This window comes from Periplaneta americana, unplaced genomic scaffold (genome assembly GCF_040183065.1).
Source record: "Periplaneta americana isolate PAMFEO1 unplaced genomic scaffold, P.americana_PAMFEO1_priV1 scaffold_84, whole genome shotgun sequence".
Taxonomy (NCBI): domain Eukaryota; kingdom Metazoa; phylum Arthropoda; class Insecta; order Blattodea; family Blattidae; genus Periplaneta; species Periplaneta americana.
This window is the reverse complement of record NW_027185565.1, coordinates 246,664-318,752: the sequence shown is the minus strand read 5'-3', so window position 1 is coordinate 318,752 and position 72,089 is coordinate 246,664.

Sequence of the window (72,089 nt, the reverse complement as noted above, 5' to 3'; positions counted from 1 at the left end):
GATTTTGTGATTAACATCTTGACGGCTCTACTGAGCCTTATATTTTAGAAAATTTTCGTAAGTTCGGCAAGTTTATTTACTAGTAAAATTGGAATATAGGCCTACTGTGTCTTTATATAATACTTTAATTCGCAGATTAATAAAAAATATAATTATGTAATCCCATAAAAAGGAATATGTCACAAACTGGCACCTACTTATACAAAGTGTAATGGGAAAGAATATGATTTTTCCCTCTTTAGTATAAAATGAATGTTTGAAAAAATAACGAAACATGTTAACCCATTACGTTTGAGAGTTTTAAAATTCCCTCGGTAATTATATGAAGGTAACACTGAAACTGGATGTCTTGTTAATTATAATTAAATCCTCACAATAAACCTTATAACTAAATATAAAATAATAATAATAATAATAATAATAATAATAATAATAATAATAATTATAATAATAGGCTAGGTAGTGTTAAAATGAAAGCTCATAAATGAAGTCATGACACAATAATTATTTATATAAAAACTAGAGGAAAATAATATTTCTACGTTATGTCACATAAATTGGATATTTATACTGGAATGAAAACAATTTAAATAACAGTGTAGGCATAACATTTTTTTTATTTTTATACAATGTATACTGGTTTTGTTTCAAACCTGGATAAAACTGCTCTTGAATCAATTCATGTCCTTATAAATTATTTATGTTTTTTACTCATAGTGGAAGTGGAAGCTTCAGTCACAAGCTTCGTGCACCTCTTAACTAGCTGAGTGTGACAAGGAAATAAAGAAAACTCCAACGCCGAAATTTTTAGATCATTGAGCAGTACTTCGATGCCATTTTCTTGACATAGTTTTGAAAATTGGTGGTGCTATAATTCAATTTTCGGCTAAACTAGCACTTAGGTAGTTCCCTTTGTATTCAGTTTATACACCTTGCATATTCGAATCTGAGAAAGGTTAGGTTTGGTTAGTTTAAGCGTTTGTTATGCCTTGCATATACGATCAACTTCATATCCACAAAAAAAAATCCTTCTAAGTGAAACGATTTTCATTTCCAAAATCACTGGAACTACCTCAACGCTAGTTTGACCTAGATAACTTTCAGTTCATCCATAGACGTATAGCCAAGGTGGGGGGGGGAGACGAGCGGGTGCAATTATATGCCATTACCATTTCTACAATTTAATAGGACACTGTAGTTACTTTGTTGAAATAACCTGAGACGTATTGAAGATTGAATTGCAAAACTGAAACAGGAACACGAAACGAATAGGGTAATTTGGTAACTTGAAGTAAGCCTAGGCCTATTTGTTTTTCTGTATTTGAATTAGTAAGCGTAATGATGCCCATTCGATAAACACACACAAATCTGCTCCTTTTTAAAGATAAATTGCTGGCAGTGAGGAAATCGCACACGTACTGAAGTTTTCGGAAATAAACATAATTAAATAACGTTATTAATATGCATCAAGTGTAACCACCAACGATATATTATTGTTATTTCTATTTTTTTGTGCCAAAATCCAAAACATTCATATTCCACTAGACATACATTGGCCTTTCTATATCCCATATCGCTTCTGCCCTAGATCAGCTGATCGAAATCTGGTCCACTATCCAGCAAGCCTTGCCCCTTATACTGTACTCCAACCACGAGAAAGTCTCCAGGGAATGAAAAGAAACGGGGTGATGCTGTTAATGAATGCTGATGTCATAAGGTCACACACGTGGGTACTCGTATCTCTATTGGCTATCTGTCAAAGCACAAACGATAACACTGATATAAACATTTTTATACTACCCTTGTTACAAAATTAGATCAGTGTTAATCTACTGGCCTTTTAATCCCTCCATAAAGGAAATAACATAAGCAGGAGAGCGCATGATTTTTAAACTGACGTCATAACTCTAATATTATCTATCTACTTCGCTCCAATAGATGACGCAATAGTAAGCACATTCCTTTCACGGTTTATCTCTTGGTTGGAGAACAGTATCTATTTTATGTTCGAAGATTAAAATCTCTAGGCAGCTAAGTGTTAAACAATTTTTATGTTGAAAGTATAATGTACGTTGATTCAAACGTTCTTGAATGTAGTTATTCTGTCATCAAATGTCTTTATTAAATACAAGCCATTGAATAGCCTATCTAGAGAAACTATGTTCTTCCCTGCATTCATTGCAGTTACTGCGATTTTCATTTTGTACGACATTTCAATTAATGAAAATAATAAAATACAGAGTAGTTATTGCCAGTATAATTCATAGATATCCACAGGGTAACTGAAGGTTAAGACTCCCAACTTTGTAGACAATTAAGGTCAGTAAGACAGGACTAGGCCCAGCGTATTTCTTCTACTACGTGCTTGCCTTTTCTACTTGCCTGGGAAAGCTCCTTAGTACTGATTTCCGTTTTTGGATGTGTCGACCGCAGGTCCATAATGCAGTTTTAGGCTGGTATTCATAGTCGACACTTTATATCACCACTTTGCAAAGTGACACTTTTGACGAAAGTGATTCTTTCATATTAGTGGTATTCATAGACGATTGAAGAAGTGCACTTTACAAAGTGTCACTTTATGTCAGCAAAGTGTAGAGTTACAATTTGGTTGGTAACAGAAGTCCCACAATGCCTTTCAAAAAAAAGTGAACAAACAATAACAAATTAATGTGTATCCTACAAATTACAATGCTTGTGATTTGAATTGGGAGTCTAATTGATCGCGCGAGAAAGAAAATATATATTTAAAATTTTATTTCAGTTTCTAGTTTTTGTTACCGATAGTTTAGATTATTTCAGTCAGTTCAGATATATAATATTTCATTAAATAAGTAGTGATACTGTTGGTGAAATTAGGTTAGGTTTTGTACAATACACAGCTGATTCATTAATTTATATAGTTAGATTAGGTTCTATACATATCTTTTTCATTGATTTATGTCGCTAAGTTAGGTTTTGTATGTATCCTTTCCACTGATTTATATAGTTCGGGTTGATTTTATACATACCTTCTATTAGTTTATAAAGTTAGGTTAAGTTGGACTGAGTAGGTTAAGTTTTGTGTATATATATATATATACAAAACTTAACCTACTCAGTCCAACTTAACCTAACTTTATAAACTAATAGAAGGTATGTATAAAATCAACCCGAACTATATAAATCAGTGGAAAGGATACATACAAAACCTAACTTAGCGACATAAATCATATATATATATATATCGTTAGGTTAGGTTTCATACATATCTGCTTCATTGATATATCGTTTTATTTCCTTTATTTTCATTTTTGTCTTTTTCATGAATAGTGAATAGAAGTAAAAAAAGAACGAAATAAACAAATTACTACTATTGTTATTATTTTCTCTCTCTCATTTCCATTATTGCCTGCTCTTCAGGAATATTTTGAATGCAAAACAAAATATGCCTAATAGTATGAGATCTCTTTTCATGGTTGGTTATGACTGCACATGAACTAGAGACGGTATCTCAGCAGAAGCAACCATATCTGATGTATTGCTTACCGACGTGAAAATATATATTATCAAAACAGTAATGATTATATCAACATCAAGATAAATCTTATCTCAAAATACAGGTAGTCAACAAAAATCAAAATCATTTTAAACCCAATATAATTATGGAACCTGCTTAGAAGGCAGGCACGTGAGGTCTCTCAATGCTAATTTAAGATAGTTACGCCTACATTAGATTGACGTTAGTTTAATATTATTTAAGTTAAACAATTAGTTTCAGTAATAAAAAATATGTTATATAGGCATATCTACTTACATATCACTTCATCGAATTGAGGTTATAAATATACGAATCTTACTGCAGAAATACCTGAACAATAATATTATAGATATTAATGTATGGTACATAGCATAGAATTTTAATGCAGTCAATAACTGTATTATTGGAGGCACTGGCAAACCTCTATTATTCGTTTTTGTCAACCGGCCATCGAAAAGATGAGCAGTTTCAATAACAGTTTCTTTATCAAATTGGAACAGTTTTTTTTAATTCTATAGTATTATAAAATTCCACGGGATTGTCTTTAGGCCTATCCCTAATGTAGCGCTTTCGTACATTGTCCATTAATTGTGCCACCTCTTCCGCACGTTCTAATAAATAGTTCGACAACTTCAAGATGTTCGCCATTTTTCTACGAAGTGACACTTTCGGCTCAAAGTGCGGTCGGAAGTACACTTTCATCCAAAGTGTTCCTTTGCACCAAAGTGTCGGCTGTGCAACGGAAAAGTGATACTTTGTGTCTTCCAAAGGACACTTTAATCGTAAGTGTCGACTATGAATACCAGCCTTAGCCTATGCAATTCGGGAAATCCATGACACTTTCGGCTTTGTAGCGCATTGCTTTAACCATTACGCTACCGTTTGTCGCCAATACAGAGAATAACTCTATATTTTCACAATAATTAAGGATTTTACACGTTTCCTCTTGTGGGACAGGGGAACTGCTGATTGAGAGATTATAACTCGTTTGTTTAACTTACCTAAACCTAGAACAAACTAGAACTAATGAGCTCGTATATTCTAATTATGTGCGGAAAACATTCTGAACATTACAATTGTGACAGTGACAATTTTTGTTAAAAGCAACCAAAGAGTTTCAAATGCTGTTACTCGTGATGGATATGTCAGTAGTCATTGTTATCATATGCTACAGTTGTGTTAGTTTTGTTTGTTAATTCGCATGCATAATCTGCAAATTATTTTCTTATGTTTACGTCATAATCCTGTACCAAATATGAAATTCCATACTATAATATGTCTCATAAAATTTATATTTTAAATTTTAATATGTTATCTTGTAACAAATAATGTAATAATTTATTTCACTCCATGATCGCGGCACTGGTAAAAGTTAATGAGAGTGTTATATTAATAAGCTATTAAACACTTTGTACTTTTATGTTGTGAATTGTTTTCAATATTTTCTCTGTGGAATACGTTGTGATATTATATTATGGAAGTGACATATTTTAGGACGAGGAATATTACGTGAATGAAATCCTGATGTCTATAAATTATCTCTAACAAGTGATAGTGTTTGGAAAGCTTTATAAAATTTCCAGAGGCATCATTCAAAAATAAAAATTTTTATTTTACGGAAGGTAGAAATTCGAAATCGTTTCCAATTGTAAACGTTGAAAATTGGGTCTACATTGAAAGTACTGACCTGAAAATGGCTTCTAAATTTACTCTTACAAATTCTTAGGTGTTGTATTTTGTATGCGTTTTGATAGACTAAACTAACAACCACTGGTTTACTTAAATAGGCCTAATACGTTATTGCCAGAACAAAGATACATATTTATTTATTTTATATAAAAACACTCTAGCAACCCCAGAAAGAGTACAGTAAGTTACACACTCGTGCTCAGAGGGTATTCCTCATAATGTTAAAATATTTTATCAAATAACAGAATAAAAAGTAAAAAAGAAGAAGCATAATAAAACATCACAATAATTGAACTTTAAATTTTCTCTGTAAACAGCAATTTTTAATTGATTTTTTGAAATAAGGAGAATTAGCAAATTGTATGTTTGGGAATTTAGCGCTAATCATGTTATAAAGCCTAAGGTGGAAGTTGCTACTGTGATTATATGCTACAGCTGTAGTACTGTACCTAAAATTTTTCTTTTTCTCTCTGCACTTACAACTAACTCATACTGGTTCCAGAAGCAGATTGAATGCTTTTAACTATTGGACATGGATTATTGTTCATAAGTCTACTGGTTGATGGACTACAAACTGTGTTTTCATTAATAGATATATTTTCTATGCCATCTATTTCTAAAACCTGCATCTGTTCTTTGGATCACATATGAAGTATACCCATTTACTTCACTTTTGCTCTAAAGTGGGGCTGAAGAATCGAATTGCCTAGATAGAGGCTCAAACTGGTGTTTTAATATGCCAACAATTATTTCCCCAATGTTGTCCATGCTGGCTGAAAATCTTCCTCCTCCAGTTTTATACATTTCTACCCGAAACGCAATATGCAAACTATGTCAATATCATCACAATAGAAAGACATAATGTGTGTTAAGTAATTTGAAAATATGATAATTTTATTTTGATAAATAAATAATTAACCTATTGCTGAAGTGTAAGAAAATGAAAATAAGTTGTTTTCATTTTCAGTTTACAATTTATAACTTCGTTTTCTAGTAAGCCTTGAAAATGATCAAGAACAGACAGACATCAAGGGATCTATTACTTTTGTGTTTTATTAATTTTTTGATATAATAATATATAAATATGGTTACAAGAACTAGAATTATGTCAGAAAAAGACATGTATAAGCTTATTTCATTTCTTTTATGCCTAGCTACAGACATTACATAGGAAAGTAAATGATAAATATATAGATTACAATTCAAACTTTCCCTATCACTGGCCATATCTTTCCTAGCTTTATTACGTGAAAAGTTTTGTTTACTTAGGGGTAACAATGACGATGAACGGAAAATGGAATAAACATATAGACACTACAAAACACAGGGCACTGATAAAAGCGATGGAAACGCTGAAGATACGTAACAAAATCCCTGAAGTCTCCCTAAATTAATTAGATGAAGTATATAACGCGATAGTTAGATCTACAATTACATATAGGGCAGAAATTTGGGGTTGGGGACGAACGGAAAACTTAACCAGGTACAAAGCGACTTTTTAAAACTGGTAGTAGGGGGGGGGAGGGGAACGGTTAACAGCGGAATCGTAAGAGAATTCGGGCGCCATAGAGACTCAATAGAATGCAAGGTAAAAGTTTTAAAGTATTAACTGAGATTGTGCATGGACATCTTATTAGAGCAATCTGTTATAGGGAGCAATTCGAAAGGAGAGACCAGGTAACCTGGGCAGGTAAATTACGCAGAGGGTTTGAGGAAATAGGCATGGGATTTATAATCGGGGAAGATTGCAGGAACAAGCGAAATGTCTGGCGGAAAGTCAAGAAACGGTTGAAGGATATAATCAGGCAAATATTAGAAGGGGAATGTAGGGACAAGGTTATTCTTCTGGAGATCCAATCGATGATTAAAAGAAATTGGGGAACCGAGTTACACATCTATGGAGGAAGCAGAGAAGGCAGACTGGGCTTAACCTTGTTTAGTCTAGGAGCTTGGAGGGCACTTAAAAATCGTCAACGAAGAGGGAGCGAGAATATGCACTCTTTGCGGTAGAGGCGAGACATCACACCATATTTTATCGGAGTGTGAAGCCACAGAAGCTCTGAGGAAACGATTCCTGCCAGAGTCCTTCATTACATCTAGCAGGGGGCACTTGGCAACATATATATATATATATATATATATATATATATATGTGTGTGTGTCTCAATGTGTGTTTTTCTTTCATATCTTACATTTATTTTATATTATTTTTGTGAAATTTGGTATGAAGTTAGATTAGTTGTAATTGTGATAATTAATGATAATAGTAGTAATAATAACATTTTTTTAAGTATTCAAACTGTGCCCAGTTACAGCACGAATGGCCGTACGGGCTTGTGCAAAGGATCTTGTGTACATGAGTTTGTATAATTGTGTATCAATAAATGCACTTCATTGATTGGTCGATTCATTCATTCATTCATTCATTCATTCATTCTTAGCTTTATTCTTCAGTGTGATGTAGAGTGCATGTAACTGGACAGCTGTCCTTTGGCGGGTTTGAGCTGTTGATTGTAAGAGAAATTTCTTACCATGTCTTTTTTTTTTTGGCATTGGTGTTAACTTCATCAGTCTTCTTGTTTTCTATTATTGTAATCTTCTCTTTTACTAATTAAACAATTTATGCGTTTTCAGAGTCATTGACATGGCAAATATGGTATGATTAAGTTATTATTATTATTATTATTATTATTATTATTATTATTATTATTATTAATACTTTTTGAAATGTTGTCTTATTATTGAGTTTAATAATTTTTTGTGTATATGTGATTCAATTTGCATAGGCTATTAGGCTAATTTGCTAGCCAAATTATTACTTATTAATGTGTACCTAACCGGAATAAAATATGTAAACAATAAGTATAACGCTAATAACAGCCTTTTGAATTAAATAAAACTGTTCAATATCAAGAACAGCCTCCCTGACTATACTGTTAGTTATCTACTGGTAAATTATAAACTAACTTAAGCAAGGATAAATTTATCGTGTTCGTTTGCAGAAACACAAAATGTTAAGTAAATTTTAACCATGAGATAATCCATGACTATTTCATGAGTTTGTAGAAACCGGCCATAAGTCATGTAGCTAAATGGAACACCAAGAGCATATGTGTATATTGTCTACCTCTTTATACGATTTCAAAAAGTCGCCAAAGAATTTTTCCCCTTTCCCACCTCTCAATGGGATTCCAGAAACTTGCTATGAGTATTTTTAATTTCATATCATCTCGAATACAGATCTTAAATTTTATCTCTGACGGTCAGTAGCCGTTAAATTTCAAGTGGCTTATCTTACAACATAGGCGTCAGCGTATTGAAAAGCATCACAAACTTTCTCCCATATTCTTGCGTCCCCACCACAAATGTGACGTTGCTCAGAGGCAAAGATAAAATGTAAGATCTGTATATCAGAATACGAGCAGTTCCATACTATGTATCGACATAATAAACAGCATTAAGAGATCCATCGTGTGTTGCTCTATGTTTCGCACATAAAATAAACAAGAGAAGTGGTTCATCTTTCAGAGAAACTAAACATTAAAAGAAGCGTCCCACGTCATCTAGCAATACATTACTGTCCAAATATTGAAGTAGCATTCTCAAGAACTGCACATATTTGCCTCTTTTTGTGTAATATACATTTATTTATGAATGGTTGATCCATTTTTGTTGATTGTAAGATTAAATTACTCTCTCTATTATGTTTATATCTCTGTTATGCAGATCAAAATAAATAACAATTCCGTTGTAACTCTTCTCTCGAGTTAAAAACAATATTAAGGAAGCCGTCCAGTGTTATGTTTCTCTTATGTAGATAATATTCGAGATAATTTTCACCCATGTTGCCTCTGGTAATAAAAGAATGTCGAAGCCTACCTTACACAGATGCAGAAAGGATAGCTGTTTGAATTTTAAGAAGGGTACCAAGGAATTTTCAGACCTACTATTACTGGAAGCGAAGTCCTGTGGAGTTTTCTGGTACAGCTGTCTTTCGTGTTTAAGAATCCGTACCGTGTACTCTTCCTCAGTAATCGAAAGCCAGACCTTCCGGGTTGCTGGAATACGGCTTGACTGCGACACGTAACAATTAGAGCAACTCCGTCTTATGTTGTTTTCGAGACAATAACCTACATCGACTATATTTTATTTATATAGCCTATAATCGTGAATAATATGTAAAGTGTACTGTAAGTCAGTAATATCAGGTCCCATCAAACAACAACAAGAGCTGATAAGTCCAATGTTGTTTTAAGAAAAGAAAAAAGAGTTCCATTGCGTGTTATCTCACTCTTATCAAGTTAAATCTCAAATTATTTGTGACTGCTGATTAACAAAAGTTCATTTTCTTAAAGTCATCCTTCTATACAAAATAATTTATAATTGTATGATATTTTTAACAAATGCTAGAAATTTAAAAATTCAGTATAAGGGATAGGCCTAAAATATGGGCCTATATGTAAAAGAAAATAAATCAAGCCATTATTTATTAATGAAAAACATGTTTGAATTAATATTCTCTTATAAATTTGGCAACAAGCACACGAAGTTTAATATTATTAGGGAATTTTGATACGTTTTAGAAGAAATTACACACAGTGTAGGCCTGTTTTATAGCACAAATAGTTTACCACAATTGGATGACAGTGAAAGGCGATTTGCAAGTATGACAATTTTGTGCAATGCTTTTACGTATGTTATATTCTTCAGTTCACTTCATTATCCTATTCTGTTAGGAGCATAGAGACATTAAGGGGGCCACACCTGTGGAGTAACGGTTAGCGCATCTGACCGCGAAACCAGATAGCCCGTGTTCGAATCCCGGTCGGGGAAGTTAACGGGTTGAGGATTTTTTCCGGGTTTTCTCTAACCCATTATGAGCAAATGCTGGGTGAGTATCGGTGCTGGACTCCGGACTCATTTCACCGGTATTATCACTTCCATTCCATTCAGACGCTAAATAAACTGAGATGTTGATACAGCGTCGTAAAATAACCCAATAGAAAAGAGACATCAAGGATTCCGTTGTGAGTTCTCATTCTCTTAGTCTATTGAAATTTTTAGAGGCAAAAACCAACATTGATCCCCGTCCTGTGCTCTCTCTCTCTTTCTCTCACTCACGCAGATCAGGGAGAGTCTTAAAACCTGGAAATCTGCTTCTGATCGCATCTCAGTGAGAGCTTAATATTATCTGATATAAACCTATTTCGTCCTACTTATGTATCTCTTAATCAGATAAATCTGTAAGTGGAGTTCTGTCCTATTCTCTCTCAAAATAGAAACAAGTACTTCGATTATCCGTTTGTCTCCCACATAAAAAAACGACGATTAAGAATTACATTATTTTATCTGTGTTGAGATATTCGATTAGATCAATTCCGTCTTATGTTGTCTCTGGATAAGAGAAATTCCGTCTTATTGTGTCTCTGGAGATAAACACTAACAGTAAGAAAGATAGTATGTGTTCTGATTTTTGCTTACATTAAAAGTTGCTAAGAGACATGACCAGAAATTTCTGATTGAAGCGTGTTAATTTTACATATGAGATTATGGTTTTGAAATCAGTTTCCAATTATTTAGCATTTGCAGTTAATATCAACATACTTATGGTCTTATATATACAGGATGTATCGAAAGGTCAGGTCAATCCTTAAGAAAGTGATTCAGGACCTTATTTGCAACAAAAAATCCTAATACACTTGTTTCAGTATTCATCCCCGTTTCCGAGTTCTACGAATATCACGTAGCGTATCTATTCCCATTTGATTCCACACCTGATGGAGTTGTCTACTTGAGAGAAGGTAGACTAATTGTCAGTTGTCTAGAGCAGACGCTCAAAATGTCCTCCTCTCGCACGAACACACGCTTCAGCACGCCGTCTGACCTTTCGCTGCAAATTATCCAATCCGTACTGGTGTATCTCCATTGCAGCCATGTTAATCCCTGCTTGCTATCTCCGTTTGATACACTTTTTCCTTCATCAATCCCCAGAGAAATAATTCCGGTGGTGTTAGGTCTGAGGACCAAGCTGGCCAGGCAACTATGGTATCAAATAAATGGTGTTCCAGCACATTTCACACTTCCAGTACGCCAATTGTTAGATCACCATTTTCCAGGTAGATGGATTGGAAAGAGTGGTGCCATTGCCTGGCCAGCCCGGTCCCCAGACCTAACACCATTGGACTTCTTTCCCTGGAGCTGCGTGAAGCAGAAAGTGTACCAAACGGAGATAGTAAGCGGGAAGAGCTCGTTGCAAAGATTAACACGACTGCAATGGAGATAAACCAGCATGGATTGGATAATGTGCAGCGACAGGTCAGACGGCGTGCTGAAGCGCGTATTCGTGCGAGAGGGGGACATTTTGAGCATCTGCTGTAGACATCTGACAATTAGCCTACCTTCTCTCAAGCAGACAGGTCCATTAGGTGTGGAATCATAGCTATGGTCCGTGATGTTCGTGTAACTCGGAAACGGGGATGAATATTAAAAAAGTGTATTAGGACTTTTTGTTGCAAATAAGGTCGTGAATCATCTCAAGGATTGACCTGACCTTTCGATACACTCTGTATAATGCCAAATAGGACTACTAATCATACTATATGAACAAAATGACCTACCACTGTCCAATAATAATTAATTTCCTCATTACACTAGCTTCTTCAAATTTAGATCCAGAATATGAGGAATTTCCATCTAGTCTTATCCCTCTTACACATTTAAAAAATCCTAAGAGTTGTTCACATCTTCTTTATTGAGATAAAACCTGCATTAATAATTGATCCGTCGCGAACTGTAAGACAAATGTCAGATAATGATTGGTGATTACTCGGTTTCATCCAACCATATAACTTACCATGTCGTTATTACCAATTCAGTCGAAGCTAACTAATTAGTTGAGAGCGCAACGTTAATAAGAGAGCAAGACAAATACTAAAACAGTCTAGATATCGCCGTGTGTTTTCTCTAAATCCGCATTAAACGATCAGTATTGAGTAGTTCCTTCTGCACTGTTCTCATTTTTCGTCTATAAAGGAACTATCACAAAAATCGATCTAACATAAGACCCGCACTTACCACAAACAAATAGGCCTATGTATTATTCCGCGCACGTGTTTGATCAACACTTTTGGCTCACCCTACGCCAGCCTGCTACGTTGGAAGTTATTTAAATCAATTTCAAATTATGTGAGGTGTTTTCTGGTATTATTTTCAGAAAGAATAAGGATACGCAAAGTGTTTGCTATAAATTGAATAGTTGAGAATTATAAGGGTACTAACTGCAATTTCATCGACATTGAGATATGCGTCTTTTCTTATGTAAATTTTGTGTGTAGAATATGATCCTTCTGTTTTTCAGTTAGAGCACTTTCTAAAATTTATTTAGAGAGAACATGATGCATAGCCTATGTATAAAAAATTGAACAAGATACAAAATTTTAGTACCCTTATCATTCTGAACCCTTCAATTGTGAAATAAAAATTCGTATACCGGTACCTAAGAAAACATGGAAAATATAGAATTCTTCCTTCCATTCCGCCCTGATCATTTCGGTTATTGTTCACATGAAGATTGGCTTTTATTTTGGATAACTTATACATATTCTTCCATCCTGTTTTTTTTTTTGGGGGGGGGTCTGAATTCGAACAACCACTGAGTGAGAAAGTTGTTACCGTTTAGATTTTCGCCTGCGTTATTTGAGTTTAATGTTTCGACTAAGCATTGTTGTATTCAGCATTGTTCTTATCTCAACAGATATTGAATCTTAACTAAGAATGCTTTCGCCTGCTCTCATCACAAATGTTTGTGGGAATGCAAAAACAATAAAATGTGTTCTTTTTTGTGTTGTTTCTCTCGTTTACTGAATCCTACTATCACCTTTCCCGTTCTAATTTGCCCCCCACTTTCTAAATTTCTGTGGACTCTGCAGGAAAGGATCGGCCTAGACAGAAGCGGGCGGGGTTGGGACCTGCTTTCCTTACAATCCTTAGTACTGTCTATTAACAGTGTTACATTTCTAAATTATTCTATCAAAATTTCTAGTAAAGGAATGTTTCAAAGAATATTGACGGTAATTTAAATTCTCGTATAAAATTCTATTATCATCTCTATTTAGATAAGTATTTTAATTGTCACACTTACACTACACAATCTTCAAATTACGAATTTTTCATTTTTGGTCTGCAGAGCCAATTATATTTATCGACAAAATGCCATTCATTAAAAGATTTCTCAATAAGTAATTTCCGTTATTTGCGTGGTTAGAAACATTACAAATACTTGTAGGGTAATTCCATGCAAAACAGTTTAATTCAACTCTATTATGTCATATAATCATGTATAAAATTATGTTTTTGACAACTACCGTTTAAATGTAATGGGCAGTTAAAATACTTTTATTTGAGCACAGAAGTTTATTTTCAATTTCTTTTTTGACCATAAGAATAATTATTTCAGAATTTTTTTGAAGAAATCGTTAGATAGCTTATGAAAGAGGTTATTAAGATACTATAATTCAGTACATCTCTGAAAATTGTTTAAAGAAATTTAAAAATATAATTAAACCAAACGCCATTACATAAAATCGAATACTTCAATTAACATACAAATAAATGACAATTTGCAGAGCATTTTCATTAGGGTGTCTAATTTTCATAATGGGACCTTGAAAAATAAGAAAACTATAAATTGAAACAATTCACCGTGTAAAGGGTGATCTATGTCGCTGCGCCATGCGCCATCACTGCTGCTGGTCACTGCGAGAAGCGTCTCCGCCTTGATGATCGTTGCACGTTACACGTCTGATTTCAACTAGTTTCGGTACTTCCGGTGAAGCAGAATAGGGTTTATTGCTAACTTTCCATTAATTGGAACCCCACAGTAAACACTTCTTGTTCCGGGAAAAGTCTTGAGGCCGACAAATCTTTAAGAATTTAGATTTGTAACTACTTCATGTTCTTGAATGGATATGAATGACAATGATTCCCTGTTTATAGCATTTTGACCATTCATACAGTTCTTTAGTAATTGAAATTAGAGTTTCTTGCAGGCTGGCTTTTGCAACGAGTCACATTATTGTACCCCTCTACACCGTCACTGGACCCTTTATCGTGACTAGTTAGTTGCAAGAAGTACCACTCCGCGGGTATTTGAAAATAATGTTCATGATTGAGTAGATTAACGAAGGTTTTTTGTTCTTGTATTGGCCAGCTGCTCCGTCACTAAAATATATTTTGGATATTTCGGTATGTGTTTGTTTCAAATGTAATATGACTTTCCTTTGAAAAACATGAACTATTGCACTATCGTGAACTAAGTATTCCGAAATTACTGAAAAACTAAGGTTCTCTAAATCACCACCAACTTAATTTATGTAATATATTGTGAATGGGTGTATTGTTGCTGTAGAGGTACTCCAGTGATAACCTTTTATAGCATCCTGAATAATGAAACTAGTTCTCTGATAATCACCAATGATGATGAACTCGCAGGGCTTTATTTCATTTATCAGCTGCTTTAAATGATTTGCTTGGAACTTTGCAATGAAGTTGTGTATCTTGAATTTTTTAAGCCAACCAATGAAGTTATTAATGAAATTTACATCGTAATTTTTCACTAAAATCATATTGGCCCTGTCTGTTGTCGTCCATTTCTTGTACTTAAGTTCTTCAACTAAATTTCTCTGTAATAGTTACGTCAATATTTGACAGATTTTCACTACCGGGACATTTGTTGCAGTTATCGAGATAACAATTTGGAGATGAGTTATTGCAGGCCATCTTCAGCATTAAATCATTGATATTTTCTGTTCTATTTTCAGATTCAAGAAATGCATACGGTCTTAAACTCTTGAGTATTAATTTAGTATTTTCACATATAGTGCAAACACAAACATTGTGTGTTCCTGATTGCCCAGCCAAGACACAATGTTTCGGTCTCGCGAAAATTCAATCTTACAATTTGGTTGCCTTACTTTAAATGCTCTATATAGCTCTTTTAAGTTGATAATAGTAGCCTCTTTTGTTTTTTTATATTTTATTCCCTTCTCGGATTTCTTTGAGTTACTTTCGCAGTGTGCTACGTAAGGCGATACTCCGAATTCATATGTTTTATATTCACTCCATCTTTTTAGAAGAGAAGTTAAAATCATGTAGACCTACTTTTCATTTGCTGATTTTACATGTGTAAATTTTTCTTTAAATTGGTTGATCATTTCCTATGCTTTAATTAGTCGAGCCACCAACATTAAATATGTCTCTATTAAGCACTTCATTCACAGAAGTTGCTTTTTGCTGAACGTATGATTTAACTCGAAAACTTTGGTTTTGAAACATGGGATTGGCTTAGCAGTGTAAGAAATTTATTTAACGTGCTTACATTTATAGATTCCTTACGTTCAGGAGCATAATATTCTTATTCAATTGTTGAATTTTCCGCCTCTGTAGACATTCTTCTTCGCTTGTTGATTCGCCGACCTCACTTTCAGTCCCAGCAACGTCACTAAGTATTTCAATTTTTGAAATCTTATGGCGATAGCTTTCGCAAATATCATCACCTACCACTAAATGCAGGACCTTTTTACACATGCTACTTGTCACTTTCCTTTTACAGACTTGTGACGAATATTTATCAAGTACAAAAGAGTTGCAACACCACAGATGACTCCAACTTTTTCTCTTTAATTTGGGCAAATTGAACATTTACATCTTACAATGACAGAACGGAACAAAACACCCTCTAAACTGAAGGGAAAAAGTTGCGCTGAAACCACAGGACGAAAACAAACTCCCACGTGAACTCTATTAGTGACTCGTTAGCGGATGTCGTAATATCTGGCATTTGTCATATGATCGCTAAGCACACGTATGGATGGTTTGGTTTGAACGCGTGGCGTAATACACTGCATGAGACTTGGAAACTTAACGGCAACATTTCCAATTCTGGTTTTGGCCTATTTAATATTTCCCAAAGTTTTAGAGATGCCATCATACAATTCTTTTTAATCAATTAAAGTTTTTTATCTCATAGTAAAAAATAGAACATTGTATAAAAATATTCGATTTGAAAATTTAACATTTCTTTATATTACTGTAAGTTTTAAAACATACTCGAAGTAAAAATCCATAATAACTCATGTGTACTCATAATAATTGTATTGTGATAATTTTTACGTTGATACAATGAAGCGTGTCATATTAATATTTTTAACAAGTGTCTACATATCAACTCCCCGAATATTACATTACATTTCAACCATTTCAACATAGATGGTATGAAGTTCATATTAGGCCATTTAACTATTTATTAGTATGACTTTCATTTACTAGAATATTGAAAAAAACCTGAACTTTACGTTACAAAATTTTAAATATGATATGGAATGACCCTGTAGCGATCGAATATCATTTTTCGAATGCGCAGACCGTCAAATTTATAAAAGAAAAACAGTAAGGAAAGGGAAAGTCGTTTATAATTTATTTCCGTTATATGCACAGTTAGAAAGATTGCAACTTCTTGTAGTGAATTTAAAAAATAAAAAGTAAAAGTGACACATCAGAACTTCTGATTTTTCCAATTCTAAAACTTTCTATTGCGCAAACATAATTCTTATTGCAGTGTTACTAATATTCAGTGCCAGAATGTAAAACACTCTATAAAAAAATACTCCCATATGCATTTCCTCTGCTTTAAGTTCAACTGCAGACCTACTATACTATAGCAACTGCGCATTTCGAACTGGCATATCAAGGTCAAGAAATGGTCTGCATTTCCCACGCGTTCTTATCCAATCCCTGGACCATTCTCCTCAACTAAAGTCAGTTGGGATCAGGGGCGTATTTTGCGGGCTACCGGGGCTACCGGCGGTAGCCCAAGGAAATTACAAAAGAAAAAGTTTATAATATAACATAATGTAATAATTTTGTATTATTAGTTTTACCATAGTAATTAAAATTAAAGTAATTGTTAGATATATTTTGTGTAATAATAGGGTCAGCGGTAGCCCAAACCCTTTAACCAGTATACGCCACTGGTTGGGATAGCCGGGATTACAAGTGCTTCAGTTCACAGTTTTCAGTTCAGTGACTCAGGCGTGGTTTGTACGTGACCTTGATCCGCCAGTTTTAAATGCGCTGACAATAGATAGAATTCTCCATGTCGACTATAATTGCGTACATGGAACAATCTTGCAGATTCTGTAAAATTGTTGACATTGGTAGTAAAGTAGCCAGTATCTCATTGCTGACTGACAGGTATGGCAACCTTCCAGGTTGCAAGTCTGCCCACACGCTACATCGCTATTACCCGGTATCTTTATATTTCGTTTTTATACTATTGCTCCTTTCCTTCCTGGAGTTCGTCCTCCCAACTTTCTATCGTATCCATACCGACACTTATCCATTCACCTGTTCTAATGTGTGCTTGCCTGTCAAGTGGCCTCAACTTAAACGCTGGCTACAAGCCAACTGCATAGTTCAGGCCAGCGTTGATCAAACTGTGAAGGTGCGCCTCCTTGGGGAGGCGCCAGTGTTTTCCAAGGGAGGCGCGAAAATTTATTCGATTTTTGTACCGAAATTGTAAAATATGTATTATATTCGAAATAAAACACAACTACTCTGTAATAACTTTTTTAATTTCATAATTCCTTGATAACAATCAGATGCATAGGAAGTAGCCTACAGTCTTGCAACAGCGTCCATGACTCAGCGCGATTACAACTAGAGTAGGCGAGTAGTCTGGCAACAGCGTCCATAACTAAGATTGATTGTAACTAGAGTAGACACAGCTTCAGTGCCTAGTGTCACCAAGTGTAGTGAGGTTTAGAAGCTTGTTCCATTAAGTATGTTTTCCATTGAGACTTAGAAGTTCGTGAGTGTGGTATCCCAATTAATAAGTTTTTAAAAACCGGTACGTGTAAGAAATATGACCTGGACAAGTTTGAACCTAGTGTTTTCGAGAAACCAACACCGAAGTACAGCAAATATGACAAGAAGAATTTGGACTTCGGTTTCATCAGTGCCATTGTTGGTAATGAAAAAAAACCTCAATGTGTCATTTGTCTTAAAAAGTGTTGGTAGTAAACAATACGCCACCTAATAAGCTGAGGCTACATTTTGAGACTGTACACAGCAATTTACAAGGTAATGATCGACAGTACTTTTCGCGTAAAGCAACGGAAATAAAGCGACATAAAAGTGCATTTTCTCAACAAGTGTCTATGCCCAAAAATCATTAATTTCGTACAATACAAAGTAGCATATCGTGTGACACGTTGCAAGAAACCCCACAGCATAGCCGAAGAACTTATTCAGCCATCAGCAGTTGATAAGGTCTCGATTATGATTAGTGAATCTGCTGCTAAACAACTGAGAAGTATACCTTTGTCCGATAGCACGATCAGTCGTAGAATAGCTGACCTGGCTGTTGATATACAAGCAATTAATTAAAGAACTTAAAGAGTAAGGAATTTGCTATTCAATTGGATGAGGCAACTGATAGCAACAATGATGCGAACTTGATCTGTTATGTGAGATTCAGAACTGAAAACAACGCATTTTTTAAGATCTTATATTTTCTGAAAGTATAACATTCGGCACAACAGCAGACGAGTTGTTTGAAATTGTCGAAAAATTCATGAAAGAAAATCAACTGAATTGGACAAATGTGTTGAAATATGCACAGATGGTGCTCGTGCCATGTCAGGATGTTTTAGTGGGCTGCAAGCTCTTATCTCTAAGAAAGATTTTGATACTCTTCATTATTCATAGAGTCCCTTGCTGCAAATATCCTCAGCAATGAATTCCTCAAAATATTGTCAGTCGCAGTAACAGTTGTAAACTACATCAAAAGTCGGCCCAAAAAGGCCAAATTTTTTTACAAATGTGTGTTAATATGGGAGCTGAGCACACTTCTCTTCTGAATTATTGCAATTCACTTTGGCTGTGCCGCGGCAAATGTTATCTGCCGTATTTCTGAACTGAGACAGAAATTGCACTCATACCTTGCAGAAGAAAATCTTGCCTATGCCGAAAAATCCATTGACAATATGACTTCGTCCACAAGTTGGCATATCATTCTGATATTTTCCAGAAACTAAATATTCTGAATGTATCTCTACAAGGGAATGATACATACTCTACATTCTACAGACAAGGTATCAGCTTTCAAAAGGAAGTTATTGCTTTGGAAGAAGAAGATTAAAGAAAAACACATTGCTGATTGTTTTCCTATATTGAGCACGTTATTAGAAGAAACAGAACTACAATAAATATTAAGTGAAGAAATCAAATCTGTGTTTGTGCAGCACTTGTCTCAACTTCATGTCCATCCACTTCGAAAAGTATTTTCCACAGGACACAGAGCACAACTGGATTAGGGATACATTCAACGCAGACCCTCCATCACATTTCACCACAGCAGAAGAGGGGCAGCTTATTGAGCGCTCATTGGACAACACAGTGAAGATGATATTTTAGAGCTCCATGATGAATGAATATCCAGAGTTAAGTAAGAAGGTCTTGCGCATTCTGCTGTCTTTCGCAACGTCTTATCTTTGTGAAACTGGATTTTCAATCATGGCAGTGATCAAGTCCAAATATAGATCAAGAATTTAATCTCCAGAATGAGGTGCGCCTTGCCATTTCAAAATTTCAACTCAGATTCAATAATAATTTGTATAAAATCAAGCAAGCTCATACATCCTACTGAATTGGCTGTGATTCTTCCATCGTTAAGTGAATTAACAGCAAGTGACAAACATTAAACAACTATATTTTCCTAACTTTAATAACACATATTTCATATTTCCAAGTGTATCAACAGTAAATAAACACGTGAAAGAAGTTTTTGTCTCTCATTATGCACATTAAAAGTTAATTGTCGAGAGGGGAGGCGTGTGCGGCTTTCCGAAGCTCAGGAGATCCATGGCAGCAAAAAGTTTGAAAGCCCCTGGCTCAGGCGATATCCCGTTTACCTGTAGATCCATAGTTGCGCTCGTGGGATGATTTTGTAATTGTGTTTATTCCGAGGTTTTCCCAACCATAAGGCAAATGTTGGTAATCTATGGCGAATTCTAGGTCTCATTTCGCCAAATGCCAGCTTATTATCAGTATCCATCGACGCTTAATGACACAATATCGTTGATAAAGCATTGTTAACCCTTATCAGCCTGAATTATTTTATTTGTAATTTTACTCATTCTTTTGTTAATCGTAGTAACCACATAGCTGATAAACACTACGATGTCGTTAAAGTTTGGATATGGATTTCAGTTGAGCATAGGGAATTGTTATTTTTCATGCCCATTTATGCACGCTAGGCGGATATATAAGCAATTCTTTAGTTTCGTAATGATGAATTCTTTTCAAATAAAATACACTCTCGTCACCTTTAAACACCTTATTGGCTTTGAACTAGTATATTTATAAATGTGTGCAAGCATGCTTCATGTAATAAGACAATATAGAAAATAACACAGATAAATGAACAAATAAAATACAGCATATTTTCCATTTATTCAATATTATCAAGAACACAGGACTGTGCATATCTTGTTTTCAGATTTACCACACAAAATGAAAAGTCCAACATTGCATTTACCATACTGAGTTCTTGTTCTTGAGACACTTCTCTCATATGCAGAACGACAACGGTTGAATTCTTGTGGCCATTGTCGTGATCCATAGTAACGTTGCACATCACGTATGTTGAATGACGCAGGCCTTCCTGCGGTGAAGATCCAAATTTCGAAAAATAGCTAAGCACCACTTGCGTTCTAAATTTCAGATGACGGAATATGTCGCCATGCAATTCCTATGAATGATCCATGCATTGTGAATTGCAGAATTGAAGTAATGGTGCAGCAGGTTTCCCATATATTTCACCTTCCATATCACTAAATGGCATTTTTCTTTGATAAATGTCAAACTTTATAGTTTACTCTTGAACAGTACTCAGAATCCACACTTTATACCCGAAGAAATCGGTTAGCCACGGATAAACCATGTTTTCCATAATACGCAATCATAGCTTCATGGAAGCTTACAGGCTGCTCGGGAATAAAATGCAGTTGAAGTTTTCTTTACAAAAGTTTAGTCACAGGTCTCAGTTTTCACATTTTATTTTCTGTGCTCAGAAAATTATTGTCTGCGAAGTGTAACATAGACATTATTTTCTCAAACCGATCTCCTTGCATTGACTGAACAATTGCGTCATTTCTCATGTCATGGCTTTGATCCCAGTAATATCTTCGTCCTGGCGAGTTGTAATATCCTGTCAAAAATGAAACAGCAAAAAATGTTTTCAGTTTCGCAGCACTTATGTCCGGATAGGGTCGGTTTTTGAATATAGTATATTTCCTAATTTCAGCCAGAATCAGCTCTGTGACTTCTGCATTTATAAATAGTTCAAAACGTTCTCTAGGAGAAACGTATACCCAGAATAATATTATACTCTGGAAAAGGAGGAAACTCTAATTTTTGTCTGAAGATTTCCACGTGGATTGTGGTAATAAAAGTACTTTATGAGCATTTAGTCCTTCACTAAACTTTTACGTTTTCTGCCATTTTCTTCAGATACTTGTTTATGGTCCACACGCTTAGTTTGATTACAAGAACTGTCAGTTTCATCAACACCAATTTTTTTTAAGATGGTCCTGGTAGTAATATCACAAGAATTGGAAGGAGTCTCATCATGAATGAGATAGCTGGACATGTAATACGCCTATTTGAAATAGTCACTAACTCACCAGAGGCATTTGAGTTGCTTTCCGTACGATTTGCTCTATCTTTTGCATCGTCTTCATCTGATACAACACCACACTCTGGAGGTTCCATGAAAAAATCAGAAACTCCAGACACATCATCGTTCTCGATAATATCTATTATCTCATTTAGAGAAAGTGGCCTGAAACAGAAACAAAATTTAACATAAAAACTTTTTGCTATCGAACTGCCTAGAGTGCCCAAATAGGCACACGAAATACAATATGTAAAAAACGGAACTTATGTATGTATAAAAACAAAATTTACACAATGGCATACATACTACACTATTTAAGTACCATTCTGTTTGAAAACTAGATAGATTACTTTCAACAGCGCTTCACAATAAAATTCCTACTTGGTGTCACTGCACATTGCTGTTCACTTCTTGACTACTTCTCTGTAGCTGTCAAAATGCCTTGGTATCTGTGTTTGATTCAAGATAATACAAACATGATATCTCTTGAAATGTAAAGTAACTAACTACATAGAATTCACCATCATTATCTGACACCTGTAGGAGAAAATACTAATTTTTTTGACATGCTTCACTCGAGCCCATATTGGCACGCAAGGCAGATATGTAAAATGTAAAATTTATCATTTCTGAAGTTGGTGTACCTGCATACACAGAATATTCCTTCCCTTGCTGAATAGACTTTTTGAAATCTGCTTTTACACGATAAAATTTCAATAAAGATTGCCCATGATTGATTAATATCGGGAGAAATATTTCTAAGACTCTTTCGTGTTTAACAAGATATTGAAAAACGTGTTTAACGATCATTATAACCTGTATTAATATCGGGAAAAATATTTCTCAGACTCTTTCGTGTTTGACAAGATTTTGAAACACGTATTTAACGATCATTGTAACCTTGATTAATATCGGGAGAAATATTTCTAAGGCCTAATTGTATAAAACTCCCTGACTAAAGATCAACTAAGCCACCGGCGTGGCTCAGTCGGTTAAGGCGCTTGCCTCCCGGTCTGAAGTTGCGCTCGGGCGCGGGTTCGATCCCCGCTTGGGCTGAATACCTAGTTGGGTTTTTTCCGAGGTTTTCCCCAACCGTAAGGTGAATGCCAGGTAATCTATGGCGAATCCTCGGCCTCATATTGCCAAATACCATCTCGCTATCATCAATCTCATCGACGCTAAATAACCTAGTAGTTGATACAGCGTCGTTAAATAACCAACTGAAAAAATAAAGATCAACTTTGATCGAAGATCGAAAAGTGAACCGAGTTCAGACACTTCTTCTATTGTATAAAACTTTTCTGCGATCAAATTACCTTGGTTCAAATGCAATCTAAGTTCACGTGAAAAGGATTTGGCAACATCGCATAAACAGGTGAAATACATGATGCGCGGACAGGTTTGTTCAGTGTTGCCAATCTAGCGACTTCAACTCTTTTTCAAAAACAATTTCTTTTATCTTTTATGTTGCTTGCATAGGGATTTAGTGACCCTTTTAGCACCCCATAGTGACAAAATTTAATCTTTCTTTGTCGATAATGAGAAATCTAGCGACTTTACAACTACTTTTTGGCGACTTTCCATACACTCTGTTGGAGACACTGGTTTTTTGCGCAATGTAAATAATGGCGGACAATAAGAAGAAGGTTGAATGTTCTCCGAGTTGTTATCATGTTATGGTGTTTGATACTGCTAAACATAATAAAGCTTTATAAAACAACAATTTTCGTTTAGTAATACGGTTAATTGAAAATTTATGAATGTACCTATCATATCCATTAATAATTAATGGTTGTTATAAACATAATATAATTATAGGTTATGTTATTTGATACTGCTGAACACAATAGAGACTTATAAAATATAAGATTGTTTGTGTATTAAGGCAAGAAATTGAAAGATATATATATATATATATCATAACTATTAATATTAATAATAATGGATATTTTATTTGCACAATCTGTCACTCGTATATTTCAAACAGAAAAGAAACAACTGAACTTGGATTATCTAACTTAATCGGAGAAATTTCTTCAGTCAAAGTTGACTTTAGTTTGAGACAAATTAATCTCAGATTAGACTTTATACAACACAAAATTCCAAGTTCAGCTGAAACAAGGATCAATTTAACCTCTGATCTAAGATTAAATGGTTTATACAATCGGGCCTAAGACTCTTTCGTGTTTGACAAGATTTTGAAACACGTGTTTAACGATCACTGTTACCTTATGTATGCTTACCAAACATAACAATATAAATAATATGTAAATCTTATTTCTAGGCTATACAAGACAATATTTGTATTAATTGAACGGCAAGAATTAATTCAAAAACGAAGAGTACTATGATTGCATATTGGTTTCATACAAGTTATTTACGATTACTATTCGAGTATTTTATAGGTTATAATTACAGTCAACTCTGAATATAGTAACTCGGTTGTGATAAACATTCGGCTATAGTGAACTTATATCGTTGGTCCCGAACCGCATGTAAGTTATTAAAAAATACATTAATATTTCCGTTTATAGTGAACCTAGAGACTAGAACTTCCAAGAAAATGCTGTTATTTTAAAATTACCAAAATAGTAATTTACGAAAACCCTTTCTCGTATAAACTTAGAAGTATATGTTTAGGACACAACTCCAACCCTGCTACTTCTTAAGTGCATTGAAAGACAATTTTTGAGCTTCCTGTACAGTTTGAAACATGTTAAAAAAGAATAGTGTACGTAGTGAAGGATAAAGTAAAGATTACCTCTGACTTCTCTAAATAGGTTATTATTCAGAGATCTTTAGGAATTACAGACGCTAAATAACCTAAGCTGTTGATAAAGCATCGTAAAATAACCTACTAAAATAAAATCTTTAGGAATCTCTCTCAATAGGCTTATTCTGAACTGAGAGCAGAGTAGCTAACCAAGGAATGTTTTACGAATATATATATACAGGTTCTAAGTTTACCTAGCCTACAAATGCCAGTAAGAAAAGGGAAATGTCAATAATTCATATTCGTTATGTGTACCCTACAGTTAGAAACATAACTACTTGTAGCATAATTGGATGCACTTATGCAATATGGAACCAACCACCATTTTATGAATATCTGGATTTCTATTGCAAAATGTGTCTTAATGTCCATAGTTTCTTATACAAAATAGAATCAACTCCTATCTGTAAAGTGCTGCCCTATAGAGAAATCTGAACCAACCACCAAAAACAGAATCCATAGTGCAGTGTTTTGCAATTTAGAACCAACTCCAAGCTATCAGTTTCCATGTTTGTTTTGTGTAAATATGAGAGTTTGAATAGAATTTTTTGCTAATAGGAGTGATATATTATATTATATTGTGACAGCGACGTGAGATTCGAACTCACGACCAGCGTCCCGCAAGAGAGAAGATCGCGCGGAGCACTTTGGGATGGCGCGCGGCGGAGAGAGGAAAGGGCCAACGCGGGGAGAGAGTGGAGAGAGAGTGCGCGCGCATCTGGTGCTGGTAGAGAGGAGAGGGCTCTGGATTTTTCTGGAGTGCCATCTCTAGAGACGCGTGGAACTTTCGAGGCTACGTCGCTGTGGTTATAAATTACGGTCGCGAAGGAACGACAGCAGTTTTCAGTTATTCAGTCAGTGAGTAAGCCAGAGCAAGCAAGCCAGACTTGTGTACCGGAGTTCGACTCGAGTGTGCGCCCGCAACTGTATCAGCATCCGAAGGCCTGAGTTCGAGTGCAGTGGACCGCAGTTGGAGGAACCTGAGTTCGAGTGCAGTGGACCGCAGTTGGAGGGACCTGAGTTCGAGTACAGTGAACTGTCTCTGAAGGTCTGTGGTTCGAGATACTGTGAACTCGAGTGACTGAGCTAGAAGAACTGTGAACTGAGAACTGATAGTTCTGATTTGTAAATAGTGCTTTGTAAATATTAGTTAAGATTAACAGTTCATTGTTGTTCGTAATAGTCCAAGTAAATTGTCATTGCCGTCAGTGGAGTGCTATAACGAATACTGTGTTGAGTGAAAATTCTATTGTTGACGAGAGCGTTTAAGGTGAATTGTAGAAAGGAATTATTGTTGGAAGAATAAAATCCTATTGTTGTGAGTTAAATAAATTTACAATATTATATTATATTATATTATATTATATTATATTATAGCAACAAGAGTAATGTTAATGTCTCAAAGAAAGTTGTAGAATCGAAGATGTTTAGGTGTCAAATATGTAACTGCAGAAGAAAATCTAATGAATTTTTATTTTAGTAGGTTATTTTACGACGCTTTATTAACAGCTTTGGTTATTTAGCGTCTGAATGAGATGAAGGTGATTATGCCGGTGAAAAGAGCCCAGGATGCAACACCGAAATTTATCCAGCATTTGCTCATATTGGGTTGAGGGAAAACCTCGGAAAAACCTCAACCAGGTAACTTGCCCCGATCGGGAATCGAACCTGGGTCACCTGGTTTCGCGGCCAGACGCGCTAGCCGTCACTCCACAGGTGTGGACAGGATGATGTTGATGGAATCAATGGTCCCCTTGACTTCACCTTGAAATTATAAGTCAATGTATGAACAAATGCTAATAAATATATGTTTTTTTTAATTTTATTTGTAATCCCAAAATTAGTGTCTCGGATGTTTAGTTTTCCAATAATAAAGTGAACTAGAATGTTGCCTCATCTCTCTCTCACTTGAATCACAGAAGTAGGAACCAAGTGCCAATATCCATTTTTGCAATAAGCAATATGGAACCAACTCCAATGTTGCCCTTCTACTCTGTGTGAGTCAAATACTGATGCGAGCTGCACCATTGATCTGAAAGAGCATTTCAGAATATTAATAATGCAATCATTACTTTCGTAATAGTATTGATGTAGAATTTTATTTGTAACGATTTGCTAAAACAGCTGTAGCTCAAAAGCTGTATTTTGGACTTGGTTCCATATTGCATTAGTGCATCCAATTATTCTTATACATGCACTAAACAATCCTCAAATTCCGAACGTACGTATATTTTCCGTCTGTATAGGCTAAAAAATTTACAAACTAAATTCCAGTAAAAGAAAGGTAATGAACTCAATAATTTATTTTCTTTATGTGCATAGAAACATTACAATTCCTTGTAGCCCTACTGAATTAAAAATAGAAAAAGTAAAGGCTGACAGATCTGAACTTCTCTGAATAATTTTTCCACCGTTAAAACTTCCCACTGTACAACTGTCAGTTGTATTGCAATGTTACAAATATTCAAATGATATAATGAAGCTCTCTGTATAAAAAATAATAGCAAATATCTCTATAATTTTGAGGTGAGAGATAATAAAAAGAAGAAAAAACGCAATACTTCAAATTTTATAAAACATTTGAAATTAGTGTGGGAAAGTTAAACTGTATTTTCGATGTATTGCTATGGAGCATTAAGAAGATGTTTAGGAAAGTGAAAGTCACTCTTTAAGTGAAAAGAGTTTACAATCATACAGGAATAATATCCAAAATGATTGCAATCATATAGCTTAAATATAAAAATTATGCACCACTTACATATTTAAAAAATGTTTTACTGTGCAGTTAATAGTGGATACATGAGTTAATAAGTCATTGAGAGTAGATACATGTAGAACAGTTCAATATTGAGTTTTATCATCTCTAGCGGAAGTCACTCCTTGCATTCTGACTATTTTGTTTCGTATCCGGTTTCGCATATGACCTTTTTCCATTCATTAAACATTGGTGTTCTCCAAAGACGTTATATAGTATACTAGACTCACACGGAGCGCTGGTGTGCTGTCCAAAATTGAAACCAGTCTGCGCATGTTTACGCCGCCATTAAATAGGTAGAAACGGCGGTAAACACGAAACCCGAGCTATTTGCAAAGTGGCTTGTTGCTATTAAAAGAGATAAATTTGTGCCTTCACCTAACGTAAAATTGTGTTCGGCTCATTTTAAAGACACAGATTTTTGGAAAAGTAATGGCAATAGAATTTTGAAAGATGATGCTGTACCATCCCTGTTTAATTTTGCAAGCCATTTGCAAGAGGTACGATATATTATCTCTGTTGTTACACTATCAATATCATTAAAAAATCAAACAGTAGTTTACGACAATAAAGAATATTAAGTTCTTAGTACAAGTATATCAGACTGTACAGAAATACCACTGAGTGAATTATTTAGATTTACACACCAGTTATTAAACACAATTAGTGGAAAGATAACTTTTTCTTTTTATTATGTAAATTAATTTATCTGCAAGATAATAAAAATAGATTCAAAATCTTTAGGTGGATAAATAAATAAATAAATGAAATAAATAAATAAATAAATAAATAAATAAATAAATAAATAAATAAATAAATAAATAAATAAATAAATAAATAAATAAATAAATAAATAAATAAATAAATAAATAAATAAATAAATGGCTATAATAGCTAAGCCTACTTTGTGGACTTATGATTCAGGGTTCATGATCTATATGTATAGACCTAACTAGACTAATAAATTAGCCAGCCGTGGGTTTGATCTTGTTGGAGAACATGCTATGTTTCAGGTGTGAGGAAATGAATACATAATTTCCTGTGGGAACTAAATATCACTAATGGGATTCTAGGAGGTGGGAGGGAGAGAGGAAAGTTATTAATTTTCTGTTCAAGCATCTTTTGGCGTTTAACAACAAATAAACATGATGTACCTGATTAAGTGTATAAATATTTAAACATTTAATATTACATTGTAGCAGATTTTGTAACTTAATAGAGGTTGTTTTTTGTAGGTTGAGACATAACCCCGTAGGCCATTAAAATTTCTTTATATTTGTGAGTGGTCTATGCTGTCATTTGCACAGCAATTTTTGTTGTTGTTTTGTTTTTGCAGATATTCCTAGTGCATTATTTTTCACTGGTTATAAATGCATATAGTTCACATACAAATAACCCGTTATATTTTGCCGGATATATATTATTTAAAAAGCAAGGAATGTCATCTTATTGATATAACATATGTGCATAAAATTACGTACTATCATTCCGCAAGCAATGATATATATATATATATATATATATATATATATATATATATATATTTAAAATAACAATATATTATGTAAAGAAATCCACTCATAAAAAGTATGTTTTTTTACATAATGTGATTTTGTTTAGTTTTTAGGTCTTCATGTTACCTATTAATTGCAATGGCAATTGCAACTGGTAGGCTACTTTTTATAATTGATAGCTTTCCCTTTATTAATTGAAGAATGACTTATAAATGCAATGTAATTTTTCTACCTTTGCGCATTATATTTTTCGTGGTTACTTATGTCCTGTGGTTTAAAAGTACCGGTAATATAATTTATGATTCTCTAAAACTTAACAACCGGTTATACTGATTATCACATATTTATTTCACTTAAGAATTTGATTATAATAAGAACTTTTATAATCACGGTGCATATATTTACGTCTTGTTATCTAAGAGTAATGTATGTTAATATAATTTTCGATTCTCTGAAACCTAACAAAATGTTGATTAACGTAAAATTACACATTCTATAATATGTATTGTGTAGGCCTATTTATGGATGTATGAGCATGTTTTCTATCAATTGCTGCGTACGTATTTTCTTTCCTTTAATGCTCTGACCTATATCAATGAAAATTTGAATATATTTATTTCGTCCTATGTTTATGTTAAACGTCGAAAATGGGCATAATCTCTCAATTTTAGATCATCACAGCGTTAAATTGTGTGATTTACGCACTGCTATTATGCGTCTGCTCTCCTACATCATGGCGGCAAGCGCAGCGTTCAATTTGCCCCGGTTTCCTCGTTCCGCGCAGCCGAGACTGTAGGGGCTTGGCGTTCTCATGACAGAGAGATTGTCATATTGTTTTGGCCTACACGACAGCCTTGCATATTCCACACATGCGCCACTGGGTTCAGGTCTGGACTTAGTGCTGTCCCGCAGAGCTGCTATCCCGACCTGAGGCCCGTTTCAAAGTCCTTACAAATTACCAATTTACAAATAACAAGTAAAAGATTACAAATGCTTTTAAATTATGTTTCACAATGCTATCTTATTAATTTGTAAAGTTTGTCCAACTTTACAAAATCAGTTAAAGAAATTTACAAATAGGCATTAATGGTTACACAATATCGCCGACAGTTCACAAGATTCGCTAAGGAGCAGAGCTAAATTCGCTGTATCTTTACTACTATCGGTACATACAGTAGCGTGCAAATTAATCCGAACACGACATATTTTTACATTTTCTGTTATTGTTGGCCTCACAGCTGCTCATACCGCTTTAATTGACATCTGTAGTACGTGTAATTCCATTGTTGAAGGTCTGTCGTTATTTTTTTTATAATATGTGCCATTTTGCCTGTCGTTTTGTACTTATAAGTATTTCAATTGTGTTGAAGACTTAATACTGCAATCCTGTGTACATTCTGTCGTCTTCACAAATGGATACAACTCCACGAAAACGGTCTAAAATTATAACATTAGCAGAGCATTCATCTATGACACAGAGGCAAATTGCTGCAGAATGTCACATCGGTTTGGCTACTGTTAATTCGATCATAAAACGATACAGGGAGACTGGATCCATCACACCCCATAAAAAAAGGAAACTGTGGCCGGAAAAGGAAGACTTCACCTGCAGATGATCGTTTAATTGTCAGGAAAAGTAAATTAAATCCTAGACTAACTGCTGTCGACTTAACCCGCGAGTTAATGGCTACCACTGGGGCGAATATTCACGTCACAACAGTGCGGCGTTTGGAAGTTGGACGAAGGGCTCGTAAGCCTATTAAGAAGCAACTGCTAACCCCTGTTATGTGCAAAAAACGCTTAATGTGGGCAAAATTACATCAACACTGAACAGTGAATGACTGGAAGAATGTACTTTTTTCCGATGAGTCTCATTTCGAGGTCCACGGCCACCGTGTTTCTTACATACGGAAAGGATCCGAAAAAGTAACAGCAGCTCATCTCCAACAAGCACCTAAATAACCCCCTAAAGTAATGTTTTGGGGTTGTTTTACACATGAAGGGCCTGGAGCAAATACGTATCAAGGGAATGATGAATTCTGACAAATATATTCACTTATTGGAAACCAGAATCGTACCCCAGCTGCAAAAATCATTTCCGGATGGCAGAGGTGTGTTCCAACAAGACCTGGCACCATGCCATACGTCTCGAAAAACTACAGAATTCTTCAAAAAGAAGAATATTCAGGTTAGCATTTAATGCAAAAAATTGATTGTTCTACAAAGGAGAAGATGATTTCTGCCCTCATTGGTGTATGGTTTTGCGATGAAGAAATGAAGAATATTTGTGGGAAATTAGTGGAATCCATGCCAAATCGTCTCAGAGCTGTTATTAGGAACAAGGGAGGCCACATAAACTACTGAGGTATGTCTTAGATCCTTTTTTTTATTATCCCGTTTGAGTGTTTTTGCATAAGTAATTACGTTGTTCGGATTAATTTGCACTCTACTGTATGTTTATATTTTGTACTAAAATAGATTATTCTAAGCTTGCTGATTCATATTTCACCAACAGAAAATGTAAAGTATTGTTAAAGAAAAATAAAAGTATCTAGATTTTTATATATTGGCGACAATGCAGTTTAATGTGATGTGATTGGTCGAGTATACCAATACATAAATTACTTAAATGACCAAAGTTAGCACCAAATTCAATCAAATAAGTAAATGTAACAGATTTCGTCCACGTACAAATATGCAATTGATAAAATAATTACGATGTCTAACCACAAAATCAGGTTCATTTTTTGTGTTGATCCATGAGTAATTATTAATGTTGCATCCATAACCTCACAAACATTAGTGACCCCAGTAGCAGCATAAAAATTCTGTGCTATAGTAAATAACATTTTGGTGATCAAAAACCTGCCCCGAATTTAACTCTTTTTAACATCATCAACTACCCTGTGGGCACTTTTGCACACTGATATCTTAGAAATCCCGTGCTTATCTGCTAACGCACGGAACTGACAGTAGTATGCAACCAATGCAAAACAATACAGTTCTCACTGAGGTTAGGGCATCACTTTTCCCTTTTGGATGTTGGACATGATGTCCCATATCTTGTAGGAGAGATTCCAGCGAAACGGTACTCGAAACGACTTCAGAATACTACATAAGTAGTGTCGTTATTGCATTATTGAATTATTTATTTCTTAAGTGCGAGTTTTTATTAAATACAATCTTCGTATATAAATACTTACGCGGTATTCTGAAGTATAGTGCGGGACTCATTCAAAACCTTTCATTAAATTCATACAATGATACGAACATGTTATTAATTCTTGGCCGGAGAATTTTACGTATACGTCTTCGTTTGATTAGGCCTGAGTCATTAGAACTATTTAATGATCTCAAAACTGCTTTAGTTTAATTCTTAATATTATCCAGTTACTCAAAAATTAATTTAATAAATATTTCTTTATTGTATTTATTCATAATTTGTTGCAATATCAAACTTTACACATCCCAGAGGTATCGTAGAAAATGTGCTAATTTTACAATTAAAGTTTACACGTTTGTAAAATTACCCTTCATTGTGAAACAGAATAATTCTAAAGTGACCAAAATTTAATCTGTCAAGATCTGATTTCCTTTGTGAAGTTCAACATTAGAAACAAAGATTGTGAAACAGATTTGATTTCCTTTGTGAAGTTCAACATTACAAACTAAGATTGTGAAACAGATGTTTACAATTCACAAGCAAAGTTTACAATTTACAAAGATTGTAAACATTGTGAAACAGGCCCCTGCTCTAGAAACTGAGAAAAAATTGACCTGTATGAGGAAGAGCATTATAATACATTAACACGAAATTTTCGCCGATAAATGGAGCAAAGTTCATTACCGTCGCGCGGAGTGACTTTGTGCCATGAGGGTGACTTTGTGCCATTCGCGCATTTCATAAAAAACGTAAGGAAGTAGTCTTTGAAACCGTCACAAGGTTTTAAAGACTACTAAACGTACGGAAGTAGACTTTAAAACCTTGTCACGGTCTTAAAGAATACTTCCATACGTATTTCGCGAATGGCACAAAGTCACCCTCATGGCACAAAGTCACCCCGCGCGACGGTACATTTTTTATGATGACCATCTCAATGTACCTCTGAACCATCAGTGCGCCATTTGAAATGAAGTTGAACTCCGTATATATGTCAGAACAGACACCACTCCGTTCCATCCCAGAGGTTCCTACATATGGTGTCCTCACAGGAAAAGTGCCGGGTGCTAGAGATCCCTTGCTCTTCTGTACTCTTTTCCTCGTATTTGGAGATCTGAGCCTGAACTTGGACCCGTTAATAACGAGCATCGTACTCCACTCTCCTCAGTCCAGTGTTCGTGTTGTCGGAAGAAATTAAAACTGGCTCTTTGGTGCTTTGGGGTGTGTTCTGTGCCTGTGGCAGATCTTCTTGCGGTAATATTAGCTTCGTTAATCCTTCTTCTTGCCGTATTTTCACTCACATGGGCCTGGCTCAGTTCTATTAAATGCTTCCTTGATTCTACAGCAGTTATGAGCCTGTCTGTCAATATTTGCATCGTTAGAAAATGGACATCTCTGGTGGACGTGCATCTTGAGCGACCAGACCCTTGTTTCCTGCGGAATGTGTGTTGCTCCCGAAAGGACCTGACTGCCCGGAGGATATTTGCAGTTCCTGCGGAACGTGTATTGCTCCCGAAAGGATCTTACTGCTCGAAAGATATTTGCAGTGGTTGTGTGCAAGATCCTCTTGACATACCGGAAGCTGCGTCTCTTATCTATAATGAGTGTGATGACTCTGCCTGGATATTCATGATTTTTAGACATTTTTAGCTGACATTTCTTTATACAGCAATTAAGTACAATATGAGGAAAATCCTACGACATCAGACTACGATAACGCAACAATAGACCCATCATAAAAATGGAAAATCTCATTGTTGCTGTGCTTTTAAATTGAAAGCAAGCACTATAATGAGTTCTAAGGACGGGAACACAACAATGTCAGTCTTCCAATTATGATTCCATGTAAAAAAATGATTATAAATTTTACTTACAAATTTACAAGTCCGAAATATCCTAATATAATATACTAGAATTGAAAGTATTAAGAGATTCTCATACTTCGACGTGGTGTTACGGTTTTTTTTGGAAGGCAATGTTTAGGCCTAGGCCTATGGAACTGATTTTTATTATGTTATTTATGATAATGGAAACGAGATTTATTACTAAAATCACACCCTCCAAGATACAAAAATTAGCGGCTTCTTTGTCGAAATCTCACCAATTAATACTTACCTATATATTTGTAGTCAGTTTCGATTTTGCACATATATTAAATTCATATTATCTTTATAGTCATTTTCGATTTTGCACATACATTAAATTCGCTGGTGAAACATTCATATCCGAGAAGCTGAACATATACAAATAATAAAACAATGACACGCTAATATAAAGTGAGCTGCACACAGGTTGTACTGCAATGTCACAGCAACTATTTCTAGAAATAATGTAATGAGATCAGAGTCGTAAACTTCCCCGTGTAAGAAAGATATTATATCCTCTACAAATTAATAACAAAATCCTATTAGTCTCGATTTTTCCTCTTGCGAAAAACCTCGCTCACTTCTCCATTCCTGTATATTTAAAGGGGCAGCAGATGGTATTTGTATTGTAGTCTCACCCAAGAAGGTTTTTCTAATTCAAATATTTCATTATAGTCCAACGATAGATTCCATTGAGAAAGAGAATGTTGGGAAGAATGAATTAAAAACCTTAAATATTCAGTTTACTCTTCATTTCTTGAAGAGAATGGCACAAAGACAATGAAAATAAATAAAGATGTGAGATGGCAGTGGACTCAAAATTATTGCAGGTAACTTAGCAAGAACATGAGCCATAACAATAGAAAAAAATATGATATTCGTAAACACAATTTTAAAAGTCTAGAGGCGTCTTCATAAGAAGAAAAACAAAGTGAAACTAGTTCAATCTCTCATTTTTCATAATGTCATAACATTATGTTTTTAAGTGTAGGTACTCAAAGATTGGTGGGTAGTTTGATATTTTACAGTCAAAAATCCTTACGATACTCTCTAGTATTTTTTACTCTTCGTATATTATATATCGAATGACTTGAGCTACAACAGTAGTCCTGTCTCCAAAATAGACCAATAAAATCGTGAAATTTATTTTCTATGGAAACCTGAAAATATTCTGGAACTTGTCACATGGTATGTAAGATTTCCTGCTTCTCCGCTTTGAGTATATTTCAAACGAAACACTGTAGCCCGCCTTATCAACCTATTCATCGATTTATTGTGTCGTATTATCGAGTCTTCTTTCATCTACTTATTTGATATTGTCCATCAACAAACGTCTATTAAACTTAACTAGTCACATGCGAAGAGCTAGTTCAAAACACATTGCACTTCGCACCAGCAGCACTGCTCAAAATGTCTAATATTTCCGTTCCATAATTATTGAGAAGAAATCCAGAATACAACAATATCCTAAACATTAACGTGAATTATATCTTGGATAAACAGTTTAACTTTTGGTATAAAATTTTGTCATAAACTCGGTTTTTAAAACATAAATATATTCATTTTTCATGAACATAAAAATGCTTTGTTTACCAATTTCGTAATTATTAGCAATTTACAAATTACGTATTTTTTTTGGAAGAAGTACTTGGAACATCAATCTGTAATAAGTCAATTTTAACTGTGAAGATAATAAACATGTAGGGGAAACCCGGGTAAAGCGGATAAGCTAAGAATAAACAATGCCACAGGCTATATTTTGGTGCTCCCGAAATAAAAACTTCATGACTTTGGTTGTGACACATGTTGTCCACATATCTACGTAACAGCAATTCGTTTCTCGTACCTACGGAGAGTCATATGATTTGAGAAAGAAAATATGGTTAATTATTCCTATAACATTTTCACCTTTCTATTTAATTTCTATTCGCTGATAATAAAATGTAATCAACATATAAACACAATGTTAATGAGGCATATGATACTATAAGAAATGTTATTACAGCCCTTTACAGTATGTTAGATTAGTACAAAATACAAATTTGAATAAGTCCACGTTTCACTAGCACTAAAGACTTGGATTTCGTCTGCTTTTCCTCCTGCCCATAAGTTATTTCTCTTTCAACGCTTTTAATCGGTATAGATGTAAGAGCTTCAGAGCGCTGACATTTTCTTCGTTTAACTCGTATGTTTCGAGCATCCACTTTTGGCACTGGTCTAAATCAAAAGAATTGACTTGGGTTCTCCTGCTGATGATATTGAGGGTTTTTGTGTAACCGGAACTGAAAATCTGAGTGTAATTGATGTATTGAATATTTCGTCATTCTCTGATGATGCCGACATCACAAATGTGGTAGATTTTGAGTGAGAATTAACTGTTTCTTCAGCCGCTGAAGAAGCTGGCACCGCAGAATTTGTTAAATCTGAGCCAGCTGTCGTTTCGCTGATTTCTGTCTCCAGTGGGCGATCTGTAATTTCATCTGGAGCAAACTCTTCATCAACAAACACATTATGGTTGTATGGCCAGATAGCATAACCACTGATTGGAACATTTTATTTCTTCAAGTGCTTTCTTCATGGCTTCTTCAGAACATTTGGCTTGCTCCGTCTTCCTCTTGAAAAAATAAACCATCTGAGAACACATTATGACATTTTTAAGTAAAAATTAAGATCAGTGTTGCTGATTTATAATTTAATTAGTGTGACTTAATGCCTTTACTATGTAAAATGATCTAACACGCTTTATTACAATAGACAAATACATACAAAAATACAGGTGACACTTATATAGTCAAATAAAGGTGGCAGGGCAAAGCGGATAAGTTATCCACTTTTCCCTATTTACTTTGCCCGCAGACGCCACTTCGCTTTTCATTTAAGGTTATACAAACATAAACGTCAATAATCTTGTGCGTAAGTACGGCATTTTAGAACTAATTCTATCGCCTATATATTACTATCACATAACAAAGAATTTCTGCTGTACTGTATGTTGTACATATGTTTTTCTTACCTTGAAATATTTTAAGAAAACAGTCAATTTTCTTCAAACACACGCTGATTTCTTCTCTTAATAGCTAGAATGACGAAAAGTCAGTTCCAGCAGCAAAATCTGGTAGGGATGCTTCCCCAACAGCAGGTAGGGCTACCTGTTGGCGTTTCTAAGAAATATGCATCATCCTCTTTGCCCGAGTTATTCGTTTTGCCCGGGTCTCTCCTAATGTCAAACCAGAACGAGGTTTTATGAACAATGAGAATAAAAATAACAATATGAACAAATAAAAGCTAAAATACGTACTATTTCACGTCTTTTAAAATCAAATACACCATATCAGCGATACAGTCGTTAAAATGCTACACAGCCTAGCAAAATAATTTCCACATTTAATATAATAAAGGTGTCGCTACTAGACACACAAACTTAGAAATTATTCTCCTAGTAGTGTTATGACATTTCACAGTTCATTAATTAAATGTCAAAAACAGACCACAGAGGAATAAATTACTTTGTGAATTCGTTCATATAAAAATGATATTTTCGACGTGAGTGACTTAACATGGACAACATGAATATTATATCTTCAGTTTACACCGCTTTCATACCGCATGTTTTTCATCGATAGATTTTATCATATTTCTTTAATATTAGTAGTGGCTTAAGTGACGTTGAAAATTGTTATTATAAACTACTTTTGTTTTCCTATGCAAAGGATTTTTGTTGGATTTTTAGGTCCATTGCATGAGTTTGTGTTTTTCTAGGGCCACCATATGCATACTTCAGCACATACTTCAATATGAACTGCGATAAAATAATATAGGCACTTTACAGTATTCAAAATGAAGATACTTGTTTAAAAATTATAATAAAAACAGATTGTTACTCTTAAGTTTATTCAAATGACAACCGTTAAATCTAAAATACCAATATCCGTTACTGATACACGTAGAAGTTATCAAAATTAGCTTTCATTAGTTCGTGAAACTCATTTCTTGTATTATAAGATGTAATTTAGTAAGCAGCTTATTTAAATCGTTTTCCGTAAATATAGTACACTGATCACATAACAATTTTAATTGTTAAAACACAAATTGTGCAAAATATTCTCAAGAGATATGTAATGGAATTGTCCACTTAGAGACAGTCTCCATGCCGATTGATATAGGAATAATAGTCTATGCTCTATGAAACAAAACATTGTCACTGCAATCGTCTGTAATGGAGGAAGCCCTCCAGCGAATTGGTGAATCTATGATTAGATCAATTAAAATTTAGAGACTTTAAGACTGCGTGCATTATTATCATGGACAGCTATTTCCAAGCTTTTATTGCACCTAGCGTCTCAATTATGGAGTTATACACCATAGGTAATACTTATGAGGTAAAGTTGTTCTAGTTCAAAATATTCTGAGGAATATTTATACTGACCAATTTCAAAGGTTCTATTAAAGGCAGGACTCAGAAATCACTTAAGTTTTTACTATTAATTAGACATAAAAACAGGTGTCTTATCTTCTTTTAATATAGGTACATGAGTATTTGTGTAGTTAGTTTCCATTTTTTGAAATAATCATAACCGACTCAAACATTTTTCTAAAACTGTAAGAAGAAAGAAAGAAAATAAGAAAGTTCGATTGAAAGTGTTATTTTTTCGTCACATCTTTGACACTGATTAGTCTACAGAGTGATAAAAGAATGAAAACTTTATCAAATATTTTCATTTTGAATTGAAAGTTACATTATACAATACTAATGAAGACTACGGCATGAATGTTCATATACATTAGTTATTGTAAAATTAAGTCTTGAAACTGTACGAGAAAATCATCATCTTTAAAATAAGCGAGGGAAATGTATTGTAAAATTAAGTGAAACATTTCATGACATTTAACTACATAAAAACCACAGAGCTAAGACTGTATATTATGTTATAAACATTGTACAAAATTCTGACAAAAGTCTGTGTGGTGTGTACACAATTCTAAGAAAAATGTGTGTGTGGTGTAGTCACAGTCTAGTATATACAGTCACGAAGCTTGAGTTTATGAGGGTACTAGGAACAATAGTGTGTGTGTGTAGGTACTATTTCGCATTGTCTGTAATGAGGCGATAGTAGCGATCCTAGTGGTTAGCAACTATCTATGGATGCATATTTACTACGTATTGAGCTTGGTGACTGTGTATATTAGACTGTGGTATAGTTCTGAGAAGTATATAGGCCTATAGGGTAGAATAGCATAAATCGCACCGCTTCCCTAAATCGCACCACTGCTAGTTTAAAACAAATTACTATAGTAGCACAGTCTACTATATACAGTCGCGAAGCTCAATATGTAGTAAAAATGCAAACATGGGTAGTTGCCCACCACTAGGATCGCTACTATCGCCTCATCATCTCAGATCTCTCTCCTAGCAGCCGACAAAATATGTTATACTTTCGTTGTCGTGTTCTTTTAGAAAAATTAACACCTTCCTTCCATTATTGAAATATTAAATGCATAAAGTTATTTATTATTTTAATGAAGTATATTACATTCCACCATAAACTCGAAGATACCTGCAAGAAATAAGTTAATATAATTTTTGTTTGTGCAAAACGAACTGAAATTTACTATAATAACTTCACTCATTCAAGATTATAGCGATAATTAACTATGAAACCAATAAATATTAATTTGCATTTCTCTTTACAACAATAATAATGGAAATATGAATTAATGGAGTAACTTACGTGTACCGGTACTTGTAGTGTAGGCTTACGTAGTTGAGGTTAAGCAATAATAATCACACCAGAATTGGAAATAAAACGTGATCAATAAATTTTATTGTAACAGACTTTTTCTACGTCTCTAGTAAAGCAACAAATAAAAATAACAACAAAATTAACAGCTATAATTAAAAACATATCCTTTGAAGAAAAAAGTAGGCCTAAGCAATAATAATCCCACCAGAATTGAAAATAAAACGTGATCAATAAATTTCATTAAAACAAACTTAATTTTTCTACGTCTTTAGTAAAATAACACATAAAAATAATAACAAAATTAATAGCTACAATTAAAAATATATCCTCTGAAAAAAAAGTAGACCTAACCTTTATTTATCTGGAAATTTAGCAGCCTAAGTGACATAACTTTAACCGGTATCTAATGTCCTTTCGGTTAGACTGAAACATTTCATTGTGAAATTTAAGGATATAATGTATTCTAACAGTCACAAAGAACTTCAAATTAACAGTTTTGTTTCTGCACAGCATTCTTGTGCAAACCCAGGAACCTTTCTGAATCTTTCGGAAATCGGAAAAAGGATAACTCTGGCTTCTTTCTCTTATTGTTGCTACAATTTATAGCACTACAAAGTCTCCTCCTTGTCCCATATTATTATTCCAATTATTATATTTTAGCCATTAACATTTTCATTATAACCAATAACGAACATTTCACAAGCATCAATGTGAAATACGCAACGAGCTAACACTCGATAGAAATACGACACAGTTCAAAGTCGACCATGGACAGTCTATTGTTTCTAGTTGCTAACCGCTTGGAGCGCTTTATCACGAGATTTGCAAAAAAACACCTCAAGCTTCGCAGCTGTATATAGTAAACTGTGATAGTAGTGTGGTATCTAGTGGTATTGTTACAATCTACCATATGAACTTCCACCAGGTCACTTGATTTCTGCCACTTCTTTGTGTCAGCAGCATGGTGATAGTTTATCTAATATAATCGCTCATGTGTATTTAGCTAACATTTTGTAACTAAATAACGGATTTGTATGCAAAGGAATCCATAATCTTAAGATGTTATTCGTTTAAAGAGGTATTAAAGAACATTTAACTTAGTAGGATTTTCGAACATGTGGTGATTATAGGCTAGAATGAAGGAAATAATAACTTATGGCGTTTTCTCAATTCGCACCACTTTGTAGGTGCCTAATTCGCATCGGTGCAATATGAGCAACTGTAATAATTCTAACTGTACAAAAGAAAGCCCCAAGAATTTTAACTGAACTAGGAATGCATCAGTTGGGTGCAATATCAAGTGGTGAAAAGAGCGTTAATACAAGTGTGTGTTGTACAAGCGCACCAGGTATTTTGTGCCACCTGTGATAATTTTTAAACGTCAAACAGTGCATCCTACATTATCAGCTGGTGCTCCTCCAGGATCGTTATTTGTTTGCTCTGAGTCAGGTTACATCAACAGTGAACTATTTGTGGAATAGCTCAAACATTTTATTTGCCACTCAAACCTGCCACAGAAAACAGTGCTGTTTCTGTATGTCCACGTATACGACCTATTCCAAAAATTTAGAAGCTAGATTATCTCGGGAAAATGGTGTGCTCCTGTTTCAGCTTCCTCGTCATAATACTCATAGGCCTAGACTTTAGATGTTTCTATCTTCAAATCATTTCAGACAGTTATATCATGAAACAGTTCTTAGGTGACTTCGAGATAATCGTGGAGAAAAGGTGACGCAATTTACAGTCTGAACTGCCTGGTGAAGCACATGGCAAATGTATAACAATAAAAAAGACATTCAGAAAGTTTAAATGTTACGTAATTTACGCTCTATTTTTTTCAATTTCATTTGAAGATGCGTTACTCTCTTCCATTAATTTCAATAAACTTGTAATTTGCATTTATTACATTATTCATTCAAATACTCTTCAATATGTTCAATATTAAAAGCTTTCCTTCATCCTATTCCCTGCAGATAAAGAGGTGCGATTTAAGAAACCGCAGTTGCTATTTAGGAAACTAGTTGCCTAAATGGCACCACTGACATGTGTTTCGAAAATGTCATTTTAATTAAAAAATATTAAATCAAATTCAAGGATTCTTTTTTACATCAAAGGTGAATGTTCTGGGAATGTATCTCTGTAAAGTAATGGAGAAAATAAAAACTGTATTGTTCAATAAAAATTATAAATGCTAAAGTGGTGCGATATAGGCAATCTTACCCTATATATACTTCTGGAACCTACTATTAAGTAAATGAAATATTCAGTGACTTAATTTGTCAAAGTTCAGTCGATTTTGAGAGGTTCCGGAATTGAAACACTTGTAGAATCTACTATTATTCAGTGACTTAATTTTTCAAAGTTTAGTCGATTAATTTTTCAAAGTTCAGTCGATTTTGAGAGGTTCCGGAATTTCAATTCTGGAAAACCAAGAATTATGTACACACTCATGAAATATCACCATTGAACTCCAAGAAATGTTACTATTGAGCTGTCGTTCAAAGTACAAATTTGCAGATGTTTTGGAACAGGTATAAGCAGACATAAAAACAGGTGTCTCATCATCTTTCAGTATAAATACATGAGTATTTGTATCGTTAGTTTACATTTTTTGAAATCATTACCGAATCAAAATTTTTTTCCAAAACTATAGGAAGAATCAGAGAAAATAAGAAAATTCGACTAAAAGTGTTATTTTTTTCGCCACATCTAGACATTAAATACTCTACCAAGTGATAAAAGAATGGAAACTTTATCAAATAATTACATTCTGAATTGAAAGCTACAATATACAATGCTAATGAAAACTACGTTATGAATATTCATACACATCAGTTATTGTAAAATTAAGTCATGAAATTGTATGAAAAAATCCTCCTATGTAAAACAAGCAAGGGAGATGTATTGTAAAATTAAATGAAACATTTTATAACATTTAACTACATGAAAACCACAGAGCTAAGACTGTATATTATGTTATAAACATTGCACAAATTTCTGATAAAAATCTGTATGGTGTGTACACAATTCTTAGAAAAACATGTGTGGTGTAGTTCTGAGAAGTATATAGGCATATATATACTTCTTGAATCTACTATTATGTACATGAAATATTGAGTGACTTTACTTAATTTTTGAAAGTTCAGTCGATTTTCAGAGGTACTGGAATTTCAAGAATTATGTACACGCACCAAGAAATATCACCATTGAGCTCTCATTCAAAGCACAAATTTGTAGATGTTTTGGAACAGGCCTATACAATTAGAAAAAATGTTATGTTTTATTTAACGACGCTCGTAACTGCCGAGGTTTAAAAAAATGATTTCTGTACGACAAATCAATGCCATTCCATGCATCTAGTCAATTCTCTTCTCTGAAACAGACTAGTGTCATCGTTTGCTACGTCTCTGTTTTAAGATTAGGTAACTTATGTTTCTCTGTCAACTAAAGTGAAGAAGTGTTTTCCTCTACCAAAGTACTACTACAGTTTACTCAAGATGTGTTCTCTATGTGAACAAATCTACATTCATTTTTGCAAAATCTTGGTACTCTTCTTCGCAACAAGACTCTTCACAGCAAACATTGTTATCTGTAGTAAATTTTCTGCAGGTCTGAACTCTCAGTTCGTGGTAGTGTTGACAAATATCTGCGCAGCAAAGTGCTATTAAACTACTACTGCCCTATGTTAAGCTTGTGTATATTTGATTTACAATTCATGTTTATTATTTATGATAAGTAAAATTGTAGTACATAAAGTTTATTTTCATTCTTATAACTTATCTCTTTGTTTTGATTACATTAACACATAAAACATTTTACATGTATTGTATCATTTTGATATCTATATTAATGTTTCCTCGCCCGGTTTGGCATCTTCGCATACATCATGGCAATATCTATTTCATTATAATGTTAGCTATAGTATAGTTATGTTCGTGTACCTGTGTTCTCTTATGTACAAATATAGTCTTGTATAGTCTTGTCAAATACAGAATGTCCACATGAAACCTTTACAATTTCAGATGTAAATAACAAATATTGTATGTATGTATTTATTTACACTGCAAGTGGGCAAGCACCCGGTGGCAGTGGTATACACAATATAATATAAACAATACACAAAAAAAATTGTTAGTAAGAAACTGCCAAAGTTTTTATGGGAATTTTGTTGGATTGTTGAAGTAAGTTTTTTGTTGCAGGTGTGAACTTTAGTGAAATCTGAGAGTGAAAGAGATGTGATCACCTCAGGAGATGGCACAATGAGTATCGTGGTTTATCGAGACACGATCAGGTACATAGGGCAACATCGCGTCAGGACGCAATAAGAAATAGAACCGCCATCACGGCAAACAATCTGAGAGTGGCAAGGAAAATTTATGGAGACTGGAAGTGTGCTGCGGCAAAAGGGCAGCGAGCGGCAAATTACAAGTTTGGAGGACATTGAACATTTGCAAGGTGCATTTCTCCCCAAAGGAATCCTTCCTCGGCATCAATTCCAGCCAGCATGTAGACAGTAAATGCTGTGCGACGTGGACGATCATCTGGCTGAAGAGTTTGCATTAGCTGAACTTTGTACGCGTACAGCCTCAGATTCTTGTAAAGGACTTCGTGGACAGTCGAGCGCAGGAAGATCTATTCCCTGGCGGTACTGCGAATGGACTTACTAGAGCCTACTGTATGTGTCTCGACAAACCAGGATACACATTGTGCCATCTCCTGAGGTATTCGCATCTCCTTCAATGCCAGATTTCAGATTTCAGAAAAATTCACACCTGCAACCAAAAAACACATTTCCGCAATTAAACAGAATTCGCATAAAATTGAGACAGTTTTTCATTAGCATACAGAAAACCGCATCCAGATATCGTGTCTCAATAATTTATATTTACATATGGTTTTGTTTAGGTTTCATGTGGACATTCTGTACATTGAATTACATTAACTGCATTAATACATACATTAGTGCTACTGCTATTTACAAAATAATGGCTCTAGTTTTATTCACACGCTATTTTAATTTTATATATAATCACTTAATAGTTTATAATTAAGATTACTTTGATTTAAGTGTATTGGTTTAATGTAAGATATTAAATGTCTCTAGTAATATCGTTAAACCTTAAAGTTTAATATAAAATCTAAAAACAAATTTATAAAACTCATTTTACATCATACATAGGCTAATTTATGTTGTGTTCACGGTTTATCTCAGAGTTCTATGTTCTTTTGTTAACATCTATTTATTCTTAATAATGACATGCAGAACAACACAAATCCACTGACTAAAGCTTTGAGATAATCAGTTTTTTTGTTTATCTCTTAACTTACTAAAGCTACCAAACTATTTTTTCACATAACTGTATATTAGGAACATTTTAAGCCATAAACAATGTCAGTTGGTTATATGAAGCCAAATTTCCCATAATTACTTTTACTCAATTGAAAATCATATTTTTGTGCTGTTTTGAATGTCATTACCTCAAGAAAGAATTTACTGGGAAAAAATACTGAGTAATGAAGGTTAAATATTTGTATTTAATATTATAAATGCATTTTTATGTAGCAATAGTATTTCAAGTTATATAAAATACTACTTCATTTTGTTAAGTTAGAGGACTTGGCAGTAATGAGAATCCCACGCGGGCAGGGCATGGTTGCGCCCCACGGTCAGGAAAGATGCAGCAGATAAATAAGGGTCCCTGTTTTGTGGGCATAGTTGCGCCCCGTTCTTATCAGGTAGAGAAAAGGGGCATGGCATTGTTGCGCTCCGATGAAGTAATAAGACATATCGTGAAAGACTTCGTTTTTTATACCACGTGATCGAGGAGTTCAGAAGCGGTAAAATAGACAAATACATGTTCTTAAAATTGGAGCTACCCCTATATTATTTTAAGCAATTTATTTATTTTATGACAATCACTTCCGTGTGTACTATGCCCTCTCCATTATGGTACCTGATTTCAATGCACCTACCATCTAATATTTTTAAGTAATTCATTTATTTTATGACAATCACTTTCGTGTGTACTATGCCCACTGGGGCGCAACTATGCCATGTCCATTCTGCGACCTGATTTCTTCGGAGAGCAACTATGCCATGTCCATTCTGCTACCTGATTTGTTTGGGGCGCAACTATGCCATACCGTCCCACACTTCATTACCAGATTAATCATTAACACTTTTTTATTTGCATATTTTTGTCAATAAGGCTTTCGTTGTATGGTCGATGTTGAGGATTAAATTGCAGACAGATACTTTTTATATCAGCAGCCTTTACAGGTTTCAGTTTAATTTCACCTTCATATGCCTTTTTAAGTGAAGCGAAATCAACGTTCCAATTCCCTTTAAATTGAAAGCTTTCGGTTACAAAGCAACCTGATATTATGCTTATAGTCAAGCTATTGACTCTGTAGACTATTATTTTGTAAGATGTGATCTTCCATTTTCCCTGACTTTTTGAAAGTGGCACTGGTGTCTTTATCTTTGAAAATAATGTTTTAAAATATGTCAACATAGACTGATCAACATTAAAAAAGTAATATTATTGGAAGCTATTTTCATGACACATATCCATTCTTCTGAGGTGTATACAGTACCTTTCTTACTTTTCAGTTCAATGCGACGAAAATCTTGGTCACATGGCAAGTATGAGTGTCCCTTTGTTGGAAATTTGTGTCTGACATACTCCAAACGTCCAGTCTTGATCATATGATGAAAATACTTTACAACAGTATTATTCTTGTTTCAAGAGGTGCCTGCATCAGTGAATACAGATAACTTTTGTAGGCCTACTGTTTCAGTAATATTGTGCCTAATAAAATAGTCTAACAATGATAAGTCTCATTTGGTGTTTTTGTGCCCACTAACTCTATATAAGAATACATAAAGCCTTTGTTATCAGACATTGTGTATGCTATAAGATACATCCAAAGCTGCCTAGCATAGAACATTAGTTCGAGCAGTATTTACATGGTTTGCCACTTTAAATATTATTTTTAAGTGTAATTCTTTTCCATGATAATGGCTGTAATTAGAACTGTGAAACTAGGACATCATCATCGTCACTAGATACAACACACATTCATTTTGATTATTTATACCATTTATTAACACATTCAGATGCCAATACAACATACAATCTCCCAAAAATACACTATTAAATACCAACGCTTTCACGTGGAGAAAATGAAACTATGAACTTATGCTGTTCTGAATATCAACTTCCAGAAACTTATTGTAGTGTCAGTGATATTCAGAACAGCTTAGATTATGGAACTTGTGATTTAATGAATATCAATGCCACTAAAATACCCACTAAAAGGGTGGTTTTTGTGTCCTTTTGATTCTCAACATATAGCTCTGAGTGAGACGAATTCAATGATACCCATAAATCATATAGTGTCAAAAAGTGGATTTGTGCTGTTCTGTACCTCATCGCTTGAATTATTTTGTAAGAATGAAAGTTTTTAAGTTGTTGAACGTCTCCTATGCCAAGCTAGGATGTGAAGGAAGTCAAGTAATTAATTTAATGCTCCTCTTGATTATATGTGTAAAAATATTTTCTTCTAATAATTATTTTGTAAGTTTAATATTTTAAATTTTGTTGTATTGTTAACGGGTAGTGGGTGAGAACCCTTTCGAGGTAGTCTCACCAAAGGGGTTGGCATCCCTTCCATCACTAGCCCCAGGTCACAGTGGCCCGACTGTGTAGTACCTGGACGAAGGGCCCCGTGCACAGGGAGACGTGCGAAGTCCTCAAGACAACATTAAATAGTGAATTGATCGGAAGAGGCAACCTATTTCCAGAGGTAGAAACTGTAGCTCACGCCCGGAGTAACAAGGATAAAGTCCTCAAAGGTCAAATGAGCGGAGGAGGCAACCTTCGTATTGGGGGGAAAAAAACATAGGAGACAAAGCCATTTAGCCTGAAGATGGCAGCCCCATCAACATGACTAACAATACGAATCGCCAGTAACGAATCAAGAGGAAATCTTATTATTAAATTTCTCATGAAGGAAAAAGTCGGCTGGACCAAACGTTGACAACTAAGACTAGGAAAAGAGATATAAAATAGATATAGCGGAAAAATGGAAAATTATAGTGTGGAAAGCAAGAGGTTTAACACACAAAGAAGATGAGCTAGAGAAGGAATTAAATTAAATGGAAGTCGATTTTGCAGTAATACCAGAAGCTTATAAGAAATTGAAAGGTGTAAAAAAACAAGCAAAGCAATTATATTATGATTTACTGTGTTGTACCAGTGGAAAGTAGAGCAGCTGCAGAAATTGCAACTTTGTTCAAGAATAAATGAGAAAACTGAATTCATAGCTATGAGTTAATAAATGAGAGAATATTTGAAATGAAATTAAAAATGCAGAGAGGCTACGTCACAATAATCGGAGTACAGTAGAATCCCGATTATCCGTCACCCTATTAACCGATTGGTGAATTATTCTACTGTATTTCTCTAGCTTTTTCCCCTACAGAAATCTATGGAGTATGCTGTTGTACATTATATTAGCAACTTATTTTTTCTAGAGGGAGTTGTTACAAGACTTTACCCTTATACAGTAAGCCTACTGTTCGAGTTTCCGTGCTGTATAACTTCTATATAAAAATGTATTCCACGAGTATCAAAAGAAATCGTGTCGTGCTAAGTATAAAAAAAGTGCAAATAACTGAGTGGTCTCGGGAAACGAGAAACAGTGGCTCATCTCAAAATACGAGATTGGAGTCACAACCGTGTGCAATTTAATAAAAATCAAGAATGACGTATATAAATTATATGTTAATCTACAATCTACGGTACGTAACCTCCACTATTCCTATCATTTCACAGATAGCTACAAGAAATTTCCTTTTCTCGTAAAATCCCGTTGTTAACAACCAGACTTACACTGTATCAGTAAACTTCTCATCTACTATCTAGCGTGTTCAGTAGAAGATCACAGAGGAAATTACGAAAGTGTAAGCATTGTTCACTAAATTTACGAAAATATTTTATGATACGGATTATCCGATTCAGCCCTTCATTTCCACAGATAATAGGGGTTCTACTGTATGATACAATTGAATTTTATGAGATGCTGCAGAATGCTAGGAACTAAACTAATCCTAACGACTACACAGTAATAGTAGAAGATTCTAATGCACGTATAAGTGATATATCTACTAAAGAAATTTGTGGCGTACATGGAGAGAAAGTAATAAATAACAATGGCAAACAGCTACACCACAATGGAACAAATAATTACATGGGTTAGTATCTCATAAGCAGAAATATAAATGAAGAATTAATATTTCTCGGTTTCAAACACGGGACTTGTCACCAATTTTCGGGTTATCCGAGTGCTCTCACATTATATGAGCTACCTTCATCGTTTAATGTAAAAATGAAAGTTGTCACTTGCGTGGAACATTGTAGAATTCTAGCGTTAAGATGAAAAACGGGACCTGCCAAGTGACTCTTGTCAAGTGACTAGTCCTCTTCTTCTAACAAAGTGTTTCATGCACTTCGAGATACAAAATGACCCAGTATTCCTAGATTCTGAGGGTGAGTAGTGAGACAATGAAGGTGACCCAATTGAGGTTATTCTGAGGTGTCAACTTGTTTATAAATAATACTTGTGCTTTAATGTTTATATAACAATAGTAATATAATACAAAACATTTACTGTTTTTAATTTGTTTACTATTATTTTATGAAATTATGTTCCTTTAAGTCAAAAAGGGGACATGTCAGCAGTTTTCAAAACTTTTTTCATATATAACTTTCTCTAAAAAAATAAACTGCTTGTGGGACTAGTGCAAAGTAACGATACCAAAACCAAAGGGTTAAAGCAAGTACAGTTCAGTCTGTGAAGTTTTTTTGTGTTTTTCTCAAAATGACCTCTGCATGACTAGTTTCGTTTTTGATCGCAGTGCCTAAATTTTCGAAGTGCTCAAGATCAAAAAGGAAACATTTCCGTAAAATTCTAGTAGTTTTAACATACATATGTCATTCTAATGCAATCTTCACAAGAACTCTTTAATATACAAATTAAGCTTTCAGGAATAACTCACTGTAAAGTTAATTTGAATAATTTCGAGGGAAAAATTGTTCCGGGGCCGGGTATCGAACCCGGGACCTTTGGTTAAACGTACCAACGCTCTCCCACTGAGCTACCCGGGAACTCTACCCGACACCTGAATGCTTAATTTGTATAATACACGTCACTGTACGTAACAGAAAACCACAATTTAAAGTCACACAGAGTTAGTGTGCACTCAAATGTTGGTTGCTTGACTGTTGTCAGCCCACTTTGAGATCTGTGGATATAGAGGGAAAAATTGGATCGGTGTCGGGTAGAGTTCCCGGGTAGCTCAGTGGGAGAGCGTTGGTACGTTTAACCAAAGGTCCCGGGTTCGATACCCGGCCCCGGAACAATTTTTCCCTCGAAATTATTCAAATTAACTTTACAGGGAGTTATTCCTGAAAGCTTAATTTGTATAATACACGTCACTGTACGTAACAGAAAACCACAATTTAAAGTCACACAGAGTTAGTGTGCACTCAAATGTTGGTTGCTTGACTGTTGTCAGCCCACTTTGAGGTCTGTGGATATAGAGGGAAAAATTGGATTGGTGTCGGGTAGAGTTCCCGGGTAGCTCAGTGGGAGAGCGTTGGTACGTTTAACCGAAGGTCCCGGGTTCGATACCTGGCCCCGGAACAATTTTTCCCTCGAAATTATTCAACTCTTTAATATGTTTGGGTTGTAATAAAAGCTACTGAAAAATAATCTCAAACAATGTTATTTTTCATAATTCTCTAAATGTATAGCAGGTAGATAGGTAAAATACTAACAAGAGTGTAAACAACTTTTAATTTTCAAGCAGACAGTTGTAAGATAATATTTTGTGTTTAAGATCTTTATGAATTATGTTGAATACAAATATGTGGGAAGCTTGAAAGAACACATACAGTATGTGAAAGTCGAGGAATAAAGCGAAGCTGTAGTCCTACAAATCCTAAGAGAGAACATGATTTTTATACAGGGTGATTTACGAAGATCGTTCCATACCCCTGGATCTGATTTATTGTATCATTGTGCTAAAGAAAGTTCATATAAACATACTTTTGTTATTTCTTTTAAATTTAGTTACAACCTCCTGAATTTTAAAACATAAATATGAAATTTATGAAGGATTAAGCATTAAAATTATTTACGAGAATGGTACTGAACATTCACATTACTACCCACCTGAAAAATCTGTATTAAACTGTTTCAAACACTCCACATTCTGCAGCAAATACATGAAGTCGCCCGAATATGAACTGCGCGCCTCATACCCTAACTTTCGTTGTTTGGATACTAGGTTAATACGTTTTACCCGTGTTATGTTATTTCTAGCCCTAACAATGATGTCACCAAATTTTGTGTCGCTGCTATCATGTGTATTGTAGCACACAGTCCAGACGTTCAGAGAGAGAGAGAGAGAGAGAGGGGGGGAGGAGGGAGCTATATGCGTGTTACGGATGGAAGAATAGTGATTTTATCCAAAATTATTCAAAATCGGACACACGTATATGTGAACTTCTTTCTTCACAATGATGTCAGAAATCAGATCCTAGAGTATGACACAGTCAGGAATCAGACCCTAGAGTATGGCACAATCTTCGTGAATCACTCTGTATGCGAAAACAATAAAGAATTAAGTCAAAATAACTTCAGTGAATATGTGTGTTCTATACTGCACTGTATGTATTCCACTCTTTTTTACATTAAGTTTTTCCAGACTCACCTACAAATAAATTGAAGATTTCTTTTAAGAACAAGTTAAAAAATATACGTATTTTGAGATACTGAGCATGTTATGAGCGTATTGTACCGGCCATCTACTGAATTAGTTGTTATTGAAAAGAACATCGTAGTCCTACGTTGTAGTATTCGAAATTTTCAGTGGTTTTCATGAAACAACCATAGTCCAAAGAATTTTTTTCTGAAAACAGCCATTCTCCAGGACGATGGTAGCATTAACAAATATTCCTTCATATCATCTTGAAACATATCTGTAGTGCTCGGGAAAAGTGGCAGAAGTCAAAAATATTAATTTTACAGGAGAAGGGAAAAAAACTGCCTTCACACTGGTTTATGTCGATTTGTTTTCCTTCTGTATGAATTATTACAATGGGAGAAATACTTAGGCCTATGTCTCTTTTCCCAAGCGAGAAGGTGTTCCTTAAGTTGTGAATAATTAATAAAAAATGTTTGTGGAAACTGACTTATGCCACTTTTCCCAAGCATTGCAGATTTATCCATACAGTTTTAAACTGTAGAGTCTAGTAGATTGGCAGTACTGCTTCTTATGTATGTGGCTACTTTAGCACGTGAATTGTTGTATTAGTTACGGAGTCATCTTTATGTGCAGAAGTAACCCCATGGAAGAAACGTAAGCAACGAAAGGAAAAGAAACAGGATATAATAAAGTAAAATAAGATTAAAATAGAGGCACACTTCAGCCACAACAGAGTTTTTTTTTTCGTTAAAACAACAATTGTCCACAGTTACCTATTTTACACATGTATTTCTATGAGACAATTTAAGTTACAAATGCACTTCAGTTTTCCTAAGTTTCTACAACATCTTAAGACATGGCATGGTGAATTTCATAATTGAAGTGTCAAGTGTCAGTTTTTTTTTTGTTTCTCCTGAAAATTTATCTTTTTGGACTATGGTTGCCTTAAAAAACCTTCAATTACAATTAAAAAATATATTCAAAGTAATTTGCCCGTAACTGAACACATAAGTGCGTCGATTATTAAAGTGTGGTAAGCCCTCTTAACTAGACTTATTTACGATTTTGTAACTATTATACATGTGAAAGAGGAGTGTCAGAATTACAATAGTTGTGAAGAATCCAGAAAACGTTAGACTTTACTCAGAACTGTAACATGTGACACAGAGAGGATGTATGTATACGAGATATGTGGGTAAAACTGAGTCGTGTAACTTTTTGTATATGTTGATGTTTTTCTTCTAATTGTACCTTAAAAACTAGAAGTATTGTTACATAAAAATATGCATAAAATCGAAATAAGTTTCGATTTTCAATTAGGCTACGAATTGTTTATTGCATAAAAAGTTCATTAATGGAACTTCTTATCTGTGTGGTTAGGAAATTAACTACAAGGTGGCGCACGATAGGTTGACACATTGAAAACTTCCATAGAAATTCCATTTCTTGCAATAACATAATAAATGTTTTGAATATAAGTTACAATCATTAGGATTTGGAAAAATTTATTTACAAGAGTACGTGTTCAATATGTTCACCATTTTAATGCAGAACCTCTTGATGCCACACACTCATATTTGAGATTACTCGGCGATACAAGTCTTCATCGATTTTGATGCACAAATGAACAATTTTGGTTCCCAATTCAAGAAGTGTCTGAAATCTCGTTGGAAATAAGTTGCAGCACAAATTAATTTTGAAGCATTGCAAGCACCGATGAGAATTTACAGTTCCATTAAAGAAAACTGGTCCGAAGAAAACATGACTGAAAATGGCAATCCAAAAGGCCACTTTACGCCCCAGTGTAGGTTTTTATTGAAATTGACGTGGTTTTTCACTGGCCCAATTCGTATACTCTGTTTATTGACATGGCTACACGAAGGGATTCCATACTTGCTCGCGACTGTGCTGACTTTGATTGTTGTCGTTTTCGTCCTTTCACATTGCCCTCCTGTTCAAACGTATTGCAAAGCCGAGAAATGGTGTTTCATGCTGGTGCCCAATGAGTGTGAAAAACACCCGAAATCTTTTTTCTGTTAGCAGTAACACTCTTTGTTTCAGTTAAAAAGAGAACAATTTTAATGTTACGCTCAGTTGGCGAAAGACTGAGATCCGCCATTTCTCTCAACTTACTGCTGCGCAGTATCAACAACGCGTACAGTATTCTCATGCTCCCTAGTGAAACTTCCACGAACTATTCTAGGTTAGAGCGAAGTTACTGTGTTCTACATTAAATAATATTTTCCTAGTATGTTTCAAATATATCAACCTATCGTGCACCACCCTGTATGATTTTACTTGCCGTATTTGATAGGTAATTTATCAGTCTAACTTTATTATGAACTTTACCACTGTAGCTCCATTATGAACATTAGTTCTTTGTTCTTTACAAAATGTAAGTCAAAATATAAATCATCTTTAACATATTTGTTTTGAATATATATCGCTCAATATTTTAATGTAATATTTTAACGGTACACTGTTTACGAGATGATAATGTTGTAAAATGCGGTAATAATTTCAGTCATTCTATAAAATACATAGATATTTGTATTTTATGTTGATCAGTAGTTTATATTTATGAACTTTTAAATAAGGGCAGTGCATAGCAACGAGGAATACGAACTCATTGTGACAAGCAGAATTTGTAATATTTAATGCAACAATACACTAGCTGAGTTGTACTCTGTAAAAATTAAAGTTTCTTAGGACGCTAATTTTCAACCATTTTTAAATTCATTTTGTAATAGGCTATATGATGACAAAATGTTCTCAATTCTAAAGGTCGGTCATTAGAAATATTACAATATCATTTCAAATTCAGTTCATATTTGTGGGTACGAAATGTTAAATTCTAAATTTAGAAATACATGTGTGATGCTTCACAAATCAGATTAACAAGAACTGTCCATAAAACAAGAATTAAAATTTAATGATTAATTAATATTATGCAGATCTTATTGGCAGAATTTATAAAATTAATATAATTGAAAAGTATTAGAAACAGTAATATTATAAATATTATAATTTCCTTTTAAATGCAGTTCATATTGAAATTCGTGGCTTCCAAATGTTAAATTTGAAACTAAAAACATGTATGATAATCTAGCAATGAGATGGTCAAATTAATATGTCTTGCGGGCCACAGTTAATTTAGAGAACTTAGTCGGTGGCAGACCATGTGTTAAGTTCAGTTTTATCAACGTGGAAAGAAAATACAAGTTATAATACATAATAAAATTATATTATAATTTAGTTTAATGTTCAGATCCACGGCAATATTTCATAATTCACCAGAAAATACTAGATTAATTTAATAGACAAATTTATTTGTCTTTCAGCAGAAAAAGGCATACAAATCTTGTGGAAAATATTTTTATGGTCCTTAAAATTTAATTGAAATTTATGTATACGTAAATCCTTGTACACGCCGTTTGATGAGAACATTGTCATTTCTGAATATGGGAAATCAATGATTTAAAATCCACATATAGGCCAAATTGTGAGGCTTCCACTTGAAGAATATGTGTTATGATAACACAGTATCTGCAAGTCTAGTTCTGTTTCTAGATTCTGCATGCGTTAGTGGAGAAAAAGTAGCTTCGCGTCTGTGGGTGTTTGCGAATAAAATAAGTTTGAGCCCACATTCGCGGCAATGGATAACGTTCCGGTCACAGTAGTTTTCAAAATTGAACTCCAGTAATATGAGATGTATTGATGGATGGACATATAAATATTGAAAATATGTTTATTTTAGTAACTTTAGGGTTTTGTATACTTTAAAGAAATCCCTATCTCACCTATTTTAAAATCAGTTAGCTTTACGAAAAATTCAGTCGAGCAATGAGAGAGATCCCACTATATATTACATAATTTCGCAGAAGTTCACAAAGCTCTAATTGCAGATGGTCTAGCTAGGATTCGATATCACAATATACAGGATTATTTAATAAAGTCATATCAGGGCGAAAGCTTTCGAAACCTTGAAAACTTCGGTCGAACCCTGAAGTCAACTGTTGAATATTTTCATTAAATTCCCCTAACTTCGAATCATCTTCTCCGAGAGTTACCGACAACAAGAATAATGTACCAGGTTATTTTTCTGCAGTGCAGAACTGAATAATTCTAGTTTTTTACAGAAACTGTCAACAATGTCAACTATTTTACTTAATCCCTGCACCTTTATTAGATATTTCCTTTCCGAGGCTTTTCTAAACCGTAAGGCGAATACCAGGTAATCTGTGGCGAATCGTCGGCTTCATATCGCCAAATACCATTTCGCTATGACAAATTCCACGAATGCTAAATAACCTATTAGGCCTAGTAGCTACGGTGGTGTCGTTAAGTAATTAGCTGATAAACAGTGTTAGCGCTTGAAGACACACTCAGCACTGTTATTTTTAGCCTTTACTGAATATAAAAAATCCTCCACAAAAGCCAAGACTTTAAGAAACAGTAACTACTACATCCCCGACAGCCACTTTTGAGGAAGCAGTCACTATTATTTTGAGGGTGTCATAAATCCTTCTTTCTTAACAGCAATCTTTTGTTAGTGTCATCACCCTTATACTAGAGTTGAAAAGAGTCTATTTTGTATTTCCTACAATTTTAAGTCAAGCTCGATATTGACAAGTTGAATCTTAGAGGATATCCAACATACAGAGATACCTACTAGATACTGAAAAAAAAAAAAAAAAAAACATAATAAACTTGTTAAGCGACCTGATAGAATCTGAATACTACATGTCGGTGCAGTAGTAGTAGTAATAGTAGTAGTAGTAGTAGTAGTAGTAGTAGTAGTAGTAATACAAATTTCAGGAATTAGAGCAGTGGTCGTCAGCACTCGCTGAAATGGGTAAAGGGTCTAAGGAGTGTAGCCTATCGTAATATGCACCGTCATGCAGATGGGAGAGGCAGAAAGCATACCCGTCAGCAGCCATGGATGCAATGTCTTATCCGCGGGTAAGAGACTCTAGTCCGAGGATGTACTGTGGTGATGACCGCTGAATTAGAATATTTATTTTGGCTTAACGGAGTAATACGTGGAGCATTATTATTCTTACCGAATTATGCGAATGTCTGTGAGCTTTGGAATTCAAGAAAGCTCGGAGAAATGTATTTCAGACTTAGGAAATTCTTGGTATACTTTAGTGACCGAAACTGCTTCGTTCAGAAATAATCCGAGTCTTTTTCTTAAAACTGCTTTCCGGAAGAGTTGGAAAGTTGTTGCCAAGATCAATAGTAGACAACACCTAGGCAGCCTTTCTCGCGAACAATATTATGTTTATTTGGCAAAGAAACTGGGGAATATCTTGGCGAAGTGAATTTATTACTGAGTACGCGCTAGTAAGATCCTGGTGGCAGTTTTTTTTTTTGGCGAGAATTAAGTAATATTTCACGACCTGTAAGCAAAACCATCTTCGTAGTCTGAACAAACGGCGATGAACACAACAATTGAAACATTACATAGCTCTGTTTTGGAAGAATCGTCTAAATTCAAAAACATTTTTATGTATTGAAACTACAGTGGTTCGTAAACTGTACCGTCTCATTAGCACTCATCCATATTTCAGTCATACACATGTCAAATTCGTCCAAAAAGTCATAGGGGAGTTAGGCCTAAAATGACATACTTGGGTAAAATGACATACTATGTGTTTTGTGAAAACAATGTAATCTGAGTTTGAATTTACAGCTCTATAGTGCACAGAAGCTGGAAACAGCGGTTACATCCAAGTTTTAGCAAGCAAAGGCACTTTTGGCGAAGCAGGTGCAACTAAAGGGGAAAAGTGCAAGACGATATAATATTGTTGAGGTATGTTATTTATTTTTTGTCCTTTTAAGCTTCAGATATTAATGAAATAATGTTCATGACTGAAAACATGAATATTTCCCTCTATAAAAGCAATACCATATCCAAATTCATAAAGAGGTTAGGTCGTACTAACACTACTTCTTATTCTTCTTCATTCCGGGTAAAATGACATACCACCTACTTGGCTAAAGTGACATACTATGTCATTTTACCCAAGTGAATGTTTCTGACTGGAAATAAGAAGCCATATATTGTGGGCGATAGCGATTTGCAAAATTGGTGTCAAATTTGTTTACAATGGCTGATTAGTGGTTACTTCTGCGAAATTATGTAATATATAGTGGGATCTCTCTCATTGCTCGACTGAATTTTTCGTAAAGCTAACTGATTTTAAAATAGGTGAGATAGAGATTTCTTTAAAATATATAAAACTCTAAAGTTACTAAAATAAACATATTTTCAATATTTATATGCACCGAATTTTGTTACTCTGATTTATCCTCTTATGAATGAGCTAGGCTTGGCGAGTCTGAAGTTTACTTGCACCTACTTCACCAAAAAGCGCTTTTGTGGAAAACATTGTAAAATGAGTTTGGATTTACAGCTCTATAGTGCACAGAGTTTGGCAACAGTGATTACACGTCGTGTTAGCCTTCCCTCGTCACTGCACCCAGCGATTCCAGCCACTTGATGTCTCTTTCTTCGGGCCTTTGAAAACATATGATCAGGGCGTTACAAAGTGGCTGAGGAACCATCCTGGATGGGTGATTACACAGTTTCAAATTGCGGACTTATTTTCTGAAGTCTATGGAAAAGCTGCAACCATCACCAATGCATTGGGTGGATTTTCTTCAACAAGAATTTGTCCACTCTATTCGAACATATTTCCTGATCACTCATTTAGTCCTGCAGCGCCCACAGACAGACCTCTAACGAATGCAGACCCTACAGACGAGCCAAAGGGTGCAACACAGAAGAGCAGTTCAACAATAAGGAATGCAAAAGAACATATGATAGAGTCATCACCAACAATTGCTCCAGCAGCGGAAACGTCACAAACGAGGCCTTCACCTCATGTGACACAGCAAGAGATCTCCCCGATTCCCTCAGGCACTAGGTCTGTGGCGAGAAGAACGAGAACACATGAAGTGTCCCAAATCGAGCATCTCTTTTAATGACCAATTAAAATTAAAGGAAGCTGAAAGTAGAGCTGTAGAAGAAAGGTGTTCAGCAAGTAGAGGAAAAACACAGTTTCAATTTGATCTAAGCAATGGGGACCAAGATGAAGAGAGTGACTTCGATAGTGATTTTTTTATTTTAGTCGGTTATTTAACGACGCTGTATCAACTACTAGGTTATTTAGCGTCGATGAGGTTGGTGAAAGCGAGATGATATTTGGCGAGATGAGGCCGAGGATTCGCCATAGATTACCTTGCATTCACATTACGGTTAGGGAAAACCTCGGAAAAAACCCAACCAGGCAATCAGCCCAAGCGGGGATCGAACCCGCGCCCGAGCGCAACTTCAGACCGGCAGGCAAGCGCCTTAACCGACTGAGCCACGCCGGTGGCTCGATGGTGATGTTGAGAACGATGCACCTTTTCTGTACTGCAATTAATTTTACAGCCAATATAAACCAGAAGAAACATGGCTACAGTGCAAGAAATGTTTCTCATGGGCACACAAGTGTAGCCTATCTAAGAGAACAATTTTTTTTTTTTTGAACTATGTAAAAATTAACAAGTGTGTCATTTTACCCTAGTAACTTGGGTAAAATGACATAGTTTGTCTATTTTCAAACATACCTTTCAGTTAAAGATTGTTAGCATTTTTCACTTTCTGTTGATCTTAATATATGTGTTAATGTTGTAGTATCAGTTATATATAATTGACCAAAACAAATTTGGTAAGAATACATATTTTTTCAAGATATCCTTAAGGTATGTCATTTTAGGCCTAGTTCCCCTAAAAGTCATTTTTGCCTATTTTACTTTTCAACCCTTCAATATTCCAGCACCCGATCGTGAGCAGAGTTTGACATCGCTATTGACCGCCATTCACTGACACTCGTTTTACTTTTCTCGTCTCCGCTACCCGTTTAGATCTCCTTGTATTCGGCACTTCCACCCACAATCTTCTGTCCTCTGTCCCTCGCATTGTTACGTGACGAACCAGCATTCTCCACGCTGCTGGCCCGAGGGCCTCCCACGATTTCTCTGCCTCCTTTTCCTGTGAAGGGTTGTCCATGTCCTCCAGCTCTCCTCTGTGCCACACTCTGGCATTGATAGTTTGTCGTACTGCAGCACAGCATGACATCCCTTTCGTCTCGCCTCCAACATATGTCGTTTAAAGTACTCCCTCTCGCGACGAACTCTCTCACTGACATCCTCGGATATAACGATTCCAGTTTCCTTCCAGTATTTGCTGTCCCAAAGGATGCAGCACTTCATTTTGAAATGCGCCAGTTTGCATACAATGGGGAGTTTGCCACCATTCTGTCCTACTCTGTGCGCCCACTCTTCGTCACTGTCCACGAGATCGACGCCGATTTGTGCCACGACAGGCTGAACCAAATCTTTAATTTCTTCCCGTCTTTCTTTGTCCTCTTCATGCATAGCGTATATTACGATATTGTTTCTACAGCTCTGATTCTCCAAATAGTCCACCTTCCTCTCCAGACACTCCAGCCTGTTAACCACACGGCGCATAGAGATGTCTCAAGGTCTTTGAGACCAAAAGAGGGAATTAACGTTTGTTAATGCCAATGGAGGGGGAGTGGTGTAGATTTTATTATATGAAAGAAAGAATTATACCGTTAATTAAGGAATTCTGGATAGAAGGGACGGACTCGCATCTTTTTCCTGTTTGTGTGCAGCTAGAAATAACGGACGAGACTAGGCTGTGGATGGAAGGAATAAAGGGGAATAGGGAAGATCGGCACCAATGTATAGGTGGAGGAAAGAACATAAGGACGAGTATTTAGAAAGATTGGAAGATGGACTGAATAACACTGACTGAGATCACGTTAATTATCATTATGTAACAATGATTTTGATTAAGTTAATTTTTTGCTGTTTCTAATGCAGTATGTTGCAAAGCACAAGAAAACATCAATTTCCCATGTGGGAAATTGTTTTTAGAGTTATAGCATCGATTTTCTTAATTTCAAGAAAATGCCTTTCTTTTGTAAAATATAAGTGGGTTTACAATAACAGTTTTTTTTCTATATTAAGGCAGAAAACATATACGTAGACTGAGCAAATGTGCAGATGTTATAAAAGTACATTGAAACACTTACACGACATAAAAACGCATACACAGAGTGTCTAAAGATGTATGTTTTCCCTACTCTTTTGTAGGTTAAAACGCTTACACATCATGGAAAGATATCCACAGAATATCTAAAAACGTATTTTTTCCTACTTTTTCTCTTGTAGCTTACATCAGAATCTCATCACACCCCAGTAGTCGCCAAGCATCCGCTCATTACATTGTACTTGGTAGTGTATTTATTTTCTAATAATTGCAGGGATTGATGGAATCTTTCGCCCTGTTTCTCTGAGTATGCACTGAAAACATCTAAATGCGAGTGGAGGACATGAAACGTGAGTGTGACAGTCTGCAATCCATTGCATTGTAATTCCTCAGAAGACCCTGCACTACCTCCCTGTAATCGTCCACCCTATTATTACCCAGGAAAGCATTCACTATGTCACGGAAGCTCTTCCAGGCTCCACTTTGTACAGGTAGAATTTTTATAATGAAATTCATAAACGTGAAGTAATTTCTTCACCTGGGGACCCACAAAAATCCCACCCTTGACCTTCACCTCGGAGTTTGGGAAGAACAGTTTGCAGACACTTCAACATCTGAATTTGTATCTAATGCTTTTACAAATTGTTTGATGAGGCCAAGCTTAATTTGGAGCGGAGGCATCGGAATCTTGTTTTCCTTCACAGAAGTTCCCGCTGTATGGTTTTATCATCAACCACAAACTCCGTCCTCAATGGCCATTCACTGGTCTGAAAATGCCTGGCTATATCCCTGCTAGCCCACAGGCAGAAAAACAGGGTTACTTTGTGTATCCACCTTGTTTTCCTATCAAAAACGCAATCATTTTGAAGTCACCAATTACATTCTACTGTTGTTCTGCATAGTTATCCAGCTGCAGAAGCTGCTGAACATTGGAGTAATATTGTTTAAGATGTGCTGAATGAGCAATTGGAATTGAGTAACATTAGTTGTCATTGTGGAGAAGGACAGCTTTCAGACTCTTGCACGAACTGTCAGTGAAGAGCTGCCAGTTCTTTAGATCATAGGGAAACCTTATTTCTTTAACAGGTTCCCCACATTATGGCAATGGCACTGTTTGTCAGCAAGAGTGAAGTATTGCGAGAACGTTTGGTGACGCTTCCTCTGTCCGGATACCTTGCAGCTCTTGTCCGAAAGGTTCCACTCCTTTTAATCTTTATGTTAAAAGTTCTGCACAGAATTTTATTAATCCTAAGTCCCTGATTAAATCGTTTAACTCCTTTTGAGTGGGAAAGTGAGGTGAGCCTCTGTATCCTCTGAGATGTCCTCTTCCTCGCTGATCTGGAAACTCGATTCACTAATGGAAAAGTCAGACTACTGCCGTCCTGGAGGAGAAATCGGAAGCTGCTCGTGTGCAATAAGCCTGAGTAATGATAAAGGTCCGGATATTCAAGCACATTGGTTTTCGTACCTCTTCTCTGATGGGATAGGTCAACAACACAGAAATAACAGTTATGCAGGTGATCTGTTGTTTACACCAGATTCGAGGTATATCAAACTTCAGTCTTCTGCTCTCCCCTCTATGCCAGACCTCGAAAGTAGATCTGCAACTCCTACACACAACATGTGCTGCCCATTTTTTGTCTCGGTCACCCATAGTACGCCAAAATATGACTTGTAGGCCGAGTGGAAATTGTTGACATACTTGATTCTGTGCTTCACCACTCTGGAGGTCAGGAAGACTCGCATACGTAACAAAACTAGTCTGGATCATGCTTACAATCACGGGGAGACAACATCATTAATCAACCTTGTCTGTGAAGTTAAATCTACTTTAAATATCACACGAAATACAGAAGATGTCCTAAGCAAATATTACATAAATTATAAATTGCATAACTGACCACTAGGAACAGAGAAACGAATATAAGAATGTAGTAGTATCCAATCTATTTCATTTGCGATCTAATTTATCCAATACAAGCATAAAATTTACTTAAACAGACCAAAAGTATTTTTTGTTACACCGTATATTCAGGAAGCGGGTTCTATAATGAAAGGGGAACCAAAAGAAGACACAACAAAGTACTAATTTCTATGACAATGATTGTAGGAAAGTTAAAAGTGAAATGTATCAAGCAATGCGGGCTTTTAGACTGTTAGGGGGCGTTGAGGATCGAGAAATAAACTGTATATAGCCCGTAGGAAGCTGTATAAGGACATTGTATTAAAAAAAAGACATAATGGCAATGTAACTCAGCGAAAGAAATCAGACAGGTCGCAGGACGAGGAAATGAGACGGAGATATGTATGGATATCACTGAATAAATTGCGCAAGGGCCCATATGTGGAAAATGTCTCGCAAGAGGTATGGAAGAGCCACTTTCAGGGTGTATGCGAGGACGGAGAAGAATTACGTGGTGTAGAATTTAATGTGCATTCAGTGCTGCAAGTATCAGAAATTGATATATTAGATGCCGAATTTACATCCTCCGAGGTGACGAAAGCTATAAGTAGTTAAAAAAAATAAAGCACCGAGTATAGAGGGGGTACCTTCTGAATTTCTCCAAGAGTGCATTAATATACCGTAAACTACAAGTAAAATCACGGACTTGTTTAACAAAATTTTTGTGGGAGGAAGTTATCCTAGTGAATGGACATTGGCAATTATGTGGCCAATCTACAAAAGGCAAGCATATCGATACCTGATAATTATAGGGAAGTGGCGCTCTACCAACAACGGGCAAATTTACTGTAAAATTATATATGAGAGACTGAGGAAGTGGATACTTCAATATGATAGTCTCTCTAAATTCCTGGTTGGTTTCAAAGAGAATTACAGTACAGCAGATAACATATTTGTTTTGGACACATTAAGGCTAAAAGAAACACAGAATAAGAGGAGGAAACTGCATTGCACATTTGTAGACTTAAAAAAAAAACATTTGATTCGGTAGAACGTGAAGCATTGTTGTACAAGCTGTGGAAAAAAGTAATGTCGTCGAGAATGATTAAAGCTATATCAGCAATATATGAGAAAGTAGAGTTTTGTGTAAAGTACTATCGTGACAAGGTTTCGGAAAATGTTTATGCCCGTAGAGGGGTTGAACAAGAGTTCATACTCACTCCCTATTTTTAATATATTCGTAGATGACATACCAGAGATGGTCCATAAAATCGAATCTGAAGATCCAAATGAATCGATGATTGCAAGAACAACATGAGTCAACATTTTTACGAAGTTGAGTTAATGTCATAATCCTACTCGTAGAAGGTAGTTACACATATGGTGTATGGTATGTTTCTGATTAGTCTTTGCTAGAATATTAAGCCCTAATATAGGTGAGTGAGAGCGAAAAGCACACGAGTCAATGACTCATGCTTTTTGCACCCAATGAGTATTATGAACTTGCAGCGATTTAATAGCAAACGTTTTTCAGCCATCACGTTGCCAGTACTGCATTCATTTCACGTCATTCGACTTAAGGTCAGACACTTGTAAAGTCGTCTGTCATTTCAGTGTTCTGTGTTCAATAGCACAGTATAAAATGTCAAGTAGTGATGATTCGGGAAGTGTTCCAGAGTGCTCAGGGAAGAAAAGAGAAAGGAACGTGGACATTCATTCTTGCCTAATGACAGAGATTTCGGTGTCATCAAGAAGAAGCTGAAGCATGATAGGATCTACGTTCCTGGAGAATACAAAACAATCATTGAAGGAACACGCAAAAATTTTTCAGTTTAACATCTGCCAGCTGAAGATATATTCGACTTCAAAGCCTGGTGGTCAGCTCATTATAAGCGGAGATGTCTTTCCAATGAATCATATGGAAAAGAAGTTCAAGACATTCGAAAATTTCATTTGCACCATCTGAGCTTATGACCTTCAAATATGAAGCAGAGAACAAGGGTACTGTTGTTATACAAAGCTATATCGATGGTATATCTTCAATACCATTTTTGATATGCCTATCGGGAAATCCGTTAGGAAAGGTACCCATCAAGAAGTCTAAACTTCAAGGTATTGAAAAACTTGTCTCAGACATCCTTTATGAGTTCCAGCCATGGTATGACGATCTAAAACAATGGCCGAAGGAAGAAAGTGAAGAAGAAGAAGAAGAAGAAGAAGAAGAAGAAGAAGAGGGTGATGAAATATTCTGAGAAGGAACTCATCAAGTTTGAACACAGATTTCTGACAATAAGGACTAGAGAAACCACAGATTTCTTAATGTTTGAGATTTGTATTCATTATGTTGAGATTATAATTGCATTAACAAATTGCATTAAGTATGTATGCTATGTCAAATAGTTTAGTATGCTATGCATTAAAAGGCAATGTTTAGTTAAAAACAAATATTCAATTCAGTTGATTAGTGCAAAATCCACATGAGTCACAAACTTATTAATTCAAATTCCTCTCTACAGTAGTGAAATACATTAACTACAATGAACTCATCTAATAAAGATGGTTATTTGTAATTACATAGAGTGAGCAAATTATCCTCGAAGCAGCAATATGATTACAAATTAGTTTATTGCTTCTCCTGTAAATTTAAGAATTGGCGACTCATTTGCTTTTTGCAATCATAGATTCAAATGTAGACGGGATCTCCATACCTGCACTCCTATATGCAGATGATCTGATTTTGATATCTCAATCAATAAATGGACTGTAATAGGAACTTTACTGCATGGAGAGTTATTGTAGTCAGTGGATTATGACTGTTAATACAGACAAGACTAAGAGAATTACTTTTATAAATAGATCTGTATCAGCTTTGCCAACTTCAGTTTGCAGAAATACTCTAAACGCTTAAGAAAACCCACTAAATGTAGCATAAAACTCACTAGATTTTTAGATGTATATTACATATTTAAAAAATAGTAATAATAATGATTAAACACTTACCGAAACTACAAAAGAAGAGATTCATTATCATCGTCTTCTCCTTCTCGATCGCCTTCTTCTTCTTCTTCTTCTTCTTCTTCTTGTTCTTATTCTTCTTCTTCTTAAATTTCAGTTGAGAAATTTGAAGCACCTGCAGTTTCTGGTTTGCAATGCTTCCATTGTTCCGATTTTTTTTAACAAAGTGTTCAGGCAAGTCAAAATCATGACAACATTTACCACGCCGTCTCAGTACAGCCTGAACAGTCAAAATTGACCGTGATACTTTTGCCCCCATTCTATTTTTAATTCTGGTTTTAATTAATTTTATTCATCTGGGTAAATAGCCTTTTTACTAATGTATTTGACCAGGGAAGACAGAGCATAGAAAGTGCGAATTCGGCTAATTCTTTGAATGGGTTCATATCTGGAGCATCTTTATAGACTACTGAAAAACTTCACACAGACCACTGTTAAAACATGGCATGGTGCCTCCACGTGTTATGTACGATTCGGGACTTCCCCTTCACTACAGACGAGAGGAATGCTAACACAGGACAAAGTCGAGTTTAGTTGTTTAAGGAAAGAACAAATTTCCACTGACCTGAGCGCGAAAAAAAAAATAGATTTTCCACTGCACACCGTTCAATAATTTTTCCCCACCGAAAGAGAGAGAAAAAATAGTTAGTGGGAAAACCACCGAGTTGGAAAGACTGATCTATATATAGCAGGGATGAGACATGGACTTACACCGGGCACATGGTGGAAAATGTGAAATATTTAATGGGTTATTCCATACAACATTTTAAAAAATGTAACGTCAAGTTCTGGATTTTTTCAATATTCTAGTAAATGAATGTCATAATAATAAATAGTTAAATGGCCTAATATGAACTTCATGTAGGCTATTGTTAAAAATATTATTAAAATGACATGCTTCATTGTATCAACGTAAAAATTATGCCAATGCAATGATGACTATATATATTTGAACTTACTTCTGAGTTATTATGGATTTTTACTTCGAGCATGTATTAAAACTTACAGTAAATAAAGAAATGTTAAAATTTTAAAATCGAATATTTTTTTACCATGCTCTATTTTTTAAGGTGAGATGAACAATTTCTTAATCTATTGCAAAACTTTTTTGATGGGATTTCTAATACTTTGGGAAATATTAAATAAACCAGAATTGTAAATGTTGCCATTAAAAATCAAAGTCGCGTGCAGTGTATTACGTCACGCGCTCATACCAGATATCCACACGCGCGCTTAGCGATCGATATGACAAATGCTAGATGTTGCGACATCCGCTCAACTGTACGCTAATATATTTCACGTGAGAGTTTGTTTTTTTTTTTTCTGTTATAATCTCAGCACAACTTTTTCCCTTCAGTTTAGAGGGTGATTCTGTTCTGTTCTGTCATTGTAAGTTGTAAGTGTTCAATATGCCTAAATTAAAGACGAAAAGTTGGCGTCATCTGTGGTGTTGCAACAATTTCGGACTTTAAAAACATTCGTCACAAGTCTGTAAAAGAAAAGTAACAAGTAGCATTTGTAAAAAGGTCCCGATTTAGTTGTAGAACGCTTTTTCCATAAGATTAAAAAAATTGAAATAATTAGTGAAGTTTTTTGGACTGAAAGTAAGGTCGACAAATCAACAAGCGAAAAAGAATGTTTACAAACAGAGGCGGGAAATTCAACGAGTGAAGAAACATATGCTCCTGAACGTAAGGAACTATAAAAATGTACCTATGACAAATCTGTCAGAAATATTGACGTCATTGTTACAGAGAAATTTAATACAAGGAATGGACGACAACTGACAAGGCCAATATGATTTTAGTGAAAAGTGACTGTGTAAATTTCATTAATAACCTCATTGGTTGGCTTAAAAATTCAAGATACTGTACACAACTTCCAAAGCAAATTATTTGAAGTAACTGAAAAATGAAATAAAGCCCGGTGAGTTCATTATCATTGGTGATTTTTCAGAGAATTACAATTTCATTATTCGGGATGCTACACAAGGTCATCACTGGAGTACTTCTCAAGCAACAATACACCCATTCACAGTATATTACAGAAATTCAGTTGGTGGTAATTTAGAGAACCTTTGTTTTTCAGTAATTTCGGAATGCTTAGTTCACGATAGTGCAGCAGTTGATGTTTTTAAAGGAACATGATAGAACATCTGAAACAAACACATACCGAAATATCTAAAATATATGATTTCAGTGATGGAGCAGCTAGCGAATACAAAAACGAAAAAAAATTCGTTAATCTACTCAATCATGAACACGATTTTCAAATACCTGCGGAGTGGCATTTCTTTGTAACTAGTCACGGTAAAGAGCCCAATGACAGTGTAAGGGGTACAATCAAGCGAATCGCTGCAAAAGCCAGGAACTCTAATTTCAACTCCTAAAGGACTGTATTATTGGTCAAAATGCAATATACAGAGAATTATTGTGTCATTCACATGCATTGAAAAACATGAAGAAGTAGTTACAAAATCTAAATTCTCAAAGATTTGCCGGCCTCAAGACTGTTCCCGGAACAAGAAGTGTTCACTGTGTGGTTTAAGTTAACGGAAAGTCAGCAATAAAACCCTATTCTGATTCATCAGAAGTACCGAAACTAGTTGAAATCAGACGTGTGACGCGCACCGGTCGTCAACGCGGAAACGCTTCTCGCGGTGACCAGCAGCAGTGATGGCGCATGGCGCAGCGGCGTAGATAACCCTTTACACGTCGAGTTGTTTTAATTTATAACTTCCTTATTTTTGAATATCCTATTATGAAAATTTGAGAGCCTAATGAAAATGCTCAGTAAATTGTCATTTATTTTTTCATGCGAATTGAAATATTTGATTTTATGTAATGGCGTTTTGTTAATAAATTTTTTAATTTCTTTACACGGCGAGTTGTTTTAATTTATAACTTCCTTATTTTTGAAGATCCTATTTTGAAAATTTGAGAGCCTAATGAAAATGCTCAGTAAATTGTCATTTATTTTTTTCATGCGAATTGAAATATTTGATTTTATGTAATGGCGTTTTTTTAAATAAATTTTTGAATTTCTTTAAACACAATTTTCAGAGCTGCACTGAATTATAATATCTCAATAACCTATTTTGTAAGCTATCTAACGATATCTTTAAAAACATTTTTGTAATTATTCTTATGGTCAGAAAACAAATTTAAAATAGAGCTATGTGTTCAAAAAATATATTTTAACTGCCCATTACATTTAAACGGTAGCTGTCGCAAACCTAATTTTGTACATGATTAATATATGCGACATAAAGAGTTTTTTTATTTATGTAGGTTATTTTACGACGCTTTATCAACATCTTAGGTTATTTAGCGTCTGAATGAAATGAAGGTGATAATGCCGGTGAAATGAGTCCGAGGTCCAGCACCGAAAGTGAAGAGTTGAATGTACAATATTTAACAAATTTGGAGATATGAATGTTTTTTTCGTCATACTGTTTTGCATGGAATTACCCTAATATATATATATATATATATATATATATATATATATATAGGGAATACTTTATCAATGAACGGGAGATGGACTAAGCATATTGATCTAAACGCGAGTGCGGGGTAAAGAGTGCGGAAGTATTGAAATTGATCACTTAAGTGCTAGAAAATCCTCGTCTATGTTCTATGGGGCGGAAATTTGAGGTCGGGAAAATGCGGGAAAATGAAATAAGATAGAATTTCCTAAAACGAATACTTAGCATTGGAAGACGCACACTTAATTGCCGGGTGTTAAAGGAGTTTTGGCTTCAAAACGAAGCAATTCACTTGAAAGTCAGGGTGGTAAATGTTAGCAAAAGTTATACTTGGGGACCAATCGCTTTTACGATCGATATGTTACAGAGCTCAACAAAGAGAGGGGTGCGAAAAAGGGTGGGTTTATAAACTGCTGAGAGGGGTGCATCATATAGGAGTGGGATGGGTGTGGGAAAAAGGAGAAAATAACAGCAGAAATGCATCGCATAATATGATGATGCGTTTAATTGATATCGGGAGGCAAGAGATTGAGCTCCAATGTTAGGAAAAATCCTCACTACACTTACAATCAGATCTCATGCTTAACTGGGGGAGGTGTGATTACATAAATTCTTGTAACAAAGACAGCAGAGCAGATTTTAACGTGGCTAAGATTGGGGGCATATAAGGGTGATAAAGTTGACACCGCAAATGCCGGGTAATATTTTGGCGAATCCTCGGACCTCATTTCATCTCACTACATCTCGCCAAAATGTAAAAAAAATTGTACAACATTGTAAAAATTGTAGAAAATTACTAAATTGTAAAACTATAAAAATTTGTAAAAATTGTAATTGTAATATTGTAAAATGTTGACATGTTCCACATCTTAAAGCTTCATTGCTCATGTAAGATCTATGGAATAAAATAAATGAATGAATGAATGAATGAATGAATGAATGAATGAATGAATGAATGAATGAATGAATGAAGAAGGAGAGCACGTCTGTCATTTGTGTGGAGAAAAGTATTCCTGGAGACACATTTTAGCCCAGTGTAAGGAAACGGAACATATGCGGAGAAAATATCTACCACCCTCGATGCTAAATCAGAATTGAGGTTCGCATGCATGTCTTGACCTCATGGGGAATAGAGAATGCGAACAAAGTGTTGGATTGTTCCTCTTGAAGGTGTAGGGTTATCGTCGGTCCGGCAAAAGGAAGACATGTCCTCTTTTTTAATAATTTTATCCCGCCCGGAAGGCATTTTAAAAAATGTTGAAATGTCCTGCATTCCACCTTTTCAACTAGAATTAATATGAATATATAATAATGTGCCTTATTTTGTGACGAATACTATTGTTAGAGTTTGTCGGAGGAGCGAGAAACAGAGCAATGTCTCACTGACAGTAAGACAGAAAAATGACGGGGAATAATTTCTATCTTGTCGCAGCTTGAGTCATGGTCATGACACCTTGAGATCCTTGACTTGCTGGGAGCCGGCTGCCCTTGTGATGATGTAATACACCTTCAGTCAAGTAGGTTTCTCATTGGTGAGCTCAATTCTTTTTACACCGTGCAGCTGGAGCTCCCTAATATAGAATTCGGGTAGGTCTTCAACCAATCGTTTGCTTTGAATTAGAGTTCGCTAATATTTTTTAAGTACATCACATCCAGTGTGCTCCAAACTTGTTGACGATAGCGTAAGTCTTATGCCCTCGTCGCACGTTGCCGCTCGCCGATGCCATTTTAATTTCTGCGTTTATTAGATACCTACTGTTGGCATATTTTCTACACCTTGATAAAATATCCACCTACTGTTGGCCTATTTTCTACAACTTGCTAAAATATCGAAGTCATTGATAAAATATCGAACTCAGATAAGAAGAGATTTTTGGAAGGGAATCTTCATTACATCTGTTGCAATTCCATAGACAGTGAAGTAGTCTCTGTCGTGTCCAAATTTTAATCTTGGACGGATGGAAAGATCCCATTCAGTCACAAGTATCGTAATGTGTACTATTATATTATCACGGATAGATTCTTGAACAATGTCTGTTGTGTTGAACTGGTTTTTATTTAATCCATTTATATCAGGACACATCATGCTAAGAGCTTCTTCTGGATATCCATCTTTTGTTAGTTGGGTACAGGTCTATCATTAATTTCTGGTTATGCATCATCATCTTTATTTTCATATCGTATTCAGTGAGAATGTCGTCATTATTTTAAAGTTCGAACACACGGAGAACTTCCTTTTCTTCTTCATCATCATCATCATCATCGTCATCGTCGTCATCATCATCATCATCATCATCATCTCCAAACCTTGGTTCATTTTCTTTAAAATCAATGAAGACTTTTCACACTCACGGGACTAGAAGAAATGAAGATTCCTATTATTTTCATATTAGTTCTTCTGAGCAGGTCTACTAGTTATTTTGATTTCCTTTTGTTGTCTTCACGAATATAAAATCCAGGGAAATCGTAATGTAACCGGGCGATTGTCTTTGGCTGACTGCTCATGCTCATTGCCTCATGCTCATTGCACAGTAATCCCATTTTTTTTAAATCTTCTTCTGTTTCCTGGCGTTTCTTCCATTTAGGCTAGTGTTTCTTATGATATGTCACTAGTGTGTCTCTAGAAGTTCCATTTTTTGTAGTAACATCAGTGCTAGAACATTGAGTTTCCCTCCAGTCGGCACGGTTTCAAAGCCTGTCGAAATCGTGATGGAAATTTTTTAATGAGAATAAGTTCGTTCCACATTATTTTATCGGAGTACTTCCGTTTTTCTTTGTCATTACATCAATACTCTTCATATCCCCATTATTTCGTCTGTTAGGCTAATTGAATCTGTACGAATTGTTCTTTCAGAAAAAAATATTTCTGGGTCAAATACAGTAGCATGCAAATTAATCCGAGCACGATATATTTTTACATTTTCTGTCATTGTTGGCCTCACAGCTGCTCATACCGCTTTAATTGACATCTGTAGTACATGTAATTCCATTGTTGAAGGTCTGTCGTTATTATTTTTTTATAATATGTGATATTTTGCCCGTCGTTTTGTACTTATAAGCATTTCAGTTGTGTTGAAGACTTAATACTG